Raw genomic sequence first — 72,089 nt, 5'->3', positions numbered from 1 at the left:
CTTGCTCATTGCCTTTGCACCACTCTGGGGAAAAACTCCAGGTGAACATATTTGCCGGTAGCTGGTAACTGGTATGAATGCCTGCAGCAGTGTTGCAGTTGAATAGACAAGCCACAACTTCTTTTGACTCCACACGCTCTCTCCATCCCACACCCCCTTATCCCTGGGATGTGCCTCTGGAGCAGTGTTTCCTTCTGTATGCCAAGGGCAAGTCTCAAGGGGATTTGGGAACTAGCGTCGCCGCCCCATTGTAATCACCTTGGATCCAGATAGGTGGCTTATGACAAGGTGATCAGAGAAGCCCCCCTCACTTCTACCCCTCCCAACAGTGAGTATGCCAAGAGACCAGCACTCCAAGCTTGAAGGCAACTGACGGCATCATCAGGGGTGTTGTAGCTGCCCTGGTTGAGAGCAGAGGTGCCCTAGAGGACACCTGGCCAATGCCTGCCTCCCACAGAGAGCTCCTTGAGAACTCTGAGCCAGTGATGTAAGGGGACTCTGCTGGTTCCCCTTCTTCCATTCCTGGGGGGGTCGCCCTTCACAGACTCACATTTTGCCATATTCTTTGACTACATATTGTCTGGCTCTCACCAGAGTACCCGGCCCACTCCTCCACTTTGGTGTTGATGGAGCAGGGAACATGACGAGCGACAACTGCGATACATCATTCATCCCGGTGAGTGAGGGGGGTTCTTTGTTCATGCATGTTACACCACAAATGTACATTGCACCAGCTTCTGTTTTCTGAGGCAGTCGCCCGCACTAAGCTACCTCAATTGTCACAGTCTACAGTGACAATCCTGGACCTGGCCATGTGGGTGCTCCCTAAAGTAATCTTGGCCATTGGTACTACCCTCTCCACTATGGATATCAAAATGTCAGACCTTATGTTTGAGGTGAAATACATGTGAGAGGCAGTGTCCACCCTCCAAAAACGTCTTGATCTGGTGGACCACCAGTTTCAATCCATTGAAACACAATATGAGTGCATGCCTGACTGGGAATGAGATATTGAGTTTCTCACACACAAGGTGACTGACGTGGAGGACAGGCTGTGTAAGGAACATTTCTGATTTCATGGTGTTCCAGAAGGGGCACAACATGATGATATGATAGGGCACTACTCCCAATGATCCCTAAAGTGCTCACCCAGTTGGCGGAACCCATAGAACTCCATCGCATCCACTGAGTCTGCTCTCACCAATCCACAAGGTCACAGTTGCCCGACCAATCTTAGCATGCACGCTCTGGCGGGCCCTTAAACATTTCCCCAAACTCAGACTTATATTTGGACTCCAGAACTCAGACCATTGGAGGTACTGACAGCTTGCTCATTGCCTTTGCACCACTCTGGGAAAAAACTCCAGGTGAACTGCCCTCTTTACCTGTACTTCAATATCTACTGGTTTTGGGCTAATACCATGGTGTGGTCCCTGGTCTCTATGGAGTACTTCCTAAGACCGTCCACCCTGGTTCTTCCTCCTGTGTGACCAGGCTGGCCTGGCAGCAAACTTAAACAAGATATACACCACAGAGGCTTGAACCTCACTACTCCTTAACAATGACAGAATGCTTAGGGAATCAAGGATTAAATACCTATACTTTAATATACTGAATCACTTGTACTGGTCCCCTTCGAAACACAGGAGGGCCAAACTGATACCCTGCACCCTATGCTGAAGGTGCACCTGTGGGGAATGTAATCTATACTATGTGCTGTGATCATGCCTGGTGATGGTAGGCTCCTAGACGTAGGTGAGTGGACCCACCCGAGGCACTATAACCTCTTCCCGATCTGCATCTCACCTCAGCTTGATATCCTCTATGATTCCTCGGACATCTCGAACCTAACCGCCGACACTCGCTGGTCGCTGTTGACATTTCTTGTGGTAGGCAAGTCGGCATCCTCTGGACTTTGGCATCAGCCCTCCCACCTAACTTGCACAGAATGGTTTATTGAACTCCACAGAGTGGGGGGTGGCATGAAAGGACCCTTTGCATTGCTGGAGTTGCATTGCGCTTGCGAAATGACTCCGTTAATGCGCCGCCCTTGTACCCCAAGATGTGTCACGCATCTGCCCCTCCTTGCACCATGGTGCGCTGTATTGTAAATGCGACACATCTGTGGTGGCGCAAGGGGGAAATTGCGTGTCGTATCTGTTCTGGCGCATCCCTGCTGATTTGTAGGGATACGCCAGACATTGTAAATATGCCAGAGGTTTTTAACTGAGTTTGGGGCCACTTCATGGCCTGAGGAGCAGGCACTCTCTTCATGAACCTCTGCTTTCCCACCAGCTCACACATGCTTTGACGACCACCAGGCCCCTACCCCAAGACAAATGCGAAAAAGAGGCACATCATGCTGGATGCTGATTGCTACCAGTATCAATTCTTTCATTGTTCATTTTCATCTGGCTATCCAGGAGCTCAGTAAGCTCAGAGTGCACACCACATATATATGAGCTCTTCCCCTAACCGACCACCCCTCTTACCTACAAAGCAGATCAGCTCAAACAATTTTGTAAAAATGTTGGATGTCCGATTAAAAGCACGTCTAGGAAAGAGGAGCTGCAGAAGGCCCTGATTGCCTGGTGGGAGGCCAGAGACACTGGGGGGACAGGAGATGCATTTGTGGAGCTAGATGTGCCAGAAGGGGGCTTTAGGTCCCAGGATTTGCCTGTAGAAAGAGCAGCCTTAGTGGCTTGCAGAAATGTGTCTTCCAGAAATTTGTCTCCAGAGAAGATAGAGGGGAGGTAGAGGGTCAGAGAGAATGATTTAGAGGTTGTGAGGCTCCAGGTGAAGCAATGGAGATGAATAACCAAAGCGTTGCCATGGAGAATCAGCAAATGGCAGTGGAGAAGGAGAAGGCTCATGCCTTGGAATAGAAGAAATTGATCTTGACAAAAAGAGCTGAGAATGAGAGAGTTGGATTAGTAACTCAAGAATCTTGAGCCCATAAGTGTTGTAGCCATGAAAAAAAAAAATTGTTTTGCTTATGAAGTGAGATTGGCTGGGCTGGAGGTTGAGTCCAGCTCATATGCTGGCAGCAAAAAGGTGTTATTTAGTGATGAGGGAAAAGTACACACACCCAGAGATGCGACACCTGACTTGAAGGAGGGGGTTGACAAAACACCAGGGGCGCAGGTTTCATGAGGCTGCTCCAGTGGTGCTTAGTGTCCCTGAGGGAGATTGAAGAACTGGCACAGGGGATCATATTCCTAGTGGCGGGAGGGACACTTAAGTGACTCTAGATGAGAGGTGCAGGTAGAGGGGTTCCCGTATGGTAGAAGCCTTGGTATGTGAGTATGGAGACCAACCAGAAGAGTGTGGATTGAGTGACAGAAACAGTCAGAAACTATCTTAACCAGTCTCAGGAGGGTGAGGGACCAGATGGTGAGGCGAAGAGTAGGTTGTTTTTTTAAGTTTTATTGCATATAGTCCGGAACATACACAGCCTTTTTTAGCCACATCCCGGGGGCCGGCGGCATATGTGTTGCATTGTACAGACCTTCCAGGATTTCACGATTTCGCGATGCCACGATTTGCAGCGAAATCTGCACTTTTGTAAAAATGCCTCTATTTTTACAAAAGTGCCCGCAAAATTGGCACTTTTGTAAAAATGGCGGGATTTTTTCGAAAGTGCCCACGAAATCTAGACATCCAGACCGGGGCCGGTCTGCGGAGGGATGGGAGCGGGAAGGGGGGGTGCTAGGCAGTGCGCCTCATGTGGCAAAACAATGGAAGAACTCTGCTCCTGAAACAGCCCTATGAAGCATCTCTATGCAACGGGAAATGCCAGATCGCATCTCAGCATGACTTTCTCTGGAAGAAACCAGCTGTTTCTCTGCAACGCGCTTTTATTGCTGACATCATGGCACGATTTACAAAGCAACAGCTGTTGCCTGAAAACAACACCAAATACCAGCACCATCTAAAATGAATCTGTGCTTTAAGCTGTGCCAGGCTGTTCAAGAAGAAGACAGTACTCAAGTCCATGCCGGGCATGGCTCAGTAGCAGGGCAGGCTAATAAATTAGATCAGGAGGCAGCGGCAACCCTCAGCCAGAGCACGCAATCCGAAGACTGTAAATGCGTCTATCCTTCCGCATCGCGCCCGGCCAAGAATACTTACCAAATAAACAAATGTACCCAAAAGTGCCAAAAATGTGATCATTTGAGTGTCTTTCAGCAATCATTCGATTGCGTGCCACAGTGGTTTGACAGTTCAGATAAGCTCCCCGAATGCCTGTTTTTTAAAGAACCTTACAAGATGTGTAATAGCATGTTTCAGTGATGCTAGTAAGACATGCATGTTGCCGTGATCTGTGGAGATGCTTAATCTAATACGATAACCTCAGCATCATCTTCAGCATTTATAAAAATTGCGTTTGAAATGTACCGAACATGTTTGCCACCAGTTAATTTTTTTATGTTGTGACTTTGAGCTATTTTACGCTCATTAGCTTAATAGAGTTGGAAAAGGAACATCCGATATGTGATAGGTAGATGAAACCTAAATGGTCACTTTCACATTTTATTTTTTGTTTTTGTATTGTCCTTCTACGATCAGGAGGTCACTTCAAATTCCTAATCAAAATGTAATGTGATAACAATCATGTTTTTTTATGCTTCACAAATTGTTTTTGGCTGCCTTTGTTGAATATTACAATCACATTCGATTCTCTTGAACAATTTCTCAGCTTGTATTTGTTCTGTGGGAGTGTGCACATGTGTTTGGAAGTTAATACTATGTAAGTGATTGTTTAAAAACGTGGTTATTCTTTCTTTAAATGAAGCGTTGTCTATTCCCCTAATCATTTGCTTCTTTGTCTGACAAGCTTGTTTGTATGTATTGTTTATAAATAAATATGTACATCATATACATTTGGTAACATCTTAGCTTGGATTGGATAAACAAGCTTTACATTTATTTGAAAGTGTGAATAAACGAAATCGGCACTTTTGTAAAAACGCCGCGATTTTTACGAAAGTGCCCGCAAAATCGGCAATTTTGTAAAAATGGCGGGATTTTTACAAAATTGCCAGCGAAATCTAGACATCCAGACCCCTTTCAAGGGGCGGGGCTGGTCTGCGGAGGGGTTGGGGCGGAGGGGATGGAAAGAACCATCTGGTCAATCTCAGGCCTCTGGAGGCAGTGGCAGCCTCCGCTCCGTGGGAAGCATGGGGATGGGCCGCGCTGTGGGACCCTCCAGGGTTGCTCTCTACTGATCCCATGATCGAGGGGAGAGAGACGCTCGTCGTAACTTGGAGGTTCTAAAGAGAGCATCCGACCTGTGCGGGGGGAAGGCGGGAGGGTGCTGTCACTGATGGCTCTTTCAAAGAAAGCTGTGTCTGTAAGTACAGGAACATTTAATGCAGCTGCAGACCAGGGGATCCGTCCCTGCCGGAAGCCTGACTCTGCCCCAGGCCTTCTGGGGGCTTTCTTCACTCTCCTGGCTCCCGGACTGGCCCTTGTCTGGAGACGTGCACTGCCCGGGCCCCTGAGGGCCCTAGTGGGGGACTTCAGAGTCCGCAGACAGCAGCAGCTTCGGATAGTTCAAGGACAAGAGGAAAACATCAGTGCCCAGCGGCACAGGCGTCAACGCACTACAGACCAACACACTGGAAACAACACACACAGACCACAAACACACCAGCGACCAACACACAAAGACCACAAACACACCAGGGACTAACATACACAGACCACAAACACACTGGAGCCCAGCACACACAGACCACAAACACACTGGGAAAAACCCACACAGACAACAAACACACCAGAGACTAACATACACAGACCACAGACACACCAGGGACCAACACACACAGATATATGTGTTTGTTGTAGGAAAAACCGCCCAAAAAAAATGCCGCTACATTGCAGCTAAATTTCCATATTCGTGCCGCTAAATTTCCATTTTTGTGCCGCTAAATTTGCTAATTCATGCTGCTATATCCTGGGGGGTCTGATTGTATGTACACAGCTATATTGGCCAACAACCCAACGGGCAGGCAGCGTTATCATTCCAATTTACTATTCCTGTTAGCATATGTTCCTTGCACCAAAATCAATAGCACCTTCACACATTTACAATTTGAAACTAACTTCAATTCCCCCCCAACTCCCCATCCAAGCAATATCACATATATTCTTAGGAAGTAGCTTCCAGTGCACCAATCCGATCTATGCCTTTATGCTACATGTAACCAGCATGTCACGGTGTTGTATACTCCATGTACGATAGGAGGCCTGATCCCAGTCGTCAACATTATTCCTCATAAAGATATATATGTCATGTCCCATCCTAAGTGTGTTGCCACAATTTCAAATCTTCTCCACCCAACCGCAACCAACCTGGCTCCCAGATGTCAGCGGGACGGGATCTGCTAGGCATTCATTCCCAGAAATTGGAGAACTGATGTCTGCAGTAGGTGACTGCTTTCGTCCATCCTGCTATCGTGGGCAGCGTAGATTTTTTCCAATGTATAGCTACTTGCCGTTTTGCCATCAGCAGCAACATGGCCGTGAGCTTACGATTCTCCTCCGGGATGTCATTTACCTATCCCAGCAGCGCCACCTTTGGCGCCTCTGGTATCACACCATGTATGATATGCCCTATGTGTCTAAGGATGTCAGCCCAGTATGTTGCTATAGGTCCACAGGCCCATGTGAGGTGAACAAAGGTTGCATCCTGTGCTCCACACCTCCAGTATCTTGCATATAAATGTAGCCCCATGCGGTGTGGCTGCAGCGGCGTGCAGTAGAGTCTGTGTGAAAAATGTAAGTGGATTAAACGTAGCCTATAGTTTGGCGATAACTGCTCCATTTGGGAGCAGCAGAATTGCCATTGTTCTTCCGTTATGGTCATATCTGTCTCTCTTTCCCAATCCTCTCTGGACTTTGTATTAATAACTGGGTAATCTCTCTGTGTCATACTATATACGTGTGATCAACTTACAAGGGGATGGATTGCTTAAAAAATTCTCCAGGGCTGATAAAGTAAGCGGTTCAGTGGGGAACCCGGCAAATCTGGCTTTGCATGCTGCTCTGAGCTGATAATACAGCAGCATATCAGAGGCAGTAGGCGCCTGTGTACCACACATCTGTGCCATAGTCAAGAATTCCCTGTTTGGGAAAAGATCACCCCGTCTCTAAGTTGTGTGCTTTAGCTCTTAATTTGATGGCCTTGTCCATTAATGGCCCATTCAGTGGAAGATCTCTTATGGGCATAGACAGTGCATACAATACTTCTTGGTGTGCTCTCTTTGCTATGCTTTCCACGCCCATCTCATCGCCTCTACCGTATCTATTTCTTTATGGGGTCTTTTATATGGTGCATACAGTGCCGTTTTCAGTGGTAAAGGAGCAACCTTATCGATTTCTATCGCCACATAGGGCTGAAAAGGCGTGGCATGATGCCAATAGTGTAGATATTGTGCCTACGCACTATACGCATATAATTCAAAATCTGGAGCGCCTAGACCCCCTTGCGAGAATGGTAGAGTCAAAACCTTCCATGAGACCCTAGGTTGTCTTCCTGCCCAGAGTTGTTCTAGCATGTTAGTACGTAATCGTTTAAAAAAATGTGTGTTTAATGGCATGGGAATATTTACAAATAAATAAAGTAGTTTAGGTAGTATAACCATTTTTGTGATGGCTATTCGCCTCATCAGGGACAGCGGTAACCTCTTCCACCTGTGTACCTTACTTTCTAGTCAGTCTATCAGTCGGCCATAATTCGCTAGCCATATTTCCTGCAGTGACGTGCTCATCCAAATACCTTGTCGCCTCGCCCGCCCATTGATTCAGGAATTCCAAATTGAAGGGTAACGTACCATCAGTTAGCAGCATCAGCACCGATTTAGACCAGTTGATCTAGATCTCAGTGAGGCCCCCGTATCTTATCAGTTCCCTCATCACTATATCAAAATTATCTTTAGGATTGGTCAGGTATATCGTCATGTTGTCTGCCTACATGGATATCAAAAGACCCCTGGTCGTAAAGCCCATGCTCCTCTGCATGTGATGTTGTCGAAGCTTAGCAGCCAACTGCTCCATGGCAATAGCAAACAACAACAGCGACAGCGGGCAGCCCTGCCTTGTACCTGCCTGCCTTGGAAATTCCTCTTTACTTTGCTGACCCGTATAGGCCTTAGCCCTATATTCATTAGGCAAATTCAAATATTATGTACAAATCCGGCAGCACGAGTCAGAGTCAGAGTTAATGAACTGATATCGGATCCTTTTCCTATCAAAAAGGGTCAGATATCTGTCCATTAACTCTGATTCTTGCTGCCGGATTTATATCTAATATTTGAATTTGCCTAATGAATATAGGGCTAAGGCCCATACGGGTCAGCAAAGTAAAGAGGAATTTCAATTCTAGCGAGGCAAACGCTTTTGTGGCGTCTAGCAATGCCGCCACAGCTTGCATGTGAGTGGCTGAATAATGTAGCGTGCCAAAAAGCTTTCTGAGATTATGTGCAGTGGGACGCACTGGTATAAAGCCTGATTGGTCTGGCAGCACGATCTGGGGCAACATAGCCTATAGGTTGTAGTCTATTAGCTATTAATTTAGCATATATTTTGGCATCCAGATTTATCAGGGATAGTGGACGATACGAATCTGGATTAGTCGGATCCTTGTCAGGTTTCAATATAGTAATGATTGTAGCCTCGCGAAGCGTCGGGGGAAGTGTACCAGTTTCCATCGCTTCCAGAAAAACCTGCAACAGTCTGGGAGCCACTATCTTTACATATTCTTTGTAACAGGCGGCCGTTAGGCCGTCCGCCCCTGGGGCCTTGTCGCTGGCAAGCTATTTATTACTTGCCATATGTCATCTGTCGTTATTCGCAGCTCCATGTATTCCCTGGCGCCGTCATGAAACCATGCCAGAACCACGTCATCTGGGTAATCGTCTATGTCAACCTGAGTCGGATCCGTGTGTTTGGTGTACAGTTGCCAATAATACCGCGCCATTTCACATAAAATGTCTGGTGGTGCACTTACCATGTCCCCGCCTTCCGAACGTAATTCAGTTATGTACTCTGACCCTCTGGGCGCGTGCAGCAGTAGCGCTAGCTTTTTATCGGGTCTGTCACTTTCCCCATATCGCCTAGCTTGTGTATAGTTCGAGAGATACTTTGTTTCCCTTTCTGCCTCCTCTTGAAATTCCGTCAGCTTGGTCTGTATCTGTGCTGCAGTGTCAGGGGCTGGATATGTACACTGTGAATTCTCTAAGTCCCCTATCTCCTGTTCTAATCTCTGTAATGCATTACGTATGTCCTTTAACACTCCAGATTTAAGCGACATGCAATGTCCCCTTATTACTACTTTAAATGCCTCCCATAAAGTCCCGGTGAGTCTACCATGCCCTCATTAAGCTAAAAGTATTCTACAGCCTTTGCCCTCAACTCCTCGCAGAAGACCAAGTCTAACAGTGCGGTTGACGGAAATCTCCACGTGAAAGGCTGAATATATGCAGGAGGGATGGTCAATTGCATCTGCGCTGGTGCGTGGTCTGAGAAGGTACGGGGTAGATGTGTGGCATCTAGCAGCCAAGCATGCAGGTCTCTAGAGACTAGCCCAAAATCTAATCGCGACCACGCGTTACGGTGGTGCGTTACACATGTCCCCTCACTCGCTGTAGGGTGCAACGATCTCCAGGAGTCCACCAACTGGAGGTCATCTATTAAGGTGTGCAGCATTGCTGCCGCTGTGGGTGATGCGCCCGGGACGCTCCCTGTCTGTCAGCGGATGGTGAGAGCACAACATTGAAACCCCCCCACATGATCCCTCGGCCCGTCCCACTCTCCCTCAGTTTCCGTCAAAAGCCTCTGTATTAAAGTTAGCAGCAACCTTTCCATGCACAATCAAGTCAGTGCGGTGGTCTCATCTTGGTTTCTCAACCTACGTACTACACGTAAATCTCCCACTTTTTTCCAATGAGGCAGTCAAACTAATCTTACTAGCCATGGTTACATCTCTTCTGGATTACGGTAACGCTCTGTATGTTGGAATACCGGCGTGCAAGCTCCGCTGTCTCCAGCTAATCCAGAATAAGGTGGCGTGGTTGGTGTATTAACTTCCCAGACACCACCACATCACTCCGCTGCAAAAAACTTTACATTGGCTCCCACTCACTGAACGCTCCTTTTTCAAACTTGGCTGTTTGATTTTTAAGGCCTTAGCTGGTTCAGCTCCTGCTTTTGTAGCCGCTAAACTCAAGCCTTATGTCCCTATCCACGACATTCGGTCTTCATCTAAACTTCTTCTGTGCATTCCCCGCTGTAGAAGCAAGAAACATGGCGGCATGAGTTTCTCCCTATTGGCTCCTTCTTTTGGGAATTCTTTACCCCTTCGTATTAGGACCACTGTCCTTTACATGGACTTCTGTAGGGCTCTGAAAACCTGGCTTTTCTTGCAAGCTTTTGCTGTGTAGGCATCTTTCCACTCACTCATGTCCTCAGTGCCAAGAAACCGCTTGGTCTACGTACGCTCTATAAGTATTTTCAACTTCAACTTCATGATCGCCATATGGCCCAGTGTCTGTAACTGACGTCCAATGTGGTGAAAAAAGTCTGGGCTGTCGATGTTCGGCCCATATATGTTCACCAAGGCCACAGGGGTATGACACAACGTCCCCTGCAGGATAATGTATCTGCCGTCCCTGTCTTTTATGGTTTGGTGTGTCTGCCAATGTAACCCCCTCAGGATTAATATCGCCACTCCCCTTGAATATTGTGAATAACCAGCTTCTATAACTTCTCCCCACTGTCTATGCGGGAGCATCCCTGCCAGTGTATCAGTTAAATATGTCTCCAGTAGGAAACAAATATCCACCTCATGTCTGATAAGATAAGAATGGATGAGCCGCATCTTGCTGCGGTCATTCAGACCTCTGACATTCCACGTAAGGCATCTTAAGTTAGTCAGACTTGATGAGTGAGTCATTGGTGATCAGTAGTATGCTGGGTCCATGACGGCTCACTGTCGAACAACCTACCGCTGTACTGTGCTGGGCTTGCAAGGTGTCTAACAGTGAAATATGGTTGCAGTGTGAAGTACCCCTGAGCTTGCAGTAACTTGGTATCGCCTCTGCCCTTCAATGCAGTGTTAGGTGCTTCTGCTTAGATGGTGAAACAATCAACTTTCCCCCAACCACCCACACCAACTCCCCAATCAGGTTGTGTAACCCTTAACCCCCACAAAAAATATCCAACATATTGTATCCGACAAAAGGGAATCATCCCATGGGGTGTGCGGGTCCGCCGGCGTACAATCCTGCACACTAGGCAGGGTGGCCGAGCAAATATCCCTCCACCCAAAGAACAGGAATCCAACAAAATATATCCACAGCATGCCCTTGCCAGGAAAGTCAACCATTTACTCAAGTGTACTTTACGTTACTCGTTGTATTAACATCATTGTCCTTTCCATTGATCTCCGGATCTTCAAGTGACAGTGCACCATAAGTCCCACACCATCCTGTTTTGGTAGCTATTCAGTGGACGCTCAATCATTGTCACTAAGTCTGGTGTCCCTGTGCTCTTCGCCTGACACCTTGCGTTTCCTATGGTCCTTCGCTAGTTGTTTGGTATACGTTAACGGCGCTTTGGCGTCCGTAGAGAAGTTAGGCTTTCCAGGTCCCTGTAGGCGCAATTTAGTCGGGTATATCAGAGCGTATTTCATACCAATTTGTTGAATAAATTTCATTGCTGGGATAAATTCCCTACGAGCAGCTTATACTTGTATTGTGAAGTCTGGGTACAATGCAATGTTGTTGCCTCGATACTGGATATCGCCCTTTTCTCTGGACAGCCGAAGTATTGTGTCCCGGTCCCTGTAGTTGAGTACTCTTGCAATGACAGGCCTCGCCGGGGACCCCAGTCTCAGCCTCGGGCCCAGAGACCTATGTGCTCTTTCACTTAGGAACATAGCGTAAGTTCCGAGCCAAAGGTATCTTTCATCATGGTTTCTACGTATTTTTTCATGTTCTGAATATTTGTTGTTTCCTCAATTCCCGTAATACAAACATTATTTCTTCGCGACGTGGCTTCTAAATCTTCATTTTTCTGTCGTATCACCTCCAGTACTCTGTCCATGCCCTTTACTTTCTTTTCCAGGTCGGTTTGCCCTTCCTCCTTTTCTGTAACTCTGGTTTCTAGCACCCCCATTACCCCTTCTTGTTTTTCAACCCTGTGCGTGATCCTATCCATGCGCTCTGCCAGGGTCTCTACTTTGGGGTCTATCCCCTAGAGACCTGTCTTCAGCTCCTTGCACATGGTGCGTATGTCGTCTTCTGGTAGCTGCACAGGGCCTGCCTCCTCTGCAGGGTCTTGATGCCCCCATCAATCTCCACCGGTTTGGCATTTTTCTTATTAAAGTTAACGAGGGGTTGCCTGGTATCCAGTTTGCCCATGTTTATGCGCAATGATCCACAGCACCAGGTTATGAGCGTCTTGCGAGTGTCCTCTTTGTTCGTGGCGTTAGTGAATTGACTCCACCATCACTGGATCTCAGGGTCACTGGCAACTACGCACATTGTCCTCCAGCCATCTATGCCACCACTCACTCAACCAGAAGCTCTGCGTCCGCGGGCTCCGCCGAAACCTCCCGTCTAGATGTACGGAGCTTCACCCTTCTTCTGTGTCCCACACCGCTTGTCTCTTTACTAATCCCCCGGTTGCACAGCCGTAGCGCGGATTCGTTTCTAGTCCCTCCTGCACTCAGGTAATGCCTCCTCCACTGTGCACCCAATGGTCCGTTCCCAGCCCGTCCTCACAGCGTGGGGTCAATAACTCAGGGCCGCGCCACTACTGTTGCCCCCTCAATCAGCAGACAGCTGCATATGACATAAGCACCCAGCCGACACGAACAGTTGCACCTGCAGATCCGTACCGCAGTTCCCGGACTCCACCATTCACCACCACCGCGTGTTTTTCCTCCTGAACAGGGTGGGGAGGAAAAGGCCAGCGGTGCAACACCATGCCACATTCACCATGTCATGCCGCCATCCCAGATCCGTCAGTGCACAAAATGGCAGCAGGGAGACCTCTTTGTTCAGAAAATGGTGGCCTGCTCCGCCTCCTTCCGCGTCTCCGGTAAGTCCCAAGTACGCCGTACAAATCACGGCGATCCAAGGCCCTCGCATTAGGGAGAGGTCTACTCCAGCACGCTTGCTCCAGCCACCACCTCCGCTTCTCTCACCGCACACAGCGCTCCACCACCAGACCTTGGATCACGGCCCCCGGGCAGAACACTCAGTTCCTCTCTACCACGGTTGCCTTCTCCTGCTCTGCAGTAAGTGTGCCCCCTCAGCGGTAATAGCACCCAGCCAGCCTCATCCGTAGGTGCGCAGCACAGGGGCTACACCGCAGTCTTAACCTGTGCGCCCGCTCTCCATCTGCCGAGCACACCGTGGCCAGCTCCGCCCAGCCACCGCCACGCGAGCTCCCGGCCTCAGCAGGCCCCCTGGCCGCAACTCAGCTCCGCACCCAGCATACTTTCTATTTCAGTCAATTCGGGGTGAACGCCTACAATTTTCCTCTGCGGGGCACCACAGCGGTTCTCTCACTTTCGGCTGCACAGGATTCCCGACTTAAGGCTCTAATGTCGGATAATTATTGGATTTTCTATGCTCGGCCGGCGGAGCCGCGTTAGTTTGCAGCCATTTCGCTGCACAGTGAAGCCATGCCTCCCAAAGAGTAGCTTGGTTAACACTTGTTTAGAGTTGTGTGCTGCAATTGTTGGAGAATAACAACAGCAAAGAAGTTCCTGAAGGAATTATTTCTTATCATTTAACATCTTCTCTTGGAATTTTTTACAGCCTCTAAAACAAACCACTTCATATCGTGAGGCAAATGTTGTTTGGCTAAATAATGTTCAACCAATGGCGCAGTTTCGATCTTACAACGTATTCTTGACTGGTGTTGCATGATGCGCTTTTTGACTTCTTGGGTAGTTTTTCCTATATAGAAAAGAGAGCATGGGCATTCTATGCAATAAATCACATTCCTAGTCAAACAATCGGTGTATTGTCTCAATACCCAATTATTTCCATTAATACAGCAATTTTTGATGGTGAGTGTAGACTGGCAAGCACTACAAGAGCCACATGGGTAATGGCCCGTTACAGGAGACATTCCCCACATACGCTGGATCGAATTTGGGACTGGTTCTTTATAAGCCTTTACCAAGTAATCCCTCAGGTTACGCGATCTCTTAAAGGCAAAACGAGGGGCTGGTAGTTGTGGTTCAATCTTATGTATTAAATGCCAGTTTCTTGTTATTATCCTTTTGATTAGGTTAGATTCAGACCCGAATGTGGTAAAACATGTGATCGGGTTTTCAGCCCCACTATGAATCTTTCTTGATTCCAATAGGGCTTGCCTATCATAGTACCAGTTCCTCATTGCCAACTTGGTTTGTAAGATTTTTGCCTCTTTGAAATAATCCTCCCTTTTGGTGCAGTTCCGCCTTAAGCGAAGAAACTGTACAAAAGGGAGGTTATTCCTTAAATTCCGTGGGGGGTGACTTTTAAGTAACGTGTTGCGTCCTGTGGTTTTGGTATATAGACTAGTGGCCAGACGCCCCTCATTGTTCCAGATTTTAAGATCTAGGAAATTAACACAAGTTTTATCATATTCCATGGTGAACTGAAGATTACATTCCTGTTAATTAAGCCACTCATGAAATTCTTGTGATTGGGGAATGGTCCCTTCCCAGATTAGACAAACATCGTCTATATATCGTAAGTAGTCTTTTATACAATGCATAAAGGGATTGTTGTTATAAATCACTTTCTCTTCAAAGGCTGAAACGTTCAAATTCGCTATGTCGGGGGCAAAAATGGCGCCCATGGTGACACCTTTTAGCTGCCCGTAAAAATCACCATTGAAGAGAAAGTAATTGTCTTCAAGTGCAATCTTTGCACAGTTAACAATAAAGTCAGTTGGGACTTGATGGGGGCCTTGTCTTTTTTCTAACACCTCTCTAATAACTTCCAGAGCTGCTGCTTGGGGAATATTAGTATAAAGTTTGACGATGTCCATAGTGGCCAAGACGTTGATAACATGGTCATATTCCTTTCCTTCTAAATGGTTAATCAGACTAGTGCTAAAATGCAGGGATTGAAAAATCTTTTTTATTTAAATAGTCAAATTCTTTCCGGCTCAGCCATAAGCCATCTAGACCTTGTTTTGTAACGTTAAGGATTTTAAATCTGATCATATCTGTAGGATCTCTTGGCAACTTCTTGTAATAAGATGGATTCTGTAGTTGCCTTAGTATTTCCTGATCATAATCAGTTTTGTCCTGTATTATGATACTTCCGCCCTTGTCAGCCAGTTTGATCACTAGCTCATCCTGGCTAGCAAGGGTTTTAAGAGTCTCATGCTGGTCTTTTGTGAAGTTGAACTTGACATATTTCTTATCCTGAAACATTTGTTCTATCTCTGTTAGCACTACATTTTCAAATGTTGTTATTTCTTTAGGTATCAGGTTGGTGGCAGGAAAAAATGTTGAAGGGCACCGTAATCCTGTGACAGATTTAGATTCAGTGGGAGATACTTTATTAAAAAAGTATTTGAGTCGTAATAATCTGAATATTCTGTACATCTCCACATAGGTGGTGAAATGATCATTCCTATTTGTTGGTACAAAGGACAGACCATAGCCTAATACATTGATTTCTTTGCTACTTAATTCATGTGAGGATAGATTAAAGATTGGTACCACTTCCAAATTCGCATTATTTTGACCGGCCATTATAGTCAGATTTTCTCGTGAGGCAGACTCTACCACACGTAGTAGTTGTTCCTCGTTTGGCGGTACCCCGGGGTGTACTGGCTCCTGTACCAACCTCTGCGTGTGATCCTGCTGCGGCCTCTCTGTGAGGATTGGGCTCTCCCTATAAAAGTGGCTGGATTTTGACCCCTACCAAATCTAGGGTTCTGGGCGTTGCTTCTTCCAGTAGTGTCGTCTAAGCTAGAGGATGCTGTATCTGAAAAGTTTGTATGTTTTGGGACCCAATTAGATTGATTGGATGCAAAAAAATCTTTCTTCTAGTAAGGATAAGTACGGTATTTTGCGTAGTTTTTATATCTTCTTAAAGCTTCTCTGTTTTTTTGAGAATATTAGTTCGTCTAAAGTCAGCAATCGTTGTTTCTAGTTTTTAAAAAAAGTCTTGATTGTCTGTGGAAGTGGTATCATCTAATACGGGTTTTTCTAATTCAGCTATCTCGCTTTTCAGCCTGTCTATATGTTTTAAGGCTGTCTCAATTCTCAAGACCATCCAGCTTCTTGAGCATTTGTTTGAAACAAAGCTGAAGCCTATTTTAAAGTCCTCGTCTTCAACGAAGATTGCTGGAATGTTCCTCACTTGTAACCCGACTGGAATGATATTATTATTGAAACAGTCTGTCAAGAACTTTGCATGTAATTCGGTTCTAATTAGTTTTTTATGTAGACGTTCTAAATTATTTCTGATTGTTGATTGCTGGGTACTAAGACCAGAATTTCCTACTCGTTGTCCTAACAACGATGGACCTCCCGCAATTCTTGCGATATAGTCATCCGTGTAAGTGAGCGTTTCTAGTTCAGACATTTAGTAAATTGGGTTGACTACAAATGAAAAAGTGACAAAAACACTTAACATCTAACATACAATGACACCTATATACAAAAAGGCATACTAGTACAATACATTGAATGAAATGACAAACCACTTTGAAAAGGGCCCTTGCAGTCAGCGTCTGCGCCAATATATATCCACAAGAAAGGGCAACCCAATATTCCCCAGGAACTGGGTATATTCAATAACAACAGCAAAGAAGTTCCTGAAGGAATTATTTCTTATCATTTAACAATTTATAAGAATGTCATAAAAAATGAGCATCATTCAATAAACAACCGGAGATTGTATTTATATAGTCATTGAGTTTATATCATCAGTAAATAAATTATTCAATCAGCATAGGCAAAATCAATATGACAATTCATGAAATGGCAACTAGAACAAAAAACTGCTATTTAAATTTTTCTATGAGCAGTGATGATAGACACCTTTGCGTATTATATGGACAATATATACAGTTTATGCCATATATACATTAGTTACCAACTATATACATTTATTTACAATACATAGTCAGATGATATTGGCAAAAAAGTGTCAGTGCGTCGACGTTTCGGTCTCAGACTTCATAACTAAACGAGACCATCCTCAGGACCAGTGTTGCACCTTGAATCTACAGTAAAATAACATATAATCAATAATCTCCAAATTGTTTGATATGTACCGTCTGCCCCCACCAGATATGGTGTCTAAGGAGTGGGAAATTATATACAGTGTCTATCTACATATATGCAAATGTACAACCATGCACTACAGATACAATTGAGTAAAGGTCAGTGGTAGTGCAGGTCCCCTATCTCTTTACCAAGTGCACACATCTAAAAAAAAGAGACTTCAACTCTTCTAAAGGTACTTACAAGTGAAAAGTCACAAAGAATCTGTCCTATACAAAAATAAACCAAAATATCAGTAAGGATATGTCCACACCACTCTGACTCACTCATCTTATATAGTATGTGGACCCAAAACGCTTACCTCCTGAATCTGATACTAACTGAAGACAGGTCCACACTCTCAATCGTGGGTTCCGGGCATACTTAAAATGCCGTCCTCGAATCTATGTGACATAAACCACGAGTAATACTTAATACAACATCTGAATAAACCCAAAAGTACAAGTCAGCCAAAAATACCAAGGTCCGAGCTACTGCGCGATATACTCAGCGTCCGCTCTACTTACTTTACCTGGGATTTAAACACCGCGTATATCCAAGACTCTCTATATCAGACGAGTGCCGATCGGCGTCTTCCTGGTACTATAAGACTGGTGAAACGGTAATCACATGGGATTACGTGTAGCGTGGCGGCCATGATTGTCCTTAGTGGAGAGCATGTTTTAAGGGCCTGTTTTCCAGAGCTATGCCAACACTCGGTGGAGTGTGAGCTCTCTAATCCTAGGGGTCTTGCACTGGAGGCCGACCTTTTGGTGGATTCCAGAGTGTCTGATGAGTCTGTTGGGAAAGTTCCAGGAGGGGGTGGCTCAGGTTATCGCACTGAGGCTTGCTGTCCTGATGGACAGAGTTGCTCTTGGGAGGGGCATAGGAGTCCCACTCACATCAGAGTAACTATTTAAAAATCCTTTTGGCACATAAATAAGTATATTTTTAAATAGTTACTCTGATGTGAGTGAATGTGTGTGTGTTGTGAGATGATAGGGAATCACCGTACAGAGCCATTAGTTCAATATGTGCGTCTTTTCTATTAAATGGTATTTTTTAATTGTGTTTGCCCTTTATAGATTGCGATCAAATGTTAATTAGTTTGTTGGTTTGTTAATAATTATTACAATACATCATCAATTTAATATATTCATTGTTCTATATATTTTTACATAGACAAAAGTGCTCGGAGCTATTAGTAGTAAAGCCTGAAGAAGGAGGTTGGACCTGTGTATACCTCCAAAACACGTAGCTTCTTAGTCTACTTGTAATAAAAGTTCTTGTGAATCATATGGATTGTTGTGGAATATATGATAAGGATAACAAATAAGATGAAATGCGTAGTTGCTGTTTATGATTGTCCTTGAAATTGCACGGATTGATTTGCACTTTTTTCTATATGTGATTTTATATTGTATATATTTGTGGATATTGTTTTTTAACATTGGAAGTGATTGTGAAAATATATATAAAAAAATGTATATACATGAAAGAAGGAAGAAAGTTTTTAAACAAAGCAAATAAACATTTTTATATTGGATTTTTTGGCTACTGTAATAATTACTCGGTGATAGTTGAATGTTGAATGTGGTGTGGTATTACCATTGTATGCAATTGAAGTATCCCAAAGGGAGTTTATTTAGACCTAGTGTCATTTTGGTGTCCTGTCCCTTTGAGGAGTTGGACCCCTCTCTTCTTTTTTAGGTTCATGCAGTTTTAAAGTGCCATGTTGACTTGGCAAGTGCACCCTCTTGCTAGGCCCTAACCTTCGTTTTTCTTACACATAAGACACCCCTCAGAAAGGCCCAAGGTACCCCCATGGGCATGGTGAACTGTATGTGAAAGGTAGTAAATGTACTGGTGTTTGTGACATGTCCTGATTCTGAAATATTCTTATTTTTCACTATTGAAAGGCCATCTGTCCCATAGGATAGCATCTGAGATACTTTGTAATATCTTACAAGTATACATTCCCTTTGGTACAAGATGGAGAAATAAAGTTTAGGCTCTCTAAACGCAGAATTTAATAACACATCTTTTAGTAAAGATGTTTTTTAAATTATGTGTTTGTAAATGCCACTTTTAGAAAGTATGCATTTTCTTGGTTAACTATTCTGTGTGCCTGTGCCTATTTGTGGATTGACTGTCTGGTTTTGGAGCGACATAGGCTGGGGATGTGCATTCACTGTAGACAGCCACTGGAGGGTTGAGGTGTGCCTGGCCCTTCCTGGATGATTCAGACCTGAGCTGAATAGACCTTGGCTGCATTTATAGTTGTGGAAGGAGTTTTCCTTGTACCTGAATAGGCCCTATCTCCCTTGCACAATGCTATCTCCACCCCTTGTGGTCATATTGCACCAGTGAGGACAGATCTGGTTTTGTCTGGGCTCAGAGACCCTTGCACAAAGAAGAACAAAGACAAAATGGGATATAAGTTGTGGACCGCAAGCGCCAGAACTTTAGATCAAGAGGAACCTTTGCCAAGGATAAGAGCTGGAGAGCTTTGAGGAGGAGTACTGCCCCATTGATGTGTGCTGTGTGGGTTGGCCTGCAGTTGCTGGTTCTGCCAAGGAAAGGACAAGGACTGGAACTTTCTTGTGAAACCTGCTTGAATAAGAATTGTCAAGCGCTTGTGTGTGCTGGCCTCCTGTTCTGAAGTCTCAGGGACATAAATACTTCACCCCAGCTCCCCCTGAAATTTATTGCTTAGAGGTGTGACCTGTCAGGAGGCACCTCTTCCAGTTTGGGGCCTCTGGAGGTTGTTCCTGCTATTGGGAGCTGGAGGAAATGTAAGAGAAGCAAGAAAATCAATCTCTGACACCATCAATGGTGGCACGTGACTCCGCGACCTGCAACAAGGCCAGGAGCACCACTTGTGAAGTGCACGTTGCACCGCAAAGCCTGCACCACTGCTCTGACACCCTTCAACACCAGCAGTCATCGGCATTCCAGACGCCAGTGCTCACACCAACTCCGTTATCATCATCCTGTTACAAATAATTTACACATTGCCTTTGGGATAAGCCTATGTGCTTGTGCCAAGCTACAAAGAGGATGAGCAGGGGTTATCTAAAGTGTATATACCCCTTACCCTGACTAGAAGCAAGGGTCTCTACTTGGATATAGTTTCATACTTCTGCAAACTAGAGACCCCAATTTCTAATACCATGCAAAGTACAATTTTTCACATATAGTAATATCATTTTCACTCTAATAGAATTCAACCTAGCCAAAACAACTTGGGAGTATGATTCATAGTACTTGCATGCTCGTATCTTAAACACATAGGTGGAAAACTGACATTATGGAGAAGTGTGTCTTCTGCAGGACCATGTTTGCTTTCTTAAATAAACATAATTTGTCAAAAAATTCACAAATTTTATGTATATGACCCAAAGTAATTGCATTATTGCAGAGGGCATACAGCACCCTGGCAACATTTGGTTATTTATTTCAGCACCAGATGAGAAATTAGTAAACTTGTTTTAGAGTACATTATATTGTGTGTGCTGTTTTACTCTTTTTACAAACTAGAACAAGGCAAGCTTTCTCCAGAGTTATTTTAAGACACCGGCAAGAAGGGCTAAGCCAATGATACTGACTTCTCAATCGGCCCACTGGTGGAATCACTGGAGTAATCAGAAGACTCCATATCTGTCTGTCTCTTCCTCCTCCTCTCTCTCTCTCGCCCTCTTTTCACCTTCCTCTTTCTTTTCCGTCTATCTCAATCTCGCTCTGCCTATTGCTACTTCTGGTTCTGCCTCTGTCTACTTTTTCCCCAACACAGTCCTCTCTATTTCTCTTTCTCTACCTTCCCCATCTCTCTTCCACCTTTCTCACCCTCTTTGCATCTTTCTACCTCTTTCTAACTCCTGCATTGTAATACATTCTTACATCCCTCTCTCTGCCTTAGCTCTCTCCCCCTCTCCCTCTCTTTCTAGCATACCTTTACCTATTACATCTCCCTCTTTCCCAACCCCTTCTGTCTTCACCTATATATTTACCTCACCAATCAATAAAGTCTCGCTAATGTTTGACCCTTTCTCTATCTCACTCACCTATCTACCCCTTTGTCTGACTTCCCTGTCACCCCTCTCTATAACAGACTCTACCTCTCTTTCTCGGCTTCACTTGCCTTTCTATCTCATGTCGCTCTTCCACCTCACCTAACCTTGTCTACATTTCTCTCTACCTATCTCTAAATCTACTCTCTATTTCTCTATCATCTCTCTTTTTTTTTAAAGTTCAGAAATACTTTTATTAAGGGAAATGCAAATCTCAATGCAAAAAGCAAATATAACAATACATTGTCACATGAATCACCTTTTAAATACAAAGGGAAAATAGGTTTATATTAAGCATGAGCGAATTTTGCGAATCTGGCGTTCGCGAATTTTGCGAATTTGCGAACTCGCAATCCGCAAAATCCGCGAATTCTCGCGAATTTGCGGATTTTTTTTGTGTGTTCGCAAGGATTTCTGCCAGTTCGCGAGGGTTTTGTACCAGTTCGCTATTGCGAACTTACATGTAGGCTCGCAACGGTCGTGATTATGTTGTCTCTACATCTGGTTCATCATCACAGGTTCCCAGCACCCTCTGTTTCACCCCTGCCACCCTCTGTTTCACCCATGCCACCCTCTGGTACATCAATGCCACCCTCTGGTTCATCATCACTGTAGATTATGGGGGGAAAAAGCAAGCACACCTACCCTGCTTCAACTGACATGAATTAATTTGGGGTTGATTTATTAATGTGTCACTGTTTTAAAATTCCAGTCTGGCACCTGCTTCCTTATCTGTAATTTGCTTTCTGTTGCAGTGCAATTTTATTTTCCTGGATCTTTGTGGCCTACTTGTAGCTATTCTATGAGCCTGCTGTGAGGGTCAGAGCAGGGTCATACAATTGTTGCAACTAGCAACTGAACTCTGGAGGGGCCCCAGTCAGGAAGCACTACAGGGAATGGTTACTAATGATGAGTTTGAACTTTTGAATCTGCTGAATGCTTTCACTTTTGCAAAACTCGTTTTTCTGCAGAACAGCATTACAGCAACTGTGATGCCCCAAACAAGCTTACTTGTGAAAGTTGATTTATAATCCAAAAGTGATCCAAAGAAAGTCAAAAGGCCTCAAATCCAAAAAAGTGCAGGCAAATGTCAACCTGAGGAGTTATTCTGATAAAAATCATCATTTTCAGAAGGTTTATGCTGCTTGCTAGTGGATTTCTTGTGCAGAATTGCAATTTTTGTAATTTCGCCAGTGCGAGATTGTTGCTGCCCGCAGCACCTACATGTTTGCAATTGCAAACTTACACCGCACGCCACAAAATTGTATCACCAAGAAAAAAAAATCCGCTGCGTGCGAATTTGCGGATTTTCGGTAAATTCGCGAGCGTTCGCGGATTGCGAATTTACCGAAAATCCGCAAAATTCGCGAGCGGAACAGATTTTTCACCCATGCTTAGTTTATATACAATTATAGTTGGTCTATCTGAAAGAAGATGATTAACCCCTTAAGTGCTGCCTCGGTGCGTTGGCCGACGGCAGCACTACCTCCCCAGTGCTGCGCACGACCATTGGACGTCCATTCAGCACTAGTTCCAATGGACAGCGCAGCACTGGGGAGGGATGTTTACTAGCAGCTATGAGGTTAATAGAAATATACAAATATATCAATAATAAAACGGAAAAAAGCAGAGACATTCTAAATTGCAAAGTACAGAGACTATGATGCAAGAGAAGAATAATCTTGCAAGTGACAATAAAAGAAAGTCATGGAGGTTTGGAAACTTCTTGTTGTACAGACGTTAACGAAGAAGAGGGTCTAGCACTAGATTCAATGAATGATGTAATAGGTAACCATAGATACAGATGTTTAGTTACCATGGTAATAGGGTACACAAAAGCTGGATCTAATCTGTGATTATAGCAAATAGCATACCACCAAGCTTGATAAGATAATTTGGTGAAGTCTTTCCAATTTTTAGTAATCTGCTGAAATACAACTGCCAGTAAGAGGTCTACAATTTTTGTGTTAGAAGTGTGCTCTGACAACACCGGAGATAAGCTTCCCAAAAATACATTAGAAACAGAGAAAGGAAATTTGGAATGAAAAATTAAATTGATTTGGGCCCACACTTTCACCCACAAATCACAGACAAGTGGGCATGTCAAAAGCAAGTGATGTAGTTCCACATGTGGGTAAGAGCATGACCAGCAATCATCCAAAACATCAGCATGTCTTTTATGCAACGCAACTGTGGATAGCAAAGCCCATTATACATAAAGAAGAGTGTATGTGTGGTATTAGCATCTCTTGTAGATTTTCTGATTTTACTCCATATCTTATTTCAGGTAATAATGGACCAGCTAACACTCAAATCCTGGCTCCTGGTATCGTAGCGCTATCACGCTCCTTCTGCTATTTGCTGCTGCTAGCTGATTTGCGCATCGCTCGCTTTGCAGGAATTGCCGTTTGTAATATTGTCTGTGCTTGTCTGCTAGATCGTAGCGCTGCATTAATATTGTCTGTGCTTGTCTGCTAGATCGTAGCGCTGCATTAATTTTACATTGCTCCCATTGCCTACATTGTTATTAGGAGCTGCCTGGTATGATAGATAAACTTCACTGTATTTCACTGATCGCATTGCTTTGTCAGTCATTTGTGCCCGGTTGTGCCTCTGCCCATTTCTTTGAGACCCCAATCTCGCCCTGTTTTGCTTTTGCTTTGCAGCTATTTTGTTGTTGTTATGCCTCGTAGCCCGTCCCTCCACCCCGCTCCCGCCTCCCAGCTGCTCCTCCCTCCCACATATAGTTGTAGTTCGTGCCGTCCTCGCTTGCGCTGTGACCCTCCTGACTCACTCAGAGGCGGTCGCTCCCCACGCTCCTTGGCTCTTGTCATCGTAGCGCTATCATGCTCCCTCTGCTATTTGCTGCTGTCAGCTGATTTGCGCATCGCTCGCTTTGCAGGAATTGCCGTTTTTAATATTGTCTGTGCTTGTCTGCTAGATCGTAGCGCTGCATTAATTTTACATTGCTCCCATTGCCTACATTGTTATTAGGAGCTGCCTGGTACGATAGATAAACTTCACTGTATTTCACTGGTGCCCGGTTGTGCCTCTGCCCATTTCTTTGAGACCCCAATCTCGCCCTGTTGCGCTTTTGCTTTGCAGCCATTTTTTGTTGTTGTGCCTCGTAGCCCGTCCCTCCGCCCCGCTCCCGCCTCCCAGCTGCTCCTCCCTCGCCCCACCCCCCTCCACTATCCACTTATGACAGATGATTTTGCGTGCAGCGTTCACGCGCAGCGGATGCGCCCCATGCGCGCCGAAGGTGCCCCAAAGGTAAGCCCGTCTACGCCCGTCCGCGCCTGGACCACGCCCAGCGCCAGACCCCCAGGCCACCAGGACCCCGCACACAATTCAGCGAAGACATCGCTGATTTCATCAGCCCACACACCCTCCCCTCTGAGGACTACATTCTACTGGGAGACCTCAACTTCCACCTGGAAAAGAAAAACAACAGCAACACCACCACCCTTCTGGACAACCTGGCCAACCTCGGACTCGAACAACTTGTTGATACCCCCACTCACTATGCCGGGCACACGCTTGACACAATCTTCACCTCCAGCAAGCACATCTCCTTCAATCACACCACAGCTCTCCATTGGACGGACCACAGCTGCGTTCACTTCAACTACAAAAAGACCACAACCCACAACCTCCGACAACCAATTCCCCCTAAGAAACTGGAACAATATTACCACCGACGAACTCCTCACATCGCTTCACCAAAACCCTCCTGCCAAATCATCGGACCCAAACCAAGCAGCCACCAACCTCACACAATGGATCACCCACAGCGCCGACGAACTAGCACCCTTGAAAAACCATCAAATCAAGCAAGGTAGCAAAAATGCCCCCTGGTTCAACGATGACTTTAAGAAATCCAAGAAGTTCTGTCGCCCCCTCGAGAAAGCCTGGAGAAAAAACCCTACCACTGATAACCTGGCCACCTTAAAGAACGCCACCCGCAAACACCACCAACTGATCTGATCCACCAAGAAATCAGCATTCAAGGATCGACTTGACAACAACGCCCACAACAGCAAGGAACTATTCAACATCGTCAAAGAATTTACCAACCCCACCGCCGGCACCAACGACATCATTCCCTCCCAAGACCTCTGCGACTCCCTAGCCTCATTCTTCCACAACAAAATCGCCGACATACATAATAGCTTTGACAACCAGTCCGGAAACCAGTCCTCTCCACCCACCTCTGAACCAAAACCCCCCTCTAGCAACGTTTGCGCCTGGAACCCAATCACCACTGAAGACACCATCCTCCTGATGAACTCCATCCACTCAGGATCGCCAACCGACCCATGTCCCCACTACATTTTCAACAAAGCAGACTCCATTATCGCACCCCATATCCGAGACGTCATCAACTGCTCCCTCAACTCCGCTACCTTCCCGGAAAGCTGGAAACATGCCGAACCCAGCGCCCTTCTGAAGAAACCCACAGCAGATCCCACTGAACTTAAGAACTACCGCCCCATCTTGCTCCTCCCATTCCCTGCCAAAGTCATTGAGAAAGCCGTCAACAGTCAGCTCGCTGCCTTCCTCGAATCCAACAAATCCCTCGAACCCTCACAGTCCGGCTTCCGAGCCAAACACAGCACCAAAACCGCCCTCATCGCAGCAACAGACGACATTCGAACTCTACTGGACAACGGAGAAACAGTTGCCCTCATCCTACTTGACCTCTCCGCAGCCTTCGACACAGTTTGTCATAGCACCCTCATACAACGCCTCAGCAACGTCGGAATTCAAGGAAAAGCATTGGACTGGATTATCTCGTTCCTCGCCGGAAGAACCCAGAGAGTCCGCCTCCCCCCTTTTAGATCAGAGGCCACCGAAGTCATCTGCGGCGTACCACAAGGATCATCACTCAGTCGCACCCTCTTCAACGTATACATGAGTCCCCTCGCATCCATCGCGTGCCAACACAACCTCAACATCATCTCCTACGCAGACGACACCCAGCTGATCCTCTCCCTCACCAAAGACCCAAACACAGCCAAAACCAACTTACACGAAGGAATGAAAGAAGTAGCCGAGAGGATGAAGAACAGCCGTTTAAAACTGAACTCGGACAAAACGGAAGTCCTCATCTTAGGTTCATCCCCCTCTGCCTGGGACGACTCATGGTGGCCACCGGCCCTGGGAACCGCACCCATACCTACGGACCAGGCACGTAACCTGGGCTTCATCCTGGACTCCTCCCTCTCGATGACCAGACAAGTCAACGCCGTCTCATCATCATGCTTCAACATCCTACGCATGCTCAAAAAAATCTTCGGTTGGATCCCCACCGAAACAAGAAAGACGGTCACCCACGCACTGGTCACAAGCCGACTGGATTACGGAAACACCCTTTACGCCGGAACCACAGCCAAACTACAGAAAAAACTCCAACGCATCAAAATGCCTCAGCTAGACTCATACTAGACATCCCCCGCCAAGCTCACATTTCCGGTCACCTGAAAGACCTCCACTGGCTCCCCGTCAACAAGAGAATAACGTTCCGTCTCCTCACCCACGCACACAAAGCCCTCTACGGCCTAGGACCCGAATGCCTCAACACGCGCCTGTCCATTTACACCCCCACCCGCCAACTACGATCGTCCAACCAAGCCCTCGCCACAATTCCGCGCATCCATAGATCCACCATGGGGGGAAGATCCTTCTCCTACTTAGCGGCCAAAACCTGGAATTCTCTCCCCACCCACCTCTGCCTTTCACAGAACCACCTCTCCTTCAGAAAGCAACTAAAAACTTGGATATTCGATAAGTAAAGTACCCCCCTCCCTCAAGCGCCTTGAGACCCTCTGGGTGAGTAGTGCGCTATACAAATTTTTGAACTTGAACTTGAACTTGAACTAAATAGCATAAGCTTTTGAGTTGACTTGTAAAAGGGAGTGCAGTTTATCAATTAAAGGGGTGACAGGAGCAATGGAGGAGTTTGAAGGTGTGCATCGGGTGTAAGAATTCAAAACAGCTTGTTTTAGAAGTGTATATTTAGATTGGAAGGATGTTGATAAGTCAAATAGTCTTTTGACCTGTGCAAAGGATAGGATCTGGACCTGTAGATATAATTGATGTACTCATATTAGACATTTTTGCCTCCATGATTTGCAGTAGAAAGATTTGGCACGTATCAATATCATGTGCCATATTGTGGAATTAGAGAGGAGAATCCCACTAATAGGTTCCGTTGAGGGTGTAGGTTTCAGAATCTTGGATCTGTGCTTAATTATGGGAGTTGAAAGATGTTGTGGATTGCGCAAGAACAAGACATATTCTTGAAAGGAAAAATGGGAGAGAAAATAAAGTTCAAGTTTAATCCATAAAGGATGGTCCTCAGAGGAGTGTGAGAGCCATCCTGATGCTTGACGAAGCAAAAACGAGTTTTGATATATATTGTAATATTGGGATTTTTTTTTTTTTTTGTATGTTCTTATATAGCGCTCGAATCACCCGGAGGCATCCCGGCGCTTGCCTTGGGAACCCGTCCTGACTTTTCCCTGTGAGATAGCCCCTAACGGGCATCCCCAAGGTGAAAGCCAGGCATCCCGCCGCGGGGGGCCGTTGTGGAGATTAAGCAAGCTTAATGCCCAGAGTTGCAGAGTGTGAACCCATGATTAGGTCAGGCACCGAAGCGAGAATTATCGAGTCCATGGACATTTGAGCTCAAGACCCTGCCGCGTCGGGAAATGAACTCTGGTCCCGGGTCTGACCTCTGCTTCAGGGTCTGCCTGCTCTAACCAGTGAGCCACACTTCTCCAAAATTGACTTTGGGCATGCAAGACTTTTTATTGCTCCAAAAAAAAGAGGATAACAAGGAGTTTATTTAATTGAAGAATTTTAAAGGAATGGGAAATGTGATATTAGAAATCGTATAAAGAACTATGGGAGACAGCTTTATTTTTATGGTATCGAGCCGGCCCTACCAGGATAGGTAAAGAAGGTGTCATTTAGCAGTTAAGGAAGTTAATCTCTGTACACAATTATCCATACATCTTGAAACTGTGCTTAAGATGGATTGAGTGAAATGGAGACCCAAATACTTAATGTATTGAGGACACCATGCAAAGGTTGAGAGAGCAACGTTATCTTTAGAAGTATACTTTGTTAGGGGTAATATTTCACATTTATCCTTATTTACTTTATATCCAGAGGCAGCTGCGAAGGAGTCAACTTCCTGTAAGAATGCAGGAAGAGAACAATGGGTTTGTGAGATGAATAGCAGTATGTCATCCGCATATGCAGCCAGTTTAATGTGAGTGTCATTGAAATGAAAACCATGAATGTCCTTATTTTGACGAATTCGCAATAGAAAGGGCTCTAAGGCTAGGTTAAAAAGAAATGGGGACAATGAACATACTTGGGCAACACCCCTACCCTAATTAAAAAAGGAGGATGTAGTGCCATTAGCGCACACTTCCACTCTTGGGTTAGAGTATAGAAGTGAAATTAAGGAAATTATTTTGGGTCCAAAGCCAAACCACGTGAGAGTCTGGAAGAGGTAAACCCACTACACTCTATCAAACGCTTTTTCTGCATTTAGTGCACTGGCAGCCAAAGGATGTGAAACGTGAGGATTTGGATAAAATATCAAAAAGTAAACAGGTATTATCTGTGATGAAACAACCCTTAACAAATCCAAACTGTTCCAATCCCAACAAGTCAGGCAGATGGGAATCCAATCGAAAGGACAGAGATTTTGAAAACATTATGTAATCAACAATAACTAAAGATATGGGCAGACATTTTTTACAATATCTCAAGTCTTTACCCTCCTTGAGGATAAGACAAATGAGAGCCTCTGAGAAAGAAACTGAGGACAAAGAAGAGTTTAATAGAATATGTAGTTTGGGAAATAATAGAGAGGCAAAATGTGTGAAAAATTCGACAGTAAAGCAGTCCAGGCAGGGGCTTTATCTTTTTTAAATTCTAGTAGTGCAGTATGTAGCTCCTTTTGTGAGAGGTCAGATTCTAAATTAGAAACATCTGGTTGAATAGAAGAAGGTCACTGGAATTCAGACAAAAACTGAGAGATATGCTGCTCTGTGGGAAAGGCTTCTAATGTGTATAGTGTTTTGTAAAAACAAAAAAATCATTTAAAATGTTGTCATCCTTATAACTCAATGACTGCTGTTCATCCATGATAGACTCTATATTGAGTTTGTTGTGTTTGACTTTCAAATAATTAGCTAGAATTTTTCCTGCTTTATTCTGCCCACCATAAAACTTCACGCTGGATTTTAGTAAATAAGTGGAAGCATTATTTGTCGACTCCTTATTAAAATGAAATTTAACGTAAATAAGTTTCAACAAACAATCTTTTGATCTTGAGGAGTAAAACGAGTGCTCCAGTCTCTTTTTCTTGGCTAGGAGCAATGTGGTAAGTTCTTTTGACTTTTTACGCTTTTTGGAAACATAGCCAATAATAAAATCTCTAGCTGCTGTGCCCAGATCACATGAAAAGGTAAGTCATCAGTCTGATTAAACAAAAAACACTCATTAAAAAGGAAGTAAATGAGGAAGTGAAAGTCGAGTCCAAAAGAAGACTATTGTTGAAACACCACTTACGTGGAGTACCATCGTTCTGTAAAATGTCTAACCGCATAGTAATAGGAGCATGACCGGAAATTAGAATGGATCCAATCTCTGCTGCCATTAACAACTGTGATATGTTATGTGAGATGAAAAAGTAGTTCAATCTTGATTGAGTATGATGAGCTGGGGAGTAGTATGTGTATTCTTTAGTAGTGGGGTCACAAAGTCTCCAGGCATTGATGAGCTTATATTGTTTAGTAGTTTGCACAAATAATTTATAGGCTTTATGAGAAGCAAAGAAGACCATTGAATTACAATCTAAAAAAGGGGGAAAAACTTGGTTACAGTCGCCTGAAAAAACGAAATTGTCATCAATATAGTCTGCAATTTGCTGAGCTAAGGATGACCAGAAGGAGGGGTCACCAACAGTGGGAACATTTATATTCAGTAAAGAAAGTTGAGCTTTATCAATAAAAAGTTTAGTAAGCAGTCATCGACCGCTTTTGTCAGAACATTGTGACAACAGCTTAACAGATAACGATTTATGACATAAAGTAAGAACCCCATTTCGCTTGCCATCTCTGGTGAGTTAAATATCTCTCCAACCTAACTTCTATTCAATTTTATGGATTCCTCTGCTGTTAAGTGGGATTCCTATAAATAGGCTATATCTGCACACAACTTGGCCATATTAGTCAGAACTCTTTGCCTTTAAATAGGAGAGTGTAAACCTCTTACATTCCAAGAGACAATATTTGAAGACATTCAGGAAATAAGAGTGAAAGTATGGAACAATAATTCATATAAGAAAACAGGCAATTAGGAATATGCCAGGAAACAGACCAACTAACTGCAACAAGAAACAATTTTGCAAAGAAGTAAAGACAAGAATGAAAAGATGAGTTTACATGTGACAAATGCGATGTACGGTGAGGGAGAACATTATGTGTGAGATTGAAAATAGAATATTAAGATGTGAATAAGTCAAAGAAATAAAGATGAAGGGAAAGATCATGAGTGAGAGGAAGGAGTAGGGAGATACAGAAAATGTGTGAAGACAGGTTGAAAGCCATAGACAGTAAAAGGATGGAAAACAAAGAAGTTGTTGTTAAAAAATGTAAAAAGAGAAAAAGGGAAAAACTGAACCTAGAGTGAAATAAGCCAAATCGTGCACCAATAGAGCGTAGAGTCGGTCTTATGACCAGAAATTCCTTTCTTCTGCTTGCTGTAGACTTTGCATAGTCCTGTGAGAAAAAAGTGGATTTCCTGAAGACAAAATCCACTCCAAGGACCAGGCAGCAGACAACACCTTGAGAAGATCTATATTCTCAAGAAAATAGAGTATGACACCTCGTGGTCTACGATGAACAGACAGCGAAGAGTGGAGAGGGCCTAACCTGTGAGCGCGTTGAATGTTCAATACAATGGTTTCTGGCAAATTGAGCACAGTCGGCAAAAACGATTTGAAAAAGGCTATAGTGTTGTACCCTTCTGAACCTTCCGGCAGACCATAAATGCGTAGGTTGTTCCTCCTGTTTCTATTTTTAAGGTTTCAATCTGCTTCTGACAAGATACGATTTAAGATTGAAGAACTGCAACCTGAGTGCAAGCAGAGCCCAGGGAATCCACACAATGTTCAACTGGTATGAACTTTTCTTCCATTTTTGCCCTGCCATCTGTCAAAACTTGTATCTTAGAATTTGTCTCCTCCAGGAATGGGTGAATTGCATGTATTTCTACTAGAAGAAGACCCATTGATACTGACATAGGTTGCTTTGGTGGAGAAGGTGGGTCTTTTTTCAACTGCTTGGTTGATACCTTGGTGTCTGTAGAGGAAGAAGTAGAGACACTTTTTGGAGAAGAGGTCAAAGACTCATTAATTCTAGTATGCCGAGTATAAAGGTGTGCATGAGAAATAGATGAGCAATTTGCAGGGACCACCAGCGATTTTACTGATTTCAGTCTGCCCATAAATATGCTGACTAAAAATAATATCGCCTCAAAAATGAGTTAAGCAAGTGGAGCATCTATCATTAGTAACAACAAGCAACTTAATCTTCAATGGCATTAAAAAAGAAGTAAAGCATAGTCATGACCTGTAAAAGTTATCATGTAAAAGAGAAACATAACAAAAAAATGTAATACAAAGAAAATATCAATAGCCAAGTGTGAGGAAAAAGGTTGCTGGTTCACACGTAGAAAGATTCCATGAAAGCCATTGGTGTACTGAAAAGACCTTAATCATAAAGAAAGCAGTATAGCAAATATATGGTGCTTTGCATGTCGGTAATATCGCAGCACAAAAGCAAAAGAGCAAACAGTGTCACAGATAACATAGCCTACTTGAATTTCATAGTGACAAAGAGAACAGTAAGTAAATAGGCAGGGTTAATCAAAATATACCTTTGTCTTTTGATTTTGCTGGAGCGCCCCAAAATCCATGTAAAAATCTTCACCAGAGGGTTGAGAGGATACAAAATGGCCGCTGGTATTCCTGATGAAGGAAGAAAAATACCTGATAGTAGCTTGAAGGAAGAGGCAATACGTCTCTATATATGATGCACAGTGAAGTAAATCTGACACCACGATGTTTGCAGCTCAGTGTAGAAAGAGTTAAACGTGCAATGGGGCAGAGTCAAGTGTCTCCACAGGGAAAGAGAGTCTCCTCAGGTCGCAGGTGATTTCAAAATGGTGGGCGTCATGGAGCGTCGCGGAAAAACAGAATTCTAACCAGAGAACAGCCCCCTCCCGTGCCGAAAAGCACTCCAACGGTTACCGCCTGGGTTCGAACGAGCGCGTTGTCATTTACGCCATCCTTCTCACTGGTGAGACATTGCAACTCCCTCACGCTGCCAGCGCTGGGAGCGCTAGGGAAACGCTGCCATCCTCCTTGGCTGCTGCCCCCCCCTTCTATCATCTCTCTCTCTACCTCATCTCTGGCTACGTCACCTCTATTTCAATACAACTCTCTCTACACCCACTGCTGTCTATCTCACATAACCTCACCTCTTGCTCTAGGTCTATGTGTCTCTGCATCTACAGCTGTACTGTCTACACCTCTACTTCCCCCTCGTTCTGCTCCAAACTGATGTTTCCATCTAACTTCCTTGTGTCTCTTACCTCTCTGCATTATTTCTCTCAAACTTATCTCTGTGCTGCACCTCGCAATAGCTCCATGCTACTCTTTTTTCCTCATTCATCTCTCTCGGATGCACCACTGTCTAGTTCACCTCTCTCCATTTCATTTTAGCCTCTACCTCATCTCGTTCTAGCCCACCTTAACCTTCAATTCACCTCACATTTGCACGTCATCTCGACTCTCCACCTCCTCCCTTTCAATATATGTTTCATCTACCTCACAACGTTGAATACCTTAATACTTTCTGATGCCTCTCCTTCTTATCTCAAGCTGTTTTCTTTGTCAATATTGTGTCTCTCTTTCCCTATCACTCTTTGTATCACCTTCTTTATTTTAATCCAACCTCTCTACATTACCCCTCTATATTTATACACCTCTCTACCTCATGTCCTCATGTCTCTGTCCGTACCACTTTTTGTACCGTGCCATTCCCTCTCTAACTACACCAACTGCACCTCATCTTCTCTACCACTGAATTTTTACTTTCTTCAGTCCATTGACATCCCTTTCGCTATCATTCTCACTGTGTTACCTCTCTTAGGGCCCGATGTAGGTAGCCAAATACCGGTCGGTAACGGCCGATTTCGGCCGTTACCGACCGGTATTTGAAGATGGAGATGTAGGGGCATGTTAAAATACAGAATCGGTAATTTTACCGATTCTGTAAAATACCGAATCGGTAAAATTACAGATTCTGTATTTTGACATGTAGGTAGCACTTAAATCAGTGCTAGAGGGGTTTAGGAAGTCGTTATTTACCACCAACTAGAAGTTGGTGGTAAATAATGAAAACCCTTTCAAAAGCATTTTTTTTGCGTTTAAAACGGTGCCATGTTGCAGACATACATGCCCTAAGGGCATGTATGTCTGCAACATGTGCACTCATGCACAATTGAGGGGTGCAACAGGGTGTCAAGTGACACCCTGCCACCCTTCAATGTTTCCCCCAATTACCGAATCGGTATTTACCGATTCTGTAATTGCCATTCATTCCTATGGGCCTGGAGGCCCATAGGAATGAATGTCAATTACAGAATCGGTAAATACCGATTCGGTAATTACCAAATCTTACCGATTCTGTAATGAATTCGGTAAAATTACCTAAATCCCGATTGCCAGTTCTTAAATACCGAATCGGTATGATTCGGTATTTAAGAATCGGTAATCTGGGATTACCTACATCGGGCCCTATATGCCTGACATGTATTTTTATATTTTACTTCTCATCTTGCCCCTTACCAAACTCTCCCTGCCTTGCATATCTACATTTAACTCTGACTACTTCACTGCTCAACCTTTCTACCCCTACTTATTGCTGCCTCTACCTCTATTTCATTTCTCAGTGTGATTTATCTAGTACTAGAGCAACCCTCAGTGCACTCCATTTCTCTCTTTTGTCTCACCTATATAGCCTATCCCTCCCCTCTATCTTCCTCTTCTTCAGCTCTTCCATGGGACCAATCGTTTTACATTTCCGTACACACATTGTAAACAGAGAAGAGGGACTTAGCACAGCAAGGGTACTAAGAAGAACATGATCAGATTTCTTTAGAGCAGTGATTTGATTTGCACTACAGGAACAAGAATGCCAATTGTCAAGGTTGATTTATTTGTGATTACGAAGATCTGAAAATGAAAGCTTCAATTTCAAGACCGATGTGCATAGATCCTACTGTAATATTATACATTAGTCCATTAATATCCACCAAGTCACCCTCACTGTGATTAAACACCGAATTCCTCATCACTCATAAAGAGTTGTGGCAAGACAAACAAAAATAGAGATGATCTACGTAAAAAACGAATGGCATTAGCCATGCTTGCTCAAGCTTTCATTTGTTGCATTTATATTAATTTTTGCACATTTATCAATCGCAATGGTTACACTAAGAACTGTGTGTCCCCGCGCTGTGGTACAGTTGCCAAAGATGTGCTAGCCGCCCCCACTACCCTACATATCACGAGGGAAGAGGTGCATTTTTAAGTTTTTCCTAAAGCGGCTCTCCTGGACCTCAATCCGGAGGTCCACCGGGAGTGCATTCCATTGTTTGGCTGCCAATAGGCGGAAGGACCGACCCCCAATCCTCGCTCTCTTGGTGGCGGGTACACACACCAGACCCACCCCACCTGATCTTAGCTGACGAGTAGGGACATAGGGGATCAATAGCTCAGATAGATAAGGTGGAGCGCTTCCCTGAAGGATTCGGCGACAGACACACAGTGCCTTAAATATGACTCTCTCTTTAATTGGGAGCCAGTGTAGTGCCTCCAGAGCTGCCCTTGCAGAGGATCTTCTAGGTCGCCTCAGAATTAAGCGGGCTGCCGCATTCTGTACTCCCTGCAGACGGAGGATACTCTTGGTCGCCGCACCTAGATAGAGAATGTTGCCATAATCTAGGCACGACGTCACCAAGGCGTGGATTTTGGCTGGCACCTTGAAGTCTTGACTCTTTTTGGAAACCCTTCTGCCTTCCAAACAATCCCCAAATCTTTGCAATGTTGTGTATGGTAGGAGGATCATACAGGATAACAGAGCTTAACAAGATCCAGTTTAGTAACCTCATGGAGTTGCTGCCAGAAGTGCCACAACACTTTTGCTTCCGTAAGGTCATTGGTCAACAATTCTTCGGCCTTATATAAATAGTAGGGTAAATGAAGGAACATACAGGCCATGTCTCTAGGCCACCCTATTTGTTCAAGACTTTACAAATGCCCTTGAGGTCGTGCTGAAAGGAATAGATCTGTGTAACCACTGGAGCACATTAGGAAGTGTGGCTCTACTTGCCTATCTCCTGAACCTTGCAGCAAAGCAAAGGTCCCTAGTAATAGTATTTGCAATGCAAAATTGTGCATCCCTACATGGGCTGATTTCAGTCTCCAAGTGACACATTAAGTTCGGCATCTTCTGTACTTCACTTTCCCCTGAGATGACTAAGTGTAGGCTATCGGCGATCCTTGCCTCATGAACTGCGTATACCTCCCTCTGAGGGCTGATATGAGCCTTCTACAGAGAAGCAGGTCAGTCAGTAAACAATCTTAATTTAAGGCAAATATGACAGCAGGACGACTGCCCTGCCTTCATCTCCAAAGTAAGGGTGGGCGTAGTTCGCGAAGTAGCTCTACGCGAAGCTACGCGAAGTGCCTTTCGCACTACGCGAACTTCACGTAGCACTACGCGAGCTGCGTAGTAGCATGTTCGCACTGTGCAAGATGTGTTTTCAATGAATGCACAGTGCGGACAAGCATCCGGCACTGTGCAATCATTGAAAACGGCATCTTGCACAGTGCGAGCTGTAGTTTTCAGCTGCTCGAGTAGATTATTACTCGAGCTGCAGCTTGCTCAACGCGAACTGGTAGTTTCTCATTGAGAGCGGTCGCGAGCATGCGCAACCACTCACAATGAGAAACCTTACCTTCCCGCGTTGAGAATCTCGCCGGGATGTCATTTTGCTTGCTCGCGTTCACGAGCATGACGTTCAGGACCGCCAACAAGCAAAAAATGAGCGCTGCGCTACGCTAGAATGCACTACGCGTGTTCGCACTGTGCTATGTGCAGCTCGTGTAGTGCGAAGTTGCGCAAACTTTGCAAACTCCTCGAGCGTAGCGTAGTGCCTCGCCCAGGGTTACTCCAAAGCCCATCTTGCAGCTGTCCAGCCCCTTCATTTAGCATGCCCTCACTGTGGACACTAGCACATTCCACATACTAGAATGGAAGAAACAAGCACATCCTTCCCTTTATTACATAACGCTAAACAATTACAGAAAACCTAATAACAAACACAATGGTTAAAAACATGATAATAATAAATATACTCCATCATTTTGTAATGTACCTAATGGTAACACAGAAAGAACCCATCTTCTCTCAGAATAAAATCTAGCAATTTGTTTGGCAGATTCCTTCTTCTAGTGGACTCTCTGCTCCATGCTTCCCTTCCTTGCTTCATCATGCTACTCAAACTTACTGCTTCCACACTCACTTACAATTTTTCCCCCTTCAACATCGTGGGCTGGTGCAACTTTATCCTTGTTCCACCACTTGCCATCTTCCAGCACTACAACATTCGACCTCACCTCCATTGCCTCTAAGAGTTGAGAACATGCACTTACCTTTGAGCATAATCCTAGGAATCTTAATTCTCTTTTTATCTCCTGCATCTACTTTAAGCTTTCTTCCCTGCTCACCAACATACCTGTCCTGCACTTGAACTCTTTTCCTACCAATATCATCCAACTTGTGCTTGGAAATAGCAAATTCCCCCATCCACTGTCTTGTCATTTTGGTAGAAGGAACTCTTCCTCTTAATACAACAATGGGTGACCCTGCCGTGTCTACAATGGGAGTAGTGCAGACAGCCCACAATAAGGGCCACATGTATCAAAATTGTATATTGTGAATACCTAGTTGTGAACTTCTGAAAATCGCAATTAGGTAATTGCAATTTACAATGTATGAAATTCAAAGAGTTTCATACAGCGATCCCTAGGGAAGAGGTACAGTGACTTATGTTTTCTTACTGATAGCACAATTAATACAATCTCTCACATTGTGCTCCACAGTACTGTCCAACACTGGATATCAAAAATTCTCACCTACCCTTCTCTTCATCGCCATCATTCCACATTCCTATGTGCCCTACATGAGCCGAAACCATAATTCTATTCCTCATTCCTTCAGGCACTACTAGCGAATTTGACTGGAACAAAAGTCTATTAACTATAGACAACTCTACAAAGACATGCTTGTGCCTTTCACTCTTCTTTCCATCAGATTTCTATCACAGCCATCCTTGAAGGATACCATTTCTTACTTCCTTAATTTGCTCATCCAAATTGCATGCAGTAAACCACTCAATCCTCAATATAGTACCATCACAATGACATTCAACAGTACACACCAGAACGGCCCCCACCTCAACATCATCCAGGATCTCGTCATTCTCATTCTGCTCACAGCCTGGAAGTCGATACAGGCAATCTGCCAAAGCATTCCTAACTCTGGGTACATACTCTGTCCGATAATCATGTTCCTGAAGCCTGTACTGCCAGTTTGTAATTCTAATAGTAGCACAATCCATACCTTAGTGTTATGATGTTGTATTATTATATTGTTCTGTTGGTCAGTTAGAGCAGAGCCTTTGGACTGTATGCTGCTCTCCTGGCACTCACCTGTTGTATTCCTTATTCTATGATTTATATTGAATAAATACCTTATTCAATCTACCTGGGCTCATCACTTCAACTTGGCGACGATGTGGGATGCTGAGCCTTAGCAAGGATCATTTTCTTTTCATATTTGCAGTTTCTGCAACATTACGATTTTTTTTTCTTTTGCCTTAAACGACCGCTGATAGCAGAGACTTAAAGGATTACGGCTCTTTTAATGTGCCTTGTGCTTCGTGGGAACTTGTTCACTGTACTGCGGTAAGACTCACCCTCAATTGGAGTCTAAGTAAGTAAGTAAGTAAGTAATTTATTTAGCATAGTTACTTAAAACCATTGCAGTAAAAAACAGATTAAAAGAAAAATTTGTTAAAACTACATGTTTGATAAAATCAGCATATCACAGTCACATTTCCTCGATTCAATTATACGCAGGATGTCTTCCTGGTGCGGTTAATTTTTTTAAAAAGAAATTTGATTCTGTTTTCTGTTATAGAATGTTTTTGCTATCCCGGTATCTTCATGTTCTTGTGAAGTCAGCAATGACAGTGGATGATGTAATGTTTAGGCAACTATATCACACCCCTTGGAGATTCGTTTTTTGGCATCTTGTTTTCCACTGCCTTCATAAATTTTACAAAACTGCAGTTCAGCTGAGGATCATGGGATGAAAAGCAGGCGAGAACTGCATTCCTTCGTGTACGTTTCTCTCGTTGGTTAAAGTGATGTTTCAGCATATATTTCCGTTTGTCCAGCAGTTTCTCGCAGGAGCAAATCAAGTGCATCATGTCCTCTTGCGCCGGGCCGCATAACCGACAAAGGGAGCCAGCTTTGGTTTTTATCCAGCGTGGGAAGTTTTGAATGCAGGGTAGCAAGCCGAACCTATACTTTAAGAAGCACATTTTGACGGATTTTGCGCAACCCACGCCAAAGTAGCTCTGTGGTGCTATCTTTGAGTAAGAGTTCAGAGTAATCCAGCCGTGCGTTCTTTTTGAAAGGGCTGCCTTATCCTGGACCCACAATAGTTGTTTGATCGATTTCTTGACCAGTTTTTTTAGTGTTGTATGGTTTACTGGGGTGTCCCAGAGCTGCTTCAATCCCGTGTTCACCAGGCTGCCCGTGAGGAACTTGGCTGCTGGTGAGGACGGATGTTGCGTTAGCTCCATCCATAGATGCTTGTTTAATGTTCCATGTTTAGATTTCCTCACTTTGTCTCAGGCTGAGATATAGGCTCCCTGTCTTGCCAAGAGCTGTTGTTCAATGCCGAATTCTAGCCTGATTTGTGCTGGCGAGGTTCGCTTGGGCAGGCTGAAAATCATTCTGTAAGCAGCTGTAATTGTGTTATCAAGGATCTTGGCGTCCCTTCCTCTGAGTGCCTCGCTCCCATAGGTGATTGTTGAAAGGAGTTTAGCGCGAATTACTTGCGCCAGAGGAAGAAGAGAGGGACCAGAAAGTTTGATGTTTAATGTTTTCAGTGAAATTGCCAGGGATAGCCCTTTTCCTCGTATACTTGTTCACTGAGTTGAGAACTGCCCGCCGTTATCGATCTTCACTCCTAAATATTTGTATATTGGGGTGTCTCCAATTCTTGTCTTGTTCCAGAACCATGATGTTAATTTTCTTTTATTCTTACTGATGGTCATTGTCTGGGTTTTCTCCAGATTTATTGTCAGCTCGTTTTCGTTTGAATAGCTGTATGTTGTGTTGGAGCCCTACCTAGCTTAGGAGCGTGGGAGTTGCAGCTGTTTAGAATCGGAATAAGGTCGCCTAAAAACAGGTTGAATAAAGTGGGGGTGAGGACACAGCCCTGTTTCAGGCTCTTGTTGGTCGGTATGCATCTGGACAAAACTGATCCATCTTCTACCTTTCTGTACCCAGGTCTCTGTATGAAGGTTGTTCTGCAAATCCAACAGAGGTCTCGATATCCCCCAACCGTTCAGGTTAGACCATAAAATGTTCCGGTTTATGTGATCAAAGGCAGCCTTATCCATACTAATATAACAAAGAGAGAGCCCAAACCTTTGAGGCGGGTAATCTCAGGAACCACAGCACCAATCACAACACCCAATACAGCGTTGGAAAGGGCAGTTGCAGCAGAAGGACATTGGCTACGCAGACGCCCACCATGTACATTTAAAAGGTAAAAGAACCATGCCAGCAAAGTAGTCCCTTGTGGGCGTGTCTGCGTTGTGTTGTGGGCGTGTGCTGGGGGGCGTGACAAACCCTTAAAATACCCAAACACCCCAAAACATATACCTCAGTACCCCAAAACATATACCCCTATACCCATACTTACCTTATCCAAACATTAAAAAAACATGCTTTTACCATTCATGCATTTACAACAAATTTCGTTGTAAATGTTTGCGTGGTAAAAGCATATCAAATGTAATGCCATGCGTTATAATGGTATTGCGGAGTCATGGTACTTTCGTAATGAAAGTATGCAAAGAGATGGTATGCGGAAAGAAAGTTGCGGAATAATGGGTGTTTACCCTCCCCCGGTAAGTACATTGGTGGCACGGCAGCCCACATCTCCAGCAACATACTCATAATTTTTCACCACCAATTTAAAAAATGCACAGGTCTCTCTCATTGATGGCCAGCACCGACATACACTTTTAGACACACCTCCCGCCACAAGTTCTAGAATTGCGAACTTTAGAGCTGGGGAGCTACGTTCGAATCTCGGCATCAGCTCAACATCCTGTGATTCAAGGCAAATCGCTTTGTCTCCCCGTGCCAACCACAAATGAATTTGTTCTTCTGTAATGTAAATTGTGCTCATGCCATGTTGTCGAGTTCGCTCTATATAATATTGCAAGGAAAAATAAAGTAGGGAAACTCGAGTTCACACACTACTGATCGCGCACTCTTAAATGCATCAGCAGTGCACTGTGAATCGGAGCATTACACAGGCCTGTCACCGATAAGAAATGCTATCAAAACAAAATCCTACAAAACAATATACTACTGGCCGGCAGCAATTCATACCCGGACAACGTCGGGACGGGCTTCTAGTAGTCTATAAAGCAGAAATGGATGGGCATTTTGTTTGATTCTGCCTTGTCTATGAGCATGCCCATGGTCAAAATATTGGTCATTGTACCTACTGATTTGGCAAAGCCTCTCTGGTTGATCGGGATTAATGATCTCTCTGTGGTCCATGACAACGATTCTTCTAGGAGGATGCCTGCAAAATATTTTGCCTCATTATCGATTAAAGCCACCAATCAATAGTTTTGAGGGGAAGCCTTGTCTCCTGCCTTATAGATTGGAGAAATGATGGAACCCTTCCAGGAGCTTGGCAGGGTGTTGCAGCGTCTTATCTCCAGAAAAAGGGGTTCGAGAGCTGCTGCCCACCCTTTCACGTCTTTTTTGTAAAGAATTGGCGGGATACCATTTGGTCCCGGAGCTCCCATTCTTCTTCCTTTCTTAATTTGGCGCTGGATAGTATTTTGTAATTTCGGCAAATCATCATTTAGAGTCTGGTTATAGCATTCTTTGAGGCTGTTGTCGCTGTTAGGGGATAGTTTTTTATGAGTGTTCCTCTCGCGGTCCGATGTTAACACATGTTTTTTTCCCGTTGCCTGGTTAAAATGGGTTCCAAGGAAGTTTGCCCATGACTCCTCTGTGATGTTAGATGAGACCCCATGATGTGTAGGTCTTATGAACGAGCTTATTGATTTCCAGAACCTTGCCCCATCGTTTCGTTTGATGTCAGAGTGAAGTCTTGCCCAAAGATTATCCTCCAAGGATTCATTTGCTTCCCACTTTAGTTTTTTCAATGTTGATTTTAATTTCCGTAGTTGGTCCTGCTTTACTGTATCCATTGGTTTCTGTTGGAGTTCTCTCATTGTGCGGTAAATTGAGGATTTTGTGCCTCTGATTTTTTCTTTGCGCTCTTGAGTGAATTTGCTCGATCTGTCATAGCCTGATTTTGCGGGTGGCTTGGGTCTTGTGGCGTAATTAGACATAGTGTTTGTAAATTGTTCCCATTTGGCAGTTTCGCTTGATCCAGTGGGGGTCCCAAAATGCTGTTTTACCTAGGGTTTCATCTGTTGCTGCTGAGTATTTAATTTTTTTTAAGTTAACCGTGTGGACTGACTCTTTTGATTCTTTGGACGGCTCAAAGTTCGGCTTTACAGTTTCAAGAGTGGTTTCTTGGGGACAATGATCACTATCTCCGCTTCTGCCTATTCGATAAGAACTTATGTGTTGAAATAATGGTAATGAGATGAAAGTATAATCTAGGATGCTGCTATTTCTTGCTGAGTGAAATGGTGAGGCCGAGGGTTGTCTCCGGAAGTCCCTCCATTTAGGGCCCTGATGTTGAAATGTTCCAGTTCTTCTAGGGTCTTGTTGCCTAGTTTTGTTTGTTTGGATATTTGTGACTTCCCTTGTGATGGGATATCCCAAATTGAGTTTTGGGTTAGGAGCTCATCTTCTTTCGTGGTGCCCATGAGGTTGAGATTGAAGTCCCCAGTAAGCATGATGTTAGTTGTAGGTCTTTCCCTTATGCATTCCTCCACGTAGTTGCATAGGTCTTTGACTGCTTTTCTTTTTTTTCTCGGGCGAACATAGACGTTGATTAGAGTGAAGTCGGTATCAGCGATGCCTATTTTTAATTGCGCCAGGGGAAAGTTTACTGCCAGCGAGGCTGTAGAGGATGGTCCAACTTCTTTTGCCGTCAGGATGCTTGTAACTGATACATAAGTTGCTAGGCCACCTTGAAGGTGCCCGTATTTAGCTGTCCTTTTTGCGCCGGTGTAGAAGCGCAGGAATCCCTGAAGGTACGGGGGATCTGCAAGCCATGTCTCTTGAAATGCCACGACGTCGAAGGTTCTAATGTAATGCATGAATTCTGAGTCGGTTATTTTAGAGGCTAAGCCGTTGATGTTCCACAAGCATATTCTTAATAGGTCATGAAAGCCCTGACTTGTCCTAGGGCCGGTTTGTCAATTGTTATTTAAAGTTCTGGCTATCCATCTTAGGTCAGACAATTCAGCTGTTCGTGTTTTTTCCTCTCTGGTCCGTCCGGAGGTGCCCGTATGTTGGTCGTTGTTTATTCCAAATGGCCCTACCGCTCCTCTCAGAACTGAAATTCTGGGGCTATTTACGATAGCTTGGTCTGCCGCCTTTTCCGCCAGGATTAGTATTTCTGGGTATCTTGGCTTTGAGTATGGTTTTATTGTGATCCCCCAGTTTTTAAAGGTCTCTGCTTCGGCTTGTATTTTCTGAGAGATTGCCAAAGATGTCCAAGTTGCTTTCGTTTTTTCTCTGCCTGTGCCATCTTCGTCTATAAATTTGATGGATATCAGGTCAGAGCTTTTTACTTCTTTCAGAGAGGGAATATGGGATAGCAGCCGTAGGATGTTGCCTCTATTGAGTATGTCATGTCTTCCTTGCGAAGTGTAGTCTGGGTTAAACCATGTGGCCCCTGTTACGGTTCTTTGTTCATTTGTTACCCACTCTCTATTTTAAATTGGCTTGGTGGCATATGCTCTACTAGTCGTGTTGCAGTTGGTTTGGCCTGATTAATATTAGCTGCAGTGACTCTTAGCTCTCGGCCAGATGAATGCTGATTTGGTGCAGGCGGCTTGGCCGGTTGGTAGTTCTCACTGGGCCAGTTGGGGTGGCACGTTAGGTCCGCTGTCACTGTGATAGCTGGTTCTTCTTCTAAATGTGCGGTCGGGATCGCTTGAGTAGTTGTAGATAGTTGACTATCTGATGACCCTTTGCCCTTCCCTGCATATTTTGGTCCCTGGTTGTACCCGGACTTTTTGCCTGAAGTATGTTCTTGCTCAGTAAGTTGAGGAAGGTTAGTGCCAGACATCCTACTACTTTTTGAGGCCCGTTTCGAATTGGGTTCAAGAATTATTTTGCTGGCCTTGCAGAGTTGGAGGCATGAGTCTTGTAATCCGGCTTCGGAGTCTTCTTGTGTGATATATCCGAGTATTTCCAAGTTCTTAATTTTATGCCCCTTCTCATCAGTTGGTTGGGTTGGGGCTGTTGCCTTTGCTGGGGTCTCAGGTGTACTAGTTCCTCCCTCAGTCTCTGATGTACAAGTGCCACCCTAAGATTGAACTATACTTTATTCTGTGGCTGGAATATTCCCAAAGAGGTGCATTAAGCCTTCACGATTCGAGTGTATCTTATGTTTCCTACCTTTGCGTTTTTTAGCTCTTCTTTGTTTAGCATTCATTTTGTGTGTGCTTTTTCTTCCTCCAAGTTTTCAGAAAAAGTAGGTTCTGAAGTTCAAATTTCACTGGCCCCTGTGCTTTTGGGTGTATTCAGTGAGGGGGCTCTTGTTTTGGAGTTTCCTTGTTCATTAATTACCGGCGCTTCCTTTTTCCTTTAGTTATCTATCTCTTCTTCTTTGCAGGGGTTAGTTTGTTGGCACTGGGTAGACCTTTTGAGCTGTGTACGTACACAGGTCGCTCAATATTGTTGGAAGTGTCAACAATTTGTCGATGATTGGACCGCATCCACATCCACCTCTGTTGTACCTGGTTGCATTTTGCGGCTGATCCAGCTTGTTTTGAAGAAGCGTGTTTAGCGTGCCCAGCTTCCCGTCAATGGCGACCACAAGTACAGCCAGTGTGTCCAGTAGCGTTAATTGGGTGTCCATTTTATCCGATTGATAGTTGAGGGCTTCTACCAAGAGTTGTATTGTTTTGAGCAGACTAGGCCAAGTGCTTTCGTGCTTTGTGTGTTTTGGGGTTTCTGCATGATTTTCTGAGGTTATGGATCTTTTATGACCCCTCTCTGACGCCCCTGCACTCGTGGCCGGTTGTTCGTGTGGGCCATCACTTATTGTAATCGGTGTATTAGCGCTTGTCTCACTTCTGCTTTTATCTTGGCAGTATGTAGCTAGTAGATCTTCCCACTCTTCCTTTCCCAGATATGAGGATATTTCTATCACCTCTGACGGGGAAGTTGGTGGCCTGTCTGTGTTTGCTGTATCCCTCCCAGGCCTCGATGTTCTGTTATAGTCAGTCTCTTGTATGATTTGAGTTGAAGCTAAGCCTCCCAGAGTTGGGTCATTCTCTGCCCAGTGCTCCTTTTCGGTGCTTACGTTTGCCTCCTTGTGGTCGCTAAGGTGCTTTGTTGCTTTTTGGTTCGTAGTTCGTTGGTGCATTAGTTGTGCTGCACGTGCTGAATGTATTTTCCTCACACGGTTTGTCATTAGCAGTATTCCCGAGATCTGTGCAGCTATTGTAGAGTTTGTCTGCAGACAGGTTTTTTGCGTTGTTTGCCCTGTGCACTTGGATAAGGTTTGCTTCTAGCACAATTTTCATTCCAGGCTTTATCCCATTGGTTGTAAAGTCCTGAGTAATGCAGCTTTTGTCGCGCTGAGGGGTTGATGTCACTTGTGGTGAGCCACTAGCTGTGGGGCTAGTGCTTCCCTTACTATTGTTGTCTGTCAGTGTACCAATGTACTGTGCTGGCTGGGGGAGCTGAGATGGTTCAATAGGTTGCTGTAGGCCTGAAGATTCATTGATATTTGAAAGTAAAGTGTCCCCCCACGTTTTTTAAGAAGCAAAACTTTGTATAGGTTTTTGGTTGGAACATAGCGTGGCTGGTTTTTAATTTACTGCTCAATTGGAGTGCGCATTGGCGACCGTTGAATCCTTGCTTCAGCTGCATTTTTCTAAGCAGTGGCAGGATTCGGTACGGGCGGTGCATTCTAGCAGAGACGCTTCGTTCTTCCTTGCAGTGACACAGATCTGCGCGCCAAACGTATTACGTCAGCGCGACTAAACGTGGGTCTCGCAACGGATCTTTGACCCGGCGGCCATATTTGTTTTTTTTTTGTTATTTATTCAGAGGAGACGCCGGACAACAGACATTTTAGGAACAAGCTAGAACGAGCGTTGAGAATCGTTACAGTGTAAATGTCGTTGGCATTTTGTGCTTAGGTACAACAGGTGAGACAGTCGGGGGAAAGCTAAATATATATATATATATATATATTTTTTGTTTTCTGTCGCTTTCTCTTTTCTGCATGTTTTAAAAGAAACAACAACAACATTGTGCAAGAGTCCATTGTGTATGGAAGAAGGAGACTCTTTTCATAGTGGAGGTATGGCTCAACAGAATTTCTCGATTAGTTCTCCTGAACCATTTTGGGTTTCTGGTACACAACCTAACATCAAATGGATTGAATGGAAGGAGTATTTTCTTAAAATACTCCTTGGGCATGGAGTCGCGGGTAGATTACCTGGAAGCCCTTAAGACCCAACCCTCCATAATGCCTCAGACTATCACCCTAAAGAAGGTAGAATCTGCCATAGCGAGGCTAACCCCAAATAAAGCTCCTGGCCTAGACAAATTACCTGGGGACTTGTTCCGATCCCAACTGAAAGTATGGGCACCATACCTGGTTATCCTATTCAATGCGGTCCTCAGGTGGTCCCTATCTACCGGACACCTGGTTGGGAGCTGAGATCGTCCCCATTTACAAAAAGGGCTGTCCGTTAACCCCATCAAATTATAGGCCTATTAGCCTTATAGATACAACACAAAAATTGATGGGCAGAATTATATTGGACAGGTCCAGGTATGGATGGGGGAACATCAAATTTTGACCACTCTCCAGGCAGGATTTAGATCAGGTATCTCAACCCTCGACCACATTTTTCGGCTTCAGATCCTTTTTTGGAAAACAGCAAGAGTGGAGGGTGGCAGTCTCTACCTTGCTTTTGTGGACCTGCGAGCCGCCTTTGATTTAGTCTCCAGGGAAAAGCTATGGAAAGTACTGGCAGATCTGGGCCTCCCACCTTATATATTGAACATCTTAACTAGATTGCATGTTGGCAACTATGCTCAGGTGAGGTGCGAGAGACACGGGGATCTATCAGCCCGCCTTCCAGTATCCAGGGAAGTGCGCCAGGGGTGCGTCTTGGCTCCCACACTGTTTAGCCTCTTCATCAACGGCCTTGTGGATGCCCTAAATGGTGTGAGAGACAATGACGCTCCCCGGTTGGCAACTGGTCGGGTGCCCGCTCTGATGTTTGCGGATGACACTTTTTTTGCTATCCAAAACATCATCGGGCATCCAGCGTGTTCTGCATGGGTTTGTAACCTTCTGTGCCTCGTGGGGATTGGAGATTAACTTGGATAAAACAAAGTTTATGATCTTCAATCCCCAGAGACAGACCCGCCCGAACCCTGTCTTGAATACCATTTCTTTGTCTACCTTGGCATCACTTTGACTGAAGATTTCACCTAGGGCCATCAGATTGCTAAATCTACCCTCATACTATCACAAATAGTAGGGGGTATCAGTAAGCTCCACAGAACGTCAGTATTTAAACCGGTTGCTCCTGTCCGAGAAATCTATGGACTTCAGGCTAGGCCAGCAGCCATTTATGGCGCTGAACTCTGGGGACATAAGAATACACATAGCCTCTTGAGAGTTGAGAAATCCTTTATGAGGAATTTGGTGGGCCTGCCACAAAGTACACCGCTTACCCCGTTGAGGTTGGATTTGGGACTAGAGTCCATAGAAGAACTGGTAGCCGCCCGGCCACTGCTTTATTGGAGGAGGATCTGGTCAGTGCCAGAACTGGTATCCTATAGAGCTGACTTTGCAGAGATCTGGGGGCATATAAAAGACAAAAGAATTCCTTGGCTGTCACATATCAAGGCCCTTACTAGGCATATGGGACTGCCCCAAATATGGGAGACCCCTGAGCTCAGCTGTCCGAGTATATCTAGGGCACAGTGTTAACCCTAGTGAGGGAGAAAAACTTAATTGCACTACATCGATCGACAACCCAGGGTAGGTTGTCTGTCGAGTTTCTTTTAGTAAAATCTGAACCTCGACAGGAGGAATTTCTTGATGTAGTCCAACCCCCTCTTGCAAGAAAATTATATACCCAACTGAGGCACGGCTGCCTACCAACAAGGGCATTTACTGCAAAATGGGCTCAAACAGATAATGAAACCTGCCCAGCATGTAATTATAATCGAGAAGATGTTGCACATGTCATGTTTTTCTGCCCAGCATATGGTACAATAAGAAAATGCTGGCTAATTCTGCTATGCAGAAACGTGGGCTTTAGGCAACAGATGCAGGCGTATAGAGTCTTAATGTATGACACATCACCACCTATTGTTTTTGCTGTCTCCCGCTTCTTACATGGTAAGTGGCACCGTAGGAAAAGCTTTGTTTAGAGTTATTGGAAGTTTATCTGGCTTAACCCTTTCTCTTTTTTCTTTTGATAAGAACACTATTTTATCAAGACCGTCAACTGATAACTATCTGTATAATTAACATTTTATCTTCATTGTGAATTGTGTATATTTATTGTCTTATTTACTGTGCTTTGTATGTATTTTATCTGCACTTTTATGGTCTTTGACCGAAATATAGTTTTCTTATACATTTATATTAATTATATCGAAGCTGTGGATGAGAGTAAAAAGATGAAAGCGGAGCAAAAGAAGAGAATTTTGTTGCATTCTTTGGGGCCTATTGGATTAAAGACACATTCTCACATGAGTAAGCAAGTGGATCCTGATTTGGATGTATTTGAAAATGCCATTAAGGATATGGACAAGTATTTTGCCCCTAAGGTCTGTATTGGAGTCATTAGAGACAAATTCTTTTAGAGGAAACAAAGGATGAGACTGTAGATTAATGGATTGATGATTTGAAAAAATTGGCGATTGATTGTAAATTTGGTGGATTACACGATGTTTTAATACGAGATCAACTGGTAATGCACAACAATAATACCACGTTGCAAGATAGGTTGTGGGTTAATGGGGACGCACCTTTGGACGATATAGTTGCTATTATGAGGGAGTCAGAAATCTCGGGGAGGTGTGCAACTCTGATAAAAGAATCTGACACTGTCAAAACATCTACAGCCATATGTAGAATTCAACCACCAAGTAAAGGTTTTCATCAACAAGCGCAAGGGAAATGGACAAATCAATCTACAAAATTCCAGAATAGAGATAAAGCGGTAGAAGAGAGGAGATATCGTTGTGATAGTAGGACACATTTGGCCTTTAGTGAAAATTGTCCTGCCTTGAAGAAGAAATGTGGAATTTGTGGACTAATAGGTCATTTTAGTAAAATGTGCTGTAGACGTTCAAATGTGAAATATATCTGGGATGAAGAGTGTGGGGTGGAGGAAGAAGAGGATCCAGGGGAGATGTGTGTGAAGAATGTGAGGGGTAGTTACATTATTAATATCACAGAGGATTCCATGGAGGGTAAACCTGTGTGTGAGATTTCCCTGGGAGGAGTTTTAGTTAATGTGTATGCAGATTCAGGGTCTCCATACACCATTGTCAATGAGGAAGTGTGGAAAAAAAAATTATTGCGAAGCTTGGACACAAGTTGACTGAATCAGACATCTGTCCTGTGAGTTATACTGGGCAAAGAATTGAGATGTTGGGATTTAGATGGCTTACCTTTGTTTTTAAAGGAATAACGACTAGTGGGAAGTTATATATAGCGAAAGTAGGACCATCAGTACTGGGGTGGTTTGATCAAAAGAATTTAAATATTATTTGGGATCCTAACAGCAAAGAGAAGGTTTTGATTATGGATGAATGCAGCAAATTGAGTGATAAAATGTGCAAAAATGTTCCTAATCTTTTTGGTGAGCAGTTGGGAATGTTAAAAGGCTTTGAACACAGGATTGTGTTGAAAGCGAATGCTGAACCGAAAATGCATAAAGTGTGACCAATTCCAATGTTGATAAGGGATGAGGTGAAGAGAGAGTTACAGGGTTTACTTTCTAAATGTATAATTGAGGAAATAGAAACATCGGAGTGGATTTCTCTGATTGTAGTCGGGAGGAAATCTAACGGCAAAATCTGTTTGTGCATCGACTTGCGCCACTTGAACAATAATATTATTGTGGAGAAGTTTCCGTTACCAATTAATATTTCAATGCTATCTTCTTTGAGAGGTTTTACATGGTTTTCTACTATCGACCTTTCTGCCGCATACCACCAGGTAGAATTGGAACCCGAGTCTAGGAGATTTACGGCATTTATCACGCCTTTTGGTTGCTACCAATTTAGGAGTATGACGTTTGGGTTGGCGTCAGCCGCGGCTGTCTTCCAGCGTCTTATGCATAGATTGTTTGGTGATATGGACATGGTTTTTTTCTTTCAGGATGATATTTTGGTTGCGGCTGAGAATAAAGATGTGCATGATTCTAGATTGGAACTTGTGTTGAGTACCTTGCAGTCAGCGGGATTAACAGTAGAATTATCCAAGTGCAAGTTTGGTCAAAGAACTGTGTCTTATTTGGGTCATGTTATTAGTGAGGAAGGGGTCAGGCCTAAACCTGCATTGGTGGAAAATATTGTGAAGTCATCAGCACCTACCTCTAGAGAAGAAGTAAGAGCGTTTATCGGCATGGTGGAATACTGTGCGAAGTTTATTAAGAATTTTGCATCTAAGGTACATACCATTCGCTCTCTGCTCAAAAAGAATACAAAGTTTGAAGGGAGTAAGGCATGCGAAGATGAGTTCGGTCAGATTAAAATTGACTTACAAAATGTGAATGCATTGGCAAGTTTTGATCCTAATGAAGAGTGTTTTTTGACTACAGACGCTAGTGATAAGGGTGTTGGAGCGGTTTTATCACAGAAAGGGTTGGATAGTAAAGAAAAGATAATCTTGTTTGCTTCCAGAGCCCTATCTCCTGCTGAAGTAAGGTATCCTATTATAGAGAGAGAAGCGTTAGCTTGCGCATGGTCTTTGGAGCACTTCAGTGCCTTTGTGTGGGGTAAACCTGTAATTATTTGCACCGACCATCGGCCTTTAGTTAGGATTCTTTCTAGTGATGGTATCTCTGCAGCTTCAGCAAGGCTGGCTAGTCTATCTATGCGCATGAAGGAGTATATTTACAAAATGGTGTATTTACCTGGAAGAGAAAACCTCATTGCAGATTGTTTATCTAGATTGCCTTCACCTTTAGAAGAGTGTGTTGATGATCCTTGGGGTGACTATACGATTGCTTTGGTACATGATGTAGGTGCGCCTGCTATTACTAAGGAAAAATGGATGGAAGAGCAAGCGAAGGATCACATTTTGAAGGATGTGATGGATTACATTTGTAAAGGATGGCCTAGGACAAATCTGGTCAAGGACGGAATAAATGCATTTTGGGAAGTCCGCATGGAGTTATCTCTTGAAAAAAAATGTGCTGTTGAGGGGTGATAGAATTGTTTCCCTGTTTCTTTGAGGATGGAAGTGCTGCAGTTGTGTCTTGAGGGGCATTTTGGGATAGCAAGGAACAAGTCATTAGTGAAAGGCATGTTCTGGTGGCCAGGAGTAGACATGGATGTTGAAAATTTTGTAAGACAGTGTGAAGTTTGTAATTCTGCAGATAAAACTCTTAGAACTTTAAAACCTTCTATGAGTGAAGGGTTAATTCCAGATCTTCCTTGGGAAACTGTGGCAGTGGATATCATTGGACCCATTGGTGAACTTAAGGAGTATGGGTTAGTGGCCATTGATTTATTTACTAAGTGGCCAATTGTCACGTTTCTTGACAAAGTTGACACATCTACGGTTCTCAAGTTTCTGGACAAAATTTTCATTATGGAAGGTTTACCTTCCAGTGTCTTAACGGATAATGGAGTACGGTTTTTTTCTAATATGGCAAAGGATTATTTTGAAAAATGTGCTGTCAGACATAAAACGTCAGCCTTATATAATCCAAGTGGCAATGGCACAGTAGAGAGATTTAACAGGGTAGTAAAAGGTGTTATCCGGGCATCTGTTAACAAGGGATTGGAGTGGAAAGTGCAGGTGCAAAAGGCTGTTTGGTCATATAGAGTAACATCCCAAACCAGTACAGGGTTATTTCCATTCGTCATGATGAGGTGGAGATTGCCTAGGTGCAAGTTCAACCCTGGTTGGCTTTTTGATGGCAAGGTTACACAATGGTCTCCTGCCAAAGTGAAGAATGATTTGGTGTGTGTTCATGCAAAGAACAAGGAATTTTATGACCAACATCATGGCATCAAAGATGTGGAGGTTAAAGTAGGTGACTGGGTACGTGTTAGAAAACCTTTTAAGGTATCCAAAGGTGAGAGTCGATATGAGTCACCTAAACAAGTGGCAGAGATTTTGAGGAATTCAGTGAGACTTTCAGATGGAAGAGTATGGAATCTTAAGAATATTGGGCCCAATGTAGGTAAATCAGATTTACCGACTCTAGAATACTGAATTTTACCGATTCGGTTTTCTAGATTCGGTAAATCAGATGTTGGTAAAAAATCGGTAATTTTTACTAAATCTGTATGATTCGGTAATTACCGAATCGGTATTTACCGATTCGGTATTTGTCATTGATTCCTATGGGCCTTGAGGCCCATAGGAATCAATGTCAATTACCGAATCGGTAAATGCCGATTCGGTAAAATTACTGATTTTGCAAGGGGGACAGGGTGTCACTTTGACACCCTGTTGCACCCCTGATTCAGGCTTGTGTGCCATGTGACACACATGCATGCCCTTAGGGCATGTCTGTGTGCCACATGGCACAGGTGTACATGCACAGATGTGCATGTACACAGGTATTCGTTATTTACCACCAAATAGTATTTGGTGGTAAATAACAAATCGGTAAGGGCCTGTGGCACTGTTTAAAGTGCCACCTACATCTGTATTTACCGATTCGGTAAATTTACAGATTCGGTATTTTACAGAATCTGTAAATTTACCGAATTGGTAAATATACCAATTCTGTAACTATAAGACCCCCTACATGTCAAACAGCAAATACCGGTCGGTAACGGGCGAAATCGGCCGTTACCGACCGGTATTTGCTGTCCTACATCTGGCCCATTGCTAATAATCTAGTACAAAATGAGAATATGAGCTCTCCAGAATTCAACAGTCAAGATGATTTTGAATGGATTGAAGATCAGTTTGAAAATAGTTGTTTACAGTCTCAGTTGGCCACTGATACTGTAAATAATTCAGAATTGATTAGTGATTCTGATTCTAATGACCTTTCTTCCTGTAAGGGGGGGGAAGGGATAGGTGATGGCAGTTCTAATGCAATGTGATTCTAATATAGTCAATTCTTCACATGGAAAGAGAATTTGAGTTTTACCTGGTTGGCTTACGGAATTTGTCATGTAATGATTTTATTTTGTGATGTGATTCACTATCTTAGAACATTTTAGAAATTGTTTTGTTTCCTTTCATTTCTTCTTTCTTTGTTTCCCTCTTCCTTCCTTTTCTTGTTCCCTTATTGCTATTTCTTTCTTTTTTTGTTATAAGGAGGGGGGAAGTGTTATGATGTTGTATTATTATGTTGGTGTTGTGTCTCTTTAATGTATATGAGGTCAGAGCTACAGAATGTATGTTATGGTATTCTGTGTTCTGTTGTTCAGTTAGAGCAGAGCCTTTGGACTGTATGCTGCTCTCCTAGCACTCACCTGTTGTATTCCTTATTCTATGATTTATATTGAATAAAAACCTTATTCAATCTACCTGGACTCATCACTTCACTTTGGTAGTAAAAAGTTGTACCAAGGGCTTGTGATCAATTCTCAGTGAATGATGTGCCTCATAAATACATTTTAAAATGAACGATACCCCACTAACATGCCTCCCTCTAGCAATGACAGATTACAATGACTCAGCCCCCCTAGAGGCAAAAGAAACCAATTCATCTATGCCATCTCTAAGTTGCATAAGGACAGCACCTAACCCCTTCTGGCTAGCATCTGCCATGATTATGCTTTCCATCTTAACTGTCAAATGATTTCAAAGGTTTAACATGCATGATCTCCTTTTTAATGATTTCGAACTTTTGATTGTACTCCATGCTCAATAAACATCTCCTATTCTTTTTCAGTAGATTCCTCATATTGTATGTTTTTTCAGTGCACTTGGGGAGGCACCTAGTGTAAAATGCAATAAGGCCCAAGAAAAATCGTAATTGATCCTTATTTTCTGGAGGTCTAAAATCATCAATTGCCTTTAATAAATTTGACTTGGGTTCTGCACCATTTGCCAATAACTTGTATCGTAAATAATTAATGCTGAGAGAGTTGAATTTGCCCTTCTTCGCTTCGAGTGTTACCTCGCTTTCTTTCAAGATGGACAGAATGTGACGCACCCTCCAATGATGTTGTTTTTGATCCTTGCCAAACACTAGAACATCCTCTTAGAATGTGATAACTCCTTCTGGGCCCTTAAACAAACGTTGTACTACCCTCAGAAATATGGGGGAGATACAGACAATAGGTATAAGAGCATTAAGTTCTGAGGGCTACCCTAGGGTGGGAGAAAAATATCTGGGAGAGAAGGACTAACAGGTGATTTTTAGGTCACGTGTAGACAGCACATGCGCTGTCGCAAGACCTGGTGTAAACACTGTATTGAGTGTAATCCCGCCTGCTGCTTGGGATTGGTTCACTCCTCCACACCTTATTTTTTACTGGCTCCTTATTGATTACTTGTCCTGATGCATAATTTCCGGTTTTGCCAAGCAGCACCGACAAACTACAACGTACTTATGCTGTAGCTGGTTAGTTCTTCCCTTAGTGACTAGTTGGTTTATTTCCTGCTTGTGATTCCCGGTACCCGCTTAATGGTGTGCTGTTCACATTACTTGTATATACACGGCAGCCACGCTTTCTTGTTGTATACTTTAGGCACTGTGTTTGAGGTTGATTCACTTTTTCCCTACTTGTTTAATTTCAAGTCAAGTCAAAAAGCTTTATTTCGATAAAAATTCATTAGCATAAAAGCAGAACAATAAATGTATAAAAAAAAATTACAATTTGAGTTTTACTTTTTAAAAAGAGGAATTCTGAATCTCTGGTCCAAGCAATAGTTTCAGGAATTATTTGCTCAGCATTGCGTAAAAGAAGTGGAAAATTAAAGCATTACTAGAGTCTTTTTTTCTAAAAAAAGAATTAAACAGATTGTTTTAGCTTTTTGGCTCGGATAGCCCAAGCCCAAGATAAAAATTTGGCTAGGGCACAGGCATAGGGTACATAACTGTCCGAAACAAGTATCCTGATTGCCACATCATGGCTCCTAGTTCCCAGCTGTCGGCATAGGTTTTTCAGCCACACCCTTCTTGGATTAGCATATTCGTTGCAGACAAACAGAAAATGCGCTAATGTCTCTGGGTTGGCAAGGCACGATGGACATAAATTGGTTTTGCCTATACAGGATTTCCATCTTTTGGTAAAGGTGTTCAGTGGCAAAGTACCCGTTCTAAATCTAAAATACAAGGCCCGGGCAAAGGGTTTCCCAATTGTGTCCAGATAAGGTTCCCGCCTGGGACAGTCTTTAAACATCAGGAAGTCCTCTGTTAGCTTGCCAAGAGACGTGCTGGAATGTCTTTGGGAGCAAATCCAGTCCCGGTAGAGCTTTTTGAGCGTTTGCTTAGGGGGTGAGGTTCTACTTAGCCACGATTCAAGTAGGCCCAACTTGGTCAGTAGAATTTTCATGTCTTTTAGCCATTTGATTTTGTCCCAGTTCGATGATGCCATAATTTCTTTAAGGCCTCTGGCATATCCGCTGAGTTCTTCTACCCGCCAAATGCGGGCCCATAATAGTAGCGGACGAAATTTCGTGATTTCGCCAATCTGGGTACAGCCAAGGTCCATAAATAAAGGAAGTAAAGGGGTGCTTTGTGGAAGGGACATTATTTGTCTGCAGAAATTGTTCTCAGATCTTTGCAGAGCTTCGGTAGATGAAAAGCCCCAAAGTTCCGCTCCATAAAGGGCAGAGCTGACACCTTTAGCTGCGTAGATCTCAAGGACTGTTCCTATTGGTTTTGTTGAGCTGGAACGTTGCTCCCTTAGAAGGGCACCTGTGATCCTTTTATGGCTCAGCAGCATTTTGTCCAAATGAGGCGTCCAATCCATTTTGTCTGAAAGGCGTATCCCAAGGTAATCAAAAACTTTTACCCTTTCCAAGAGCTCAGTGTTTAGGGTAGGGGAACGCACATGCTGTTTTGGAGGATTGAGGACCAGGTACTTTGTTTTGTTGGTATTTATTACCAGGCCTCGATCGGTACAAAATGATTGGAAATTGTCCAAGAGTCGCTGGAGTCCCATTGGGGTTTTGGAGATTAAAAGCGTATCATCCGCGAAGAGGAGGGTCGGTATACGTTCACCCGCCAGGGATGGTTCGTCAGATGGAAATTTGAGAAGATGCTCGACCACCCCATTGATGTACAGAGAGAAAAGGGTGGGAGCCAGAACACATCCCTGGCGGACCCCTCTCTCGACCGGAATACTGCCCGTTTTCTCCCCTCCAGGGCCCCACCTAACTTGGGCAAAGCTGTCCTGGTGTAGCCTAACCAATAGGGATAGTAGGTAGTGTGGCAGCCCCATGTCAGCCAGAACCTTCCACAACAAGTCCCTAGGGACAAGGTCAAAGGCAGTCTTTAAATCGATAAATGCGAGATAAAGACTGCCCTTGCCTAACACTACAACCTTCCAGTAAACCATCATGAGCCTAAATGCTTGCTCAATCGTTCCAGTACCTACTCTGAAACCAGCCTGGAAGTCGGTAAGGATTTTGTTTTCTTCTACCCAGTTGAGGATTCTGGGTAAGAGAACTTTACCGACAACTTTTTGGCTGATATCTAGCAAGCTGATCGGCCTATAGTTAGATGGATCATCCCTTGGACCTTTCTTATGGATGGGGACCACCTCCGCCCCCTTCCATGATAAGGGAATGGGGGCACCCCTACAGATGGCAACAAGGAGGGAGTGGATCAATTTACCCCATTTGGCACTATCAGATTTTAGCAGATCCCCAGGAATGCCATCTGGTCCAGCAGCTTTTTGTGGAATAATAGAGCTTATTGCATATTCCACTTCCTTTAGTGTAAAATCAGAGTCGCTGGGGCAAAGCATATAGTTAGTGTAAGGAGAGGATAAAACAAGCCCTCTCTCATTAGGTCCGTTTTGACAGGAGTAAAGTTTGGAAAAGTGAGCCTCCCACGCCTGACCCGGGATGTTACAAGTTATAAGGTCACTATCTGGTCTATTACGTGCCCTTATAGTGTCCCAAAAGCATTTGGAGTCTTTTTTCATACTTGCTTGCTTAAGGGTTAGCCAGTAGGCATCTTCCCACTCCCTTTTAGCTAGCCGCAGGGCCTTTTTATGTTCACTTCTGGCTGTTTGAATTGATTGAGGGGACTTCCCTTTAACTGCCTCTATTAAGCATGATTTGGCCTTCCTGCATGTTGCCGAGTACCAGTCATGCCTGCCTTTAGGTTTAGATAAGGGTTTAGGTTTCCCTACAGACCCTTGCGCCCAAAAAAGGTCCCCTATGGTTTTTATGGCTGCTTCAAAGATAGTAGTAACCTTGTCTGCTGCCTTAGTTAAGTCAATGGAGCCAATTTCATCTTGCGTGCCTTTGACCACTTCATCTATGGTGGATAGTTTGTCAGTGTTACACATAATCTTGCTCCACTTAAGGCGCCTACCACAAGAGGAGACAGTAATCTCCTGTGGGCAACTCAATGGGGCTGACGACACTTCAGTGGACCAAGAATTTTTTAAAGTTAGAGAAAGTGAGTTGTGATCACTCTCTATGGTAGGAGTAACAACCATATCGATAACCAAACTCCAGAGTCCCCTATCCAGCAGAATATAGTCGATCCTTGTTGAGTGACCAACTCTGTTGAAAGTAGGGGCACCCAGCAGATCAGAACGTGTACGGCCATTTGCTGCTCTTAATCCGAACTCTAAGGTGAGTGCATTTAGATGTATTGCACTACGAGTCCAGCGCTTGATGGGTGGGATAGAGAGGGTGGGAATGCCCCACCTACTATCCTCTTCTCCTAAGTCAGGTATCCCTTCTAGGGGGAGTGGCTCGTATGTGCAGTTGAAGTCCCCTGATATTATAGTATGACCAAGACCACTATGCTCCCCCAGTTGGGCCTCGAGCTCCGTTACTGTTGGTGAAATGCACCCATTTTTGGATCCTCTAACATAAACATTGTAGAGATCAGCAGATATTCCCCCACGTGGGCCCAATAAGGAGATACCAAGGATATCTGGGGTTCCTGCCTTCTTTGTAGTTATCCGGCAGTTAAGCAAAATGCTTACCCAGATAATAAGCCCCCCTGATGGCCGCCCCTTCCCTGCCTTGGGTTTTACGGCTGGTGTAAAGAAGGTGACAAACCCGACACGATGCAGTGGTTCAGTGGCCCATGTCTCTTGGAATATACAGATCTTGTGGGCGTCAACCAAGGCATTCCACTCCGGGAGGCCTAATTTCCTAGAAATCCCTGCAAGATTCCAGCTAAGGATTTTTAGCTCACCATGTGTTAGATCACCATCTAGAATGTCAGATGTTTGGGAATTAAGTGGGTCTACACTGTCCCTAGTTGGTGTATTGGGATGCAGTGTAGGTGGTGACACCACAGGGCATGTGGGGAGGGATGTAGCTGTCAATACGCCCTCCAAGACGTTAATGATGGGAGGGGAATAAGTGTCTAGACCTCCCATAGGGGTAAGTCAATCTACCTCGTCTAGTACACAGTACCTATTAGGGTGTGCGAACTGTGAATATGGAGGGTCAAAGGAAGAAGGCAGGTCCTGCCATGGCTGTTGCCACTGATGGTTGGCAGGTAGTGGAGGCTGAAGGAATTGCTGCCACTGCTGAGCCGGTTGATATGAGGGTGGTAGAGGGTGGAAAGGTTGTTGCCACTGGAGGCCAGCATGTTGCGGGAATAAGGATGGGAAGTTTGGTGGCTGGTGCCAGTGTTTAGTGGCGTGTTGCAGGGGATATACAGGCCCTCTATTGTTTGAAAAAGTAGGCCGATGAGAATTGGGTCTTGGCTGGTTAGGGAGGAAATAAGACAAGGGGAGTGGTTTAATTTGAGTGGCAGGGCCACTGTTAGGTGTATTGCAAATGAAACTCGCTGCCCCTATATCCCTAAAATTGACTGTAATTACATCCCCTGGTATTGTTTTCTTGCTCCTACCCACCCAGTCCCCTCTACGCACAGTGAGAATTTCCCCACTCACATTATTGGGTAAGGGTCTGTGTAATTGGAGCCACTGGGCGCATTTGTTTCTTAGCTCTACAAAGGTTTCTTTGACACCCTCCTTCAGTGGGGGAACGGCAGTCAGCACAACCACAAAAGGAGAGACTTCTGGTGGCAGGCTGATTGATTTGTAACGTGCCTGCTTAGGCTTAGGGGCTTCAGAGTTGTTTGTAGAGTTAGAAACTGAAGGGTTCGTAAGTTTCCCTGTGGAATCCTTCGCTTGGGAGATGGTAGATTTGTTACCAGCAGCTGGTTGCTGCAAGGTCGAAGCAGCACTCACCACCTTTGGGGTGGATGGGAGTGGGGGTTGGGCGGAGTTATTCCCTGAATGGGACAGGTGTAATACAGGTGGGTCCTTGGTGGATGAGGGTGTTTTCGCCTTATTAGGTGCATTTTTAGGGAACTTGACAGAGGGTTGAGGGTTAGGGAGTGATTCTTTAGTCCCTTGTAGCTGGACAGACCCAGGCTCATTCATCTTATTTGGCCATTTCGTATTGATAAGCGACGTGAGTCTGTCAAGTTTGGAGATCAAAGGTTTTATTTGTACAGCTATTGTGGCCTCAAGGTCCTGCTTAAGGTCTGTAACCATATTTTCGACCCAGCAGGGGATACCTGACGCCAGGTGTGGAGTGGGTGATACCAAGTTGTGGTTCCTGGCTTTGGCTTTAGGTTTTTCCTTAGGCTTAGTCTTGGACGCTGCCTTTATTGGTGTAATAATAACCTTACCCCCAGAGTCGCTAGGCACGGAGGCCGTTGACTTAACAGTTTGCCCATCCAGGCCCGGCTCCGTCTCTTCAGGTGTCTGACAGGCTTCTAGGTCTGGGGTCGCCTCCAGATCCACAAAGGACGGATCCGTGTCCGAACGAGCAACTGACAAATCGACAGCACTCGGTACTGTGACTGTGCCAATGGTGGACAAGGGTAGGGGTAGGGAGCAGTTGTTCAGGGCTTGTTGGGAGGGTGAGTTTGCGTTTGCAAGGGAGCCCAGGGAAGAGCGCTTGGCATTCATAAGGTCCAAGGAGACTCTTTTCTCCAACAATACAATGCTCTTATCAATTGTCTCATTTACCCGTGAGATGAAAAGATCAATAGGGCCGGTCACTTGAGTTACCCCCATGGCTTTTTTAGTACAACTTCTAGTTTTGTGACGCATAGTTGGCATCTGTAAGACTGGACCAGATGCCAAATGGGGCCTCAGAAGGGTAAGCGATGAAATGACAGTTCAGCCTACCTTGGCGGTGGTTTCAGGGCGAAGATACAGGGGTTCAGGGCCTGGGCCGTCCTCTGCCATCCTTGAACGGCCTTAAACGGCCCGCTCTTTGCCCGGTCTTCGTCCCGGCCGTTGCCCCGCGCGCATCCCGCGTGCGCGTCCCTGTCACAGATTATGTAGAAAGATCTGGTGGAGGGGGCGGGAAGAGGACCAGCTGCGGCCGATCAGCGCCGCGCTGCACGCTGGTCCTCGCAGTCCCGCCTCACGCCTTGGGGTCCAGATGCAGCCTCGCACAGATCGCGTTGGTGCTCCTTGCACTTAGGAAGGTCCAGGGAAAGGTAGCAAGCAGAGTCCTCAGCCTGCGAGCGGCTCCCGCGGAGCGGGGGCCGCGAGGCGTCGCTTGGCAAACAGGAAGGAGAGTACACTAGGGAGCAGCACTCTCGGCAGTACGGTTCACTGGAGGTACCCGGCCAGCTCACACACCGCGATGTTTTTGACGGGTGGAGGGGCGGGAAGAGGACCAGCTGCGGCCGATCAGCGCCGCGCTGCACGCCGGTCCTCGCAGTCCCGCCTCACGCCTTGGGGTCCAGATGCAGCCTCGCACAGATCGCGTTGGTGCTCCTTGCACTTAGGAAGGTCCAGGGAAAGGTAGCAAGCAGAGTCCTTAGCCTGCGAGCGGCTCCCGCGGAGCGGGGGCCGCGAGGCGTCGCTTGGCAAACAGGAAGGAGAGTACACTAGGGAGCAGCACTCTCGGCAGTACGGTTCACTGGAGGTAACCGGCCAGCTCACACACCGCGATGTTTTTGACGGGTGGAGGGGCGGGAAGAGGACCAGCTGCGGCCGATCAGCGCCACGCTGCACGCTGGTCCTCGCAGTCCCGCCTCACGCCTTGGGGTCCAGATGCAGCCTCGCACAGATCGCGTTGGTGCTCCTTGCACTTAGGAAGGCCCAGGGAAAGGTAGCAAGCAGAGTCCTCAGCCTGCGAGCGGCACCCGCGGAGCGGGGGCCGCGAGGCGTCGCTTGGCAAACAGGAAGGAGAGTACACTAGGGAGCAGCACTCTCGGCAGTACGGTTCACTGTTTAATATTCTCTTCCAGCTTGGGCCCAAAAGTAAAGGGGCAATTTAAAGGGCCATCAGCACTCCTTTTGTTCGAGTGTAATCCTGGCTCAAAGCTATCTGCAGCTTAACACCTTGATGCCAATGCAGATTTAACCCACCGCCACCGCTATTGGTCGTTAGTTTAACACGTTTTTACACGAAGCTCCTCTGTTATTGGCGGTGCTGCAAATCTATCAGTGCCTTTCCTGACGATAGGGTCACCCGAGTTAACAGAAATAAATAAATAAATCAGAAAATAGAAACGCGTAGAAAGTAAAAGCAGACGAGCAAAACCTAGCATGCTAGCGCGAATCTTGTTTAATTTTGTACAAGCAATTCCCACGAGTGTATTGTTTCATTTCTTTTGCTCAGCACAGTGCCCGCTTCACGGCTGCCACGCTTCCTCTGCTCTCTGTGAATGAGTAAGCCTCCCTTTGTTTCCTACGTTGTCAAGCACACAACGAGCACACTTGCCATGCCCTCCTCCCCCTGGGGCCCAAAGCAGGAGACAACTTGCTTGCTGCAGTGCAGTCTCCGTGTGTAAAGTCCGCTGACCTCAGGAGCTTCTGTTTACCTAGTTGAATTGGACCAAAGTGGTGTACCTGCGTTTCTGCACTGCGCTCCTCGCAGTGATAACTTAAATACATTAATAGAAGTGCCCCGGCTTGATGCCATGAAACCTAATGAATACAAAATCATTAAAGTCCGCAAACATAACAAATTATAATAACAATTGCTGATACCTTTAACTTTAGTACAAGTACAGCGTCATCAAATTACTTTAAAAAAAATGAAAGATCTGCGCTCTTTCTCCGTGCCGCCCTTGGTCGCTTTCATGGACACAGCTCCTTATCTTCCTCTCTTTCCATGTACAGTCTCAGGTTTCACAGACCATAGCATCGGAAATGGAAGACTCTGGTCTTTTTGGGTGGGGGTTTCCCCCGATTCAGATTTTCTCAGTCTCTTCAATATGCCATGGCCAAAGTGTTGGACATTATTAAAACTTCAATGTGCGCTTTTTCAGCCAACCCTGACACCAAACACCCATTCCTACACTGCACCGCACGGGCACAAGAGCAGTACACTACAACTGATAGGCACGCATACAGTACAAGAGCCGATTCATTAAGAAAGAACAGCGTGGAGCCGTCACCTCTGGGCATATGTCATGGAGGGAAGGCTGGCAGCATTTCACATACACAAGAAGACTTCCAGCGCCACGGGTTTCTGAAGCTACGCTGCTGTTGCATTCACAACTCCTCAACATGCAACTGCTTCAACATATTGCCCTACATAGTTGTCAGCATTATGCCATCGGCAGATGCCATCACTTCACTATAACCAAAATATGCTATTTATTATCATCTTCTATCTAGACTCAACATTATTTGAAAAATAGGTGCCATACTGCAACGGGCGTTAAAAACAAACCGTAATCAGCATCAGCATAAACACATTTTTAAAAAAGTAAAACATTCTCCAAAATCTCAAGCAGAAGAGACAGGTGAATTTTCAACAACATTCAAAAATAAGGTTGTGAAGTTGGAAGGTAGAGCAAGAAATTGGCAGCAGTTGGTAAAAAGTAAAGTTGTTCTGTTCAAAACATCTTTTTAGAAACCGATTTATGCAAAACATAGCTGTCAGAACCTAGGCCATGCCTTTTGTGAGGGGTTAATGCATTATCCTTAAGTCCAGATAGATGTTGCATCAGAGGACACTGCGCTTTCTGTTTCAGTTTTTTTTTTTACTTTAAAAGCTGAGCGCAGAGCCTACTGCAGGGACACTGCGCTCTCTGGTCCAGCTTTTTTAAAAACTTTAATGCTAAGTGCGGCGCCCACTTCAGTGACAGCGCGCTCTCAGTTTCAGCTTTACCTAATGTACCGCAAGGCCAATGAAAGGAAAAACAAGCATTTACAACCAAATAGGTCTCACATTTTCTAATCAATGACCTATTGGTTTTGTAAATGACAATACCTTTTATTATTGCTGTTTTTTTAAACACATAAATAAAAGGCATTGTCATTTACAATGCCAATAGCTCAAAATCCTGCAATTGGGAGACCTAGTGCATTGCAATGCACTAGGTCTCACATTTATGCATTTGAGCTATTGACATTGCAAATGGCAATGCCTTTTTTTCGCTTTTAAAACATAAATATAAGGCATTATCATTTACAATACAAATAGCTTGAAATTGCATAAATGCGAGACCTATTGCATTGCAAATGCTTGTTTCTTACTTTGATGTTCTGTACACAATGGTCCCTCTAAGTAGAACTACTGCTATTTTTTATGTCCTGAATTAGATGACGACTTTAATGTTTGAAATTGTTATTGGTACAATATTTGTAATGTACTAAATGCCTCTATAAAAAAGAAAATATATATATTTAAAGAAAAATAAATATGGTGGAGGCTGACACCAACCCAAATGGCATGCAGTTGAATCTGTATAGACCTTTAGGAGTTATAAGTAATGTTAGATGACAGGAACTTGGATGCAGATTAATTCTATGAGACTCCGAAGTCATATCAACTAAGCTAAAAATATTGCCCCGTTTCAAGGTGGACAACATCTGTGTGATGTTAGGTAGAGGGTGCCAATCAATCTACATTTGATTACTTGAGTGCATGTAAGTCTACACATGTGAGAACAAATCCATTAGAATTGCATGCTAAGATACTGAGGGACAGATTTATGTCGGACTTGCGCCACGTTTATGCCGCCGTTGCGTCACTCAACGGCGCGGAAACGTGGAACATCCCTGCGACCTATTTACAACTTGGCGCATCTAGGCAGATGCGTCACGTTGTAAAGCCCTGCGCCACATGAAACCTGCGTCAGGTTTCATGTGGGCGTTCTGTCGCAGGGTGGGCGTTCCCACGTAGGAAAGCCCCGTAAAACTGACGCAGTGAAATCTACAAGATTTCACTGAGTTAGTTTTAGAGTTAGTTTTACGACGCTGCTGGGTCAAATCCTTACACCTGCTTGAAGCAGGCGTAAGGAGTGACGCACCACGTTATGTATGGGTGGCCTCTGTACATTGCAGGAGTTGCATCGCACTTGCGACGCTACACGAGCAATGCACCGCCCGTACACCACAAGATGCGTCACGCATCTGCCCTTCCTTGCACCATGGTGCGCCGCATTGTAAATGCGGCGCATCTGTGGTGCCCCAAGGAGGGAATTGTGTGACGCATCAGTTCTGGCGCATCCCTGCTGATTTGCAGAGATGCGCCAGAACTCATAAATCTGCCCCTAAGGGGCAGATTTATGTTGGGAATGCGCCACGTTTGCGTCACGCAACTGCGGCGTAAACGTGGCGCATCCCTACGACCCATTTACAACGTGTTGCAGGTAGGCAGATGCGTCACGTTGTAAAGCCCTGCGCCACTTGTGGGCGTTCCGGCGCAGGGTGGGCGTTCTGGGGCACGTGCGCCTCGCAAAAGTGGCTGAGTGAAATCTATAAGATTTCACTCAGTCACTTTCAGGCCAATGCTGCGTCAAAACCCTGCGCCTGCTTGAAGCAGGCGTAGGTCTTGACGCAGCATTGTAAAGATGGGGCACCGCCGAGCCTTGCTGGAGCTGTGTCGCGCTTGCGACGTAACTCCAGCAATGCGCCACCTTAACGGCACAGATGCGTCACGCATCGGTGCCGTTTTTGCCCCATGGTGCGCCGCATTGTAAATGCGGCGCTCCATGGGTGGCGGAGCAGCGGCGCAAAATAACTGGCGCATCCCTGGGGATGCGCCAGTTATCATAAATCTGCCCCCTAGTGTGAACATTCAATGGGTTTAATGACTGCTTGTTCACATAGTTTATGCAACTCCTTCTTTAACTTGGCATGCCTGGCTAAAGGCACCCTTCTAATATTATGGGCCACAGGTCGTGCATCAGCCATCACTCTTATTTTGTGAGTGAAACCCTTAAATGTGCCAGACGTTTCCTGGAATACCTCATGATACTCCTCTTCCCTTGCATTTTTCTCCCTTACCAGAAGAACTGGTACATATTAAAGTCAAGGCAAATCAAAAATACTTTATTCGGCCACTAAAAGCCATAAAATCAAATAACTAAAACATATTAAAACTTTATTAAGCATTAATGAGAAAGGGACAGTGCACATATCCATTACGAAAAACCCCAGCATACACATATTGTATATACTACACTTAATCACTTAATCAAATTGAAATAAAACACATAATAAAAAGTTATACAGCACATATAAATTCATGGATACAAATACAGCAATTAGAATGCCATAAAAATAAATGACTAATATAAAAATATCCCCTAAAGTAGGCATTTAAGGAAGCGATAAAAAAGCATATAATGCTGTAACCATGCATAAAAAGACTTTACGTAGCTACTGCAGGGACATCTTTTTACTAAGTCTCATGGCCCATAACAGTAAGCTTGCAACCCCAAAGCACACCACAGGGGAATATAGCGTTTGCAAAAATAATAATGCAGGCCTTACTTGAACACAATTGGCCTTTCTCGGTAACACCAGTATACATTTCTTACGGAAGGGAGCATAAAATACACAAAATAAAATAAAATGCAGTGTCCTGTTGTGAGAAATTATCTCAAGGACACAGCTTTAGGGTACCTGGCAATGAATGCCCTTTGAGAAGGCTAAAAACCAGGGTACCAGATTCAGCCGGAATCCAGTTAAAACAAAGTGATGTTGCACGTTGGTGACTATTGACAAGTAAGGCTGTAGCTGTGGGGTCAGACTTATGGTAACATACCTTCTCACTAGGGGCTTGGCCAATTCCAGGCCCTCCCATATCACCTGCTGCCTGTCCAAAAACTTCAGTTTAACCTCCTTAATGGCTGCCGGTCCTAAGGGTCTGGGTTTGCTGTACATATCAGGGCAACCCAGCCACTTTGTTTGCTCCCTGATATATTTTAGCAACGGAATACGAAGGGCCCCACCAAGGGTGATACAGTCCACAATAACCGTTTGATTCAGTGTGGTAGAGGGACTAGACCAGATCCTCAACCAACGTATCAGTGGTGCAACAGCGAGGTGATCAGAAATGTACCCCAGGCCAAGCACTTCATGCGGAATGAAGGCAGGGTTTCTTGAGGGGACAGCAAGGAGGCCAAGCACAAATTTGTTCTCGACCCCCTGAATATCCCCCACATCCTTATAGCCCCATACATCACACCCATATGTTGCCATAGGTATACACTTTTCTTTATAGACCTTGAGTAGGGCAGGTACTGGTTTAGAGCCCAATCTTTTTGCAAAATCACATAAGCCCTGACTGCTCTTGCCAATGTGTTCTTTTTTAGTTGCCTTTGAGCAGCCCAGGTCCCATGACCAACAAACAACACCCTCAATTAAGGAAAGGTGGACATTTTCGACAGTTCTACCCACCTACAGAAAAACCTTTTCTTGGCAGCCATTGTACTGCCCATTGTCATTGTATGTGATTTGGAGAAGTTGGTCGCTAGGTCAAGTGACTCCATAAAATCAATAAAAACATTTTAAAGGTTTTTAAGGCCTATAGCAGTACTTGCAAACAACAGTGCATTATCTGCATAGAGTAGTGCAGGTACCAATTTGGCCCCTGCTCTTTGGATATGTTTAGTACTGACTGTGAGGAGGTCCTCAATTTTGTTTATATAGAGTGTAAACAGCAGAGGGGCGAGATTGCACCCACCAATGTACCCCTCGCTTAGCCTCCCAGGGATCCATCAAACTACCATCTTACTTGAACCTTACCACTGCAGTGGTGTTATTATGGGCATAATGTAGAAAAGATACTAGACTCACTCAATACCCAACAGGCGCCAAGGATCGGCCACAGTTTATATAGGTTGACTAGATCAAAGGCCAAAGTTAAGTTCATAAATCCCATGTGCAAGGTACTACTCTTTGCTGTAGTGTACTTCCCAATCACCAGGCTCAAATTATTACATTGATCAAGAGTCCCTCTCCCTTGCCTAAAACCATACAGTAAATCGTTAATAATAAACATTTTCTAGCCACAATGATAAATGGTTCAAAATTACCTGGCCCATGATTTTGGCAGCTGAGTCCAAGAGCGAAATAGGTCTGTAACAGGCACGATCATCCCTTGAGCCCTTTGTAAAAATTGGGATAATAATAACTTTTGCCACATGTGCTGGCTGTGTTAACGGATATCCCCAACAAAAAGTGGGAGCAACTGACCTAAAAGCAATCCAAGTAAGATTGTCTTTTTAACACCGACATAGAGGGATATTAGGTACAATGAGTGCCAAACACTATAGAGATGGACATGAACCCTCAACTTAATAAGACACTAATTGTTTTTATTTAAAATTTTAGAAAGAAGAATATTATTTGATATCTATAAGTCTGTCCTGAAGAAGGTGCCTAAAAGAACTCAACGCACTGAAACACGTCGACAAGGGACTGCTCGTAATATCATATATTCGGAGATTTTAAACAATTTATGCTAAAAGAATTGTTTTTATTTGTTTGTTTGTTTTGAGCAATAAAAAGAATAGGATTTACCTCTGTATTAGAATAGGGAATGCTCAGAAATATATATTGGATATTAAATGTCTTGTGATGAATTTTATATGAATGTTTTTAAAACTTAGGAAAATAAAATGTTGAGCGAAATAAGTCACCATAGTGTTGTGAAGTAATAAGTACCTAGATAGTTCTATTGTGTTGCTGTATAAAAGTAACGGAAAATTTGAAAGTAGGCCAGTTGGTCACAAAACCAAAATTGAATAACACAGAAAGGAATCTTGTTTTGCTATACTTTGATACCCAGTCCTTTCTGGTTTCCTGGGACGCTCTCTTCTTTTGAAGAAGTGTGTTAAAAACCTGCACTAGTATTGTGGTCCAGCCTTCGGAGTCTGAATTATACAGGTCAGCTGGTACCCCATCTGGGCCAGGTGCCTTACCCCCGGCTGTAGCAAGGATAGCTGCATGAATCTCAGCAACCTTAAAGTAAAGTGGTTCTAAAGGTAGGCTAGGCTTCCCCTGTATCTCTGTCCCTTCCCGCTCACCATTGCTATACAGTCCCCCAAAAAACTCAGCCCACCGTTCTGGGGCTACAAAGCAATCTGTGCTAGCATTTCAAGTCTCCAAAAAGAGAGAGCTATTAACCACTGACCAAAACGTATTACTATCTGAGTATGTACTTGCTAGGCTGAGATCCTCCCAAGCGTTTTTCCAGATAGCTTTCTTCCTCTCATGAATTTCATGCTTATGAACCCCCCTGCATGCCCTGATCTCACTCTCATTTCTTGGTGTTTGTTTAAGAGCCACCATTAACTTACTATGGGCAATAGAACAGGTACCATTGATCCATCTCTTCACTTTAGATCCATCATCCCTACACGGGACAGTTAGGTTGGTAGTTATCTGGTTAGTCAGTGATCCAAAAGCGTCTGGTACCCACTCTATCCTGCACATTGACGTCCATACGTAATGAGACCTCAGCTGCACGCTCCACATACAAGTTATCTAAGAACCTTTCAGATACCACTTAAGTCCACTTCAGTCTACGTGACTGATCCTTGGTGCTAATATCAGAATTAGAGATACCCCTACTCTCTACTTTATAGAAGGCAGATGAGTATAATAAATCAAGTATAAGGGGGTTATGGTCGCTATAGTGCTGAGAAAGCACTCAAACTACAGTCCACAGGTGCTAGAGATATAGAGATCATTATGAAATGAATGATACTAGAGCATCCCCTGCCGGTTAAGGTGGGAATAGGAGTATTCACCCCCATTTGTTCTAAACAATACAAATTGTTTGCTGAAAGAAGCCCTTCTAAGAGTGTGCATGACTCTGTGTGCTCAAAACGTATATTTAAAGGTAAACAATCCCCATAGGCTTTAGTTGAGATGCAGTTAAGATTACACAAATGTGTATTAAAGTCACCCAAAATTAAAATCTCAATCTAAGTACATTTACTTTTTCTATATGTGTAAAATAAAACTTCCAGGGCGGCTACATGTTCAATCGCCAAGGATCTAGTGAAGGAATTATAGAAGTTTACTACTAATAATGGGTAGTGGTTCTTGAAAAACAACTCTACTGCTAAAATATGTGGGGAGTGGCAATCTAAGCAGCTTGTTTTACAACAGAAATCAAGAGAGACCAATAAAAGAAGACCTCCCCTGGTGCGTCCCGATGTCGAGGGTATTGCATGCTTGGCAAATTAGGTAAACCCATCCAGATAAAAACTTTTACAAGTATCCCATGTCTCTTGTAGAGCAATCAATTGACAGCACTGGAGAGTCCTCTGCCAGAGAACGTCATCTCTCTTAGTCCCCATACCGTGAACATTTCATGAGAGTACCCTCAAACAGGCAGGATCTACCATAGTGGATGTTATGCTAAAGGGGGGAGCGGGTTCTGGTGTCCCTGGTGAAAGAATGTTACCAGCTCCAATAGGGGCTGGACTAAAAGGTAGAGCATTAATGATTGCTGGGCAGATAACTGGGCTAAGTGGTGGGGCAGATTCTAATTTCCCAGATGAGGAAATAATGTTGACAAACAAGTTCTGTGTTCTTAACCCCTGTAGCTCAAACTCAGATGATGATTGTCAATCTACGGCATCAAGCCTCTGTAAGCTTTGCAAGGGTTCATACCTGTTAGATAAAGATAGAACCAGTCCAGAGTTATCAGTCTGGGGTTGGCTTGGATGTACTAGGTACTTAAAGCAAGGGACTTTTTGGGGGAAAACGATGAGCAGGGGGTAAAAGTACTAAAGGGGAGATATCCTAATCATTGCTTTAGAGCTACCCCTGAACTCGCAATATGTCAGTGCATTAACTTGAATAGGATATCTCATGTTGACTCTCATACAGTCCCCCTAAATGTTTTTACCCACCCTCCGACCTACCCAGCCCACTTTTCTTGCCATAATCATGTCTGGGAATATCCAATGACCGTTCGCTGTGTTCGTATTACACCAGTGTGTAACCTTATGTACCAAGTTCAGTGTAGATTCTTTGCGCCCTTGTGTAATTGGAGGGACACCCACCAAGACTATAGCCAAAAGTGCTGCTACAGGGGGAAAATCATCAATGGTTTCATGACTGTTAACTGGGGGTTTTATAGGATATTTGAGTCAAACATATAAGGTGCACGCCCTCTTGATGATGAAGCCCCTTGAGATGGGACTACCTGGACCGCCTCCCCTGCCTGCATCACATATGGTGGGTTAAAGTTGGGTTACAAGTCACGCTTAAAATCCTAACCCTTTTAATTGCCCTTTGTTCCAGGTGCCCAATGTTTTGAGTATTTTGCGAATATTGTAGATCAGAAGGCGCCTGTGTATGGCAAGCGGGCACTGCTAACAGATCCACTGTCTCTGTATCTTGTGCTCCTCTATCAGATGCTTGAAACATAGTGGGCCCAGCAGGGCCAGCATGCCAGCCTCTCACAGATTCCCTTACAGCTGGCTTAACAGAGTATTATCGGGAGAACAGCGTCAAGTGTTTCATCCAAACCCTCCAGTTTTTTCTGTATCAGCGCAAAAAAATTATCAAGTATAGACTCTAGTCTTGGAACAAATAAGTCAAAGAAGTGTTCTAAATCAAGATTGGCTCTTTCTAAGGGCATTTTAGATGGGGAAGAACAGAGGCTCCTTTGCAGTCTTGGTGGGAGTGCTAAGTAAATCATCTTCCACCAGTGTCATGGCCGTCTCAGTGTTAGAATCTACTGTAACTAAAGTGGCTGCAGGTTATCATACGAGTCCGGGGTTAGCTCCATCGACTTTAGGGATAACCACTAGAAATTGGGCAGAGGTAGATTTACCTATTTCCAGGGAGAGCCTTCTTTCGGTCAGGGCTATCTCATTTGAGATAACAGTGGCCGCTCAAGTTAAAAAGAGGCAATGGTCACTGTGTTGTTGCCCCTCCCTCCAACTGCCGTTTTTCTTTTAATCATGGTTGGTGACTTTAAGATCAACTGCTCTTGGCAGAGGCGGACAGACCAGGCCTATATCCACCAGTACAGTACTTAATCTTGGAGTAGCCACAAAGGGAGCGCACTTCTCTTGGATAGTTATACGGCCTGATAAATATAAATCCACAGGCAAGAAAGTATTACAAAGGTCACAGTACCTTGATTCTTATGACCAAAATGCAGGGCCTAGAGACCCTGCCCAAACCGGCCTCCTGCGGTCTTGGACGGGCACAGATGAGCCAGCCTTTGACCTGGGCTTCGCTCAGGCGTAGCGCGGGCACACCCTAGCGCCTCGTGCACTGAAAGAGCCCCAAGGTGATTTTCGGCACTCCTGGCGTGTGTGCGGACTTCGCATTTCTGTTGGCAGCGTGGGGTGCCGCAAGGCAGGCTTGATGTTGTGGTCCTCTCTCCCCCTCCAAGCAAGGCAACGGACATCCCATGCTGTGGGAGCCCCAAGGTGATTTTATGCACCTCCTGGCGCATGTGCGGGCTTCGCGTTTCTGTCAGCGGCATGGGGTGCCCCAAGGCAGGCTAGGGGTTGTTTTTCTCTCCCCCCCCTCCAAGCAAGACAATGGGAGTCCCGTGCTG

The sequence above is a fragment of the Lissotriton vulgaris genome, chromosome 1_1 (genome assembly GCF_964263255.1).
Source record: "Lissotriton vulgaris chromosome 1_1, aLisVul1.2, whole genome shotgun sequence".
NCBI classification, from domain to species: Eukaryota; Metazoa; Chordata; class Amphibia; order Caudata; family Salamandridae; genus Lissotriton; species Lissotriton vulgaris.
Note: the sequence above shows the minus strand (reverse complement) of the source record.